The sequence below is a fragment of the Vulpes vulpes genome, chromosome 13, assembly GCF_048418805.1.
Source record: "Vulpes vulpes isolate BD-2025 chromosome 13, VulVul3, whole genome shotgun sequence".
Taxonomy (NCBI): Eukaryota; Metazoa; Chordata; class Mammalia; order Carnivora; family Canidae; genus Vulpes; species Vulpes vulpes.
The window spans coordinates 157758008-157830096 of NC_132792.1; the positions used below are offsets into that span (position 1 = coordinate 157758008).

Consider the following 72089-nt stretch of genomic DNA (forward strand, 5'->3'; position numbering starts at 1 on the left):
TTATCTATTGTGATCGTGAAAGAAGATCCTGCTCGAGAAGCACCGAGCGCGATGCCCGTGCTCACCAAGGTTAGAGGGCAGGTTCACGGGAGGTTTAGCTGCGATTCTATTTGTTAGAATCTGGTCGATGGCCCCAAGGTAAGCGTCTAACATGCTGGTCCAGTAACTTCTAAGAAGAGGAAATGATGACCATGGTGCATTGCAGACAAGCACAACATCCATCGCAGTCCTAGGGGTGGGAATTGGGTAGGTAATATGTGATTTTTAAAGATTTTATTCATTTATTTATTTGAGACACACAGAGAGAGATAGAAACAGAGGGAGAGAGAATCCTAAGCAGACTCCCTGCTGAGCGCAGAGCCCAAAGAAGGGCTCGATCTCACCCGCCCCCCATCGGAGGTCATGATCTGAGCTGAAACCAAGAGTCGAAAGAGTCCAACGCTTGACCAGCTGAGCCACCGGGGCGGCCCTCGGGTAGGTAAGATCCATCCCTTCCTAGTACTGACGTGGTAGTGATGACCGCTTCTCGCTGAAACCGCTGCCAGGCCCGGGCCTAAGCACGGCACCAGCCTAACAATGCGGCGAGTGTCCCAGCTGCCCTGCCAGGGTGTGTGTGATGAGGAAGCTGAGCACGGGGAGGCTGTGACTTGCCCAGAGTCACGCGGTAAAGGGCAGGGTGGCACCCGAGCCCAGGGCGGGTGGGCCTGAGGTCCCACGTGCCTGCCGCCTGGTGTGGGGTCCTCAGCCCCCTCCCTGGGGGTGTCTTTACTATCGAGGGGTTTGTTTTTACCCTCCACCTCTTTCTGGCTTTCCTCCCTAGCTGTTGGGGCAGCCAGGGCCCTAGCCCTGTGTTCTCCTCTGACTCCTCGCCTCCTTTGATGGCTTCTCTCCAAACACAGCCAGGGATTCCTGGGAGGCTCAGTCGGTTAAGAATCCGGGTCTTGACTTCGGCTCAGGATATGATCTCAGGGTCAGGAGATCGAGCCCTGTGTCGGGCTCCACACTCAGCTCAGAGTCTGCTTCTCCCTCTCCCTCTGCTGCCCACCTCCCCGTCCTGCCTCAATCAATCAATCAATAAATATTTTTTAAAATAATAAGCAGAAACAAGGAAGTACTTGAAAAAAATTGTTGAATGCTTAAATCTATGAAAAGTGACTTATGGGGGCGCCTGAGTGGCTCAGTCAGTTAGGGGTCTGCCTTCAGCTCAGGTCCTGGGATCGAGCCCCACGTGGGGCTCTCTGCTTCTCCCTCCCTCTCGTCTCTGCTTGTGCTCTCTCTAGTAAATAAATAAAATCTTTAAAAAAAAAAGTGACTTATATTAACTTCAACTTTGCCTAAATTATCACCCAGAATGCTCTCAGAATGGCAAAGCAACATCTCAAATCGATTACACATGCCAGAGTTTGATTTCAAAGTCGCTGCCAGGAAAGAGGCCCTTTGTGAGCAAGTTGGTTCCAAGAGACCTTTTCGGTGAAGAGATTTTATAGGAACGAGAACGGTTAAAGAAACACAGGATTTAAAAAAAAAAAAAGAAAAGAAAAAAAGTCTGGTTAAAGAGGATTCGGTTCATCAGCTGAGTGAGTAACTCAGCTTCCCAGAAGTTTATAATCTCATTTTTGTTCTAGCAGAACATTCCTCAAGCGTTTTATCAGGAATGCTAACTCCTTCCCAGAAAGAGGTTGCGAATTCCACCACAGAAAGGAGTGGCGGCCTAGACGAGGTTTGAGATAGTTTTCTTTTTCCATCTTTAAGTGACTTCATTGTCCACTTCAACCCATTTGTGTCCCCAATTATGTGGTGAGGAAGGGGCTCGGTTCACATGAGAGGCAGGGAGAGAATGTGAAGTCATGTTTAGGAGCTTGAAGCAGCCTTTCTTCCTTCTCCGTTCTTGAGTGTTAAACAGGTGAGGTTTATCTAGACTCCTCGGGGTTTGTCTGCTGGGGAGGTAGCCGGGAAGGTACAGAAGATTCTGTTCGGAATGCTCGCAGGGGCAGCGGGGTATGGGCAGCAAGCCAGCGGGCCTAGGAACGGCACAGAAGGAAGGGGTGCGTGGGGGACCGGGGGGCACGGGGCAGGGAGGAGCAAGCATTCCAGGGCCGCGGGGAGCCTCGATCCTGCTGACCAGGGAGGCCTCACAGAGACATTAACGGAAACGACTAAAAGTTTGGAAGGATAAAAATGCAAGAAGAGCCCCCTCCAATCCTAAAAGTAGAGCTTGAGCAAGGCCCACACTGAAATGCAGAAAAGCCGTGAGATCCACACGGGCAAAGGGCCAAACTGGAAAGAATTCCCGTGTCCATCAACAGGTGAAGGGCTAAACCGTTCGGGGTGTGATTCACGGACCCCTCGGCGCCCAGGCTGCAGAGCTGCTTCCCATACCAGCCTGGACGGACCGCACGACGTTTTGTTGAGTGAAAGAAACCAGACACGTGCGCACACGCTGGACGATCGCAGGTAGAGGGAGTCCAAGGACCAGGAAAACTCATCTGTTGGGATAGAAATCAGCTTCCCGTTTCTAAAATGATGATGATAACGGTACCCACCTGACAGTCACGGCCCTGAGGGGGACAATGGTTCAGCTACGGCCGCGAGCCCGGAAACTCTGGCGCGTGGTAACCTAAGAAAAGTCAGGCGCTGCGTTGATTGGTTTCATTCACCGCTTGAGCAGTTTGAACCACCAGGTACGACCTGATACTCCCAAATTTGCATTTCTTTCCCTGGAGCTCCTTATTCTGCTTGTCTACCTCTGGTACGACAGCCACCTTAAATTTAAACGTTTATCTAAAAAATTACCTCGGGGCACCTGGGTGGTTGAGCGTCTGCCTTCGGCCCAGGGCATGACCCCAGGTCCCAGGATCGAGTCCCCCACATCAGGCTCCCCGCAGGAAGCCTGCTTGTCCCTCGGCCTATGTCTCTCAGGAATAAATAAATATATTTTTTTAAATTACCCTCATGACCCCAGGTCCCAGGATCGAGTCCCCCACATCAGGCTCCCCGCAGGGAGCCTGCTTGTCCCTCGGCCTATGTCTCTCAGGAATAAATAAATATATTTTTTTAAATTACCTCATCCCCCTCACCCCTTAAATCTAGTTCTTCCTGTATTCGTCATGTTTGTTGAAAGCGCCCCCATCCACTGAGTCACCTAGGACGAAGATCTTGGGCTCACTGTGTGCCGCCGTTCAGGAAGCTGCCAGGAAGCGAGGGGCTGATTGGCAGGGCCTCTAGAACCTGCATCTTCGATAGCTACACCATTCGCTGTCCTTAGGGAGAGCAGTAGACTTCAAAGGGGAGGCCACTGGGCACAGAGTCCTCAGGAACACTAGGATTTAAAAGAATAGGTGGAGGATGAGAAATACATGGAGTTAAAAAAAATAAAAAACTAATCAGAGAGGGAGGCGAAGCCAGAGTTTTCTGTTACGGGGACACAAGAGGAAAGAATTTTTTATTCTATTATTTTATTTTATTATTATATCATTTTATTATTATTATATTATTTTATTATTTTAATTTTATTTAATTTTATTTTATTTATTTGAGGTGGTAAGGGGCAGAGGGAGGGAGACTGTCAAGCCGACTCTGTGCTAAGTGCGAAGCCTGATACACAGCTGGATCTCATGACATGAGATCATGACCTGAGCCAAAACCAAGAGTCCAACACTTAACTGACTGAGCCCCCCCACCCCCACCCAGGTACTCCTGGTGAGGAATTTTTTCTTTTAAGATTATTTATTTATTCATGAGAGACAGACAGAGAGAGGCAGAGACACAGGCAGAGGGAGAAGCAGGCTCCATCCAGGGAGCCGGACACAGGACTCGATCCGGGGTCTCCAGGATCATGCCCTGGGCTGAAGGCGGCGCTAAACTGCTGAGCCACCTGGGCTGCCCGAGGAAAGAATTCCTAAAGAGAAGAAGCCATCAAGTAAGATGAAGACTGAAGAATTGCTTTGGATTTTGCAGTTAGAAGATCACCACTGACCTGAGCGAGGGCAGTTTCAGGAGGCAGGGGGAGCCGCCAGCGATGGAGATGCTGGAAGACAAGAGGAAAGTCAACGATGACTGCACAGCACAGCATCCAAAACGGGGGGCTTGGAGGACAGAAAGGAGAAGGGTCACAAGAAGCGACACCCATTTTCAAAACGTCAGAGATTCCTTATCTTTTTGGTGCCTCAAGGGCAGGTGCTTGCCGATGTAGATAAATTCAGATGTTTACACCAAAATCAGCCAGAGGAACAAAAGCATGACTCCTTCTCAGAAAAGATGGTGAATTTCTTCTTAAAATCTTAAAAATCTATGAGCCTCCAAACTCCAAGCCATTTGGCGATGGGACATGTGAATAGCCACGTGCTTAATCAAAACAGTGTCCTCCTGATTCTTTCTTGAATCAATCAGGAACTCTCTGATGGTTCTCATGTAGTTCAGCTTCACTGTGTCGAGAGGTCTTCTGCACTAAGAAGGTATAATGTTATGAACAACTGGGGACCCAACAAATTGGGTCTTTCAAGAGTCTGGGATTGGAGGCAATCTAACCTTTTTTTTTTTTTTTTCATGTTTCTATGACTTTGCACTAGAAGTACGCCTGGCCCTAAGTAAATGATTATTGGAATAAGTGGAACGAAGCTAGCTATCAGTTGATATTAAACTAAATGCCCATACTCCCCTTCTAAAAGGCCCATAAGCCAACGATGGTTAAAAGACGAAAGATGAAAAAAGAAAGTCTTGATTATATCATGCAATGACTAACTTGCTAAATCCAGAGCACAAGCTTCCCTGATGAATCATGCACAAGAAGCTGAACAGATCAACCTCCTTTTAACTCAAACTGACACCTTTCCCCCTCCTCTGCGATAGATGAACTCTTTCCATATTTAGATAAAAATCTCAAAATTGCTATTGGCACATAGTTAGGTACTGCAATTTTTTAAATGCTAATTAGTTAACTAAACAGTATTTTGCTGAAAACATCAGAGGGGCCTCATGAAGGACACATCTACATCCCACTGAACCTTCATTAAGACCAGTGAGATACTGTTTCGTTCCTTTTATTATCATGGAAACTAATGGTAGCAGATGATATATTTCCAAGTATGGAGCTGTTTAAAGGATCGCAATTCAACTTGGCACAGCGGCACACGGTCATAAACAGCACAGGCATGTAGCAAGTATGGCCCCGTATGCATGATGACAAGGGTTTAGTTGCCAGTAATAGGAAAGGGCAGACACCAATATTTACTAACAACCCATGACTTGTCAGGACTTATTCCTACATTTTTCTTATTTAATGTTTGGGCAGTCCATGAGGTGGGTATTACTTTTCTTTCTGCAGATGAGGAAATAGGTAAAAAGACAGCACACAACTTTTGTCTTAGGTCATACAGTTACTATCTAGCCTCACTGGGATTCATAGTCCAAATGTGTGAAAATTTCGTCAAACTCCAAAGCTCATGGCCTTTCTGCTACAGCACATGGGGGTGAACCTATCCTAGACAATCAAGTGCAAAGAGACAATGTTGAAATAAAAAAATCTAAGCAGTAGTCATAATAATATTATTACTGTTTAGTATCACCTAATTATTTGATTTGCAGAATCAGTATAATTATTATCACAGTTATACATAACTGCATACAAACCTATGATGTAACTAGTAGGACTATTATCAAATCAGAGCTATTATGGCAATTTTGAGTCAGAAATAAAGAAAATGAAGAAAATCAATAAAATAAAAAAACAGAGACCAAGATCTAATTCTGGAGCCAGTAAGATTTATTAAAGGCATTCTCTTTATAACATTTATCAGTGCACATGATTCTAACAGTAAATACATTCTCATCATTCATTTGAATACTGTATAACAATTTACTTAAAAGCATAAATATATATATTTACACAAAATTTTACAAAGACACTAATAGGTTTCTGACCAATGAAGTCATGAGTTTAGAAAGCATGAAGTAAATATTACGTATGAAACAGTACGATGAAAACTACTGTATTGATACTTTAGAAAGTTCAAAGAAGTACAACGTTCAGGCAAAGTTCTTATATGTATATCTATACTTCATAAAACTTGATAGCAAAAAAAAAACTTGATAGCAAAAGTGCCTCTTGGCAGAGCACTATTAAAAATATGTTTAGAACTTCAGAAAGAATACAAGCCTAAATGCCAGAAAGAAAAGAAAAAAAAACAAAACAAAACAAAAAGAAAAGCAAATTTGCTACACTTCACCATTTTAAAGCACCTGGCAACACGGCACATGGTTTATTTAACATTGTTCTGGCTACAATAACCAGTATTTACCTACAATCTCTTCCCAACAAGGAAGTAACTGAACTTACCCATGGTACTAATATCCAATTTTCACTTGTCATGCCAAATGGACAAGTGATACATATCTGCAAGTGAAAAGGGCCCATGAAAGATCAGTTATTTAAAAGAATCATTCTCCAGAAACTGCTCAATATCACCCACGCAGAATCACTAAGTATCTTTCCAAATTACATATATGCTTGTGGTGAAAAATGTCAAACTATTTCCTTAACAAAAGATCCTAAAGGAGAATATTCTCTTTATTACCTGATTGCAAACCAAGGCTTTTTAAAACTGTGAGATATAATAGGGATCTTCAATCTTTACCAAATCATGTACAAACTCATTACACCTTTAACCAAACAAGCATCATCAAGAAAACGTCCAGCCTCCGATTTCCTAACACCGTGCAAAAGGTAAGTGTGATTCTGGCAACATTTAATTGGTTTTAAACTATATTCATAAAGCCCCCATTGTGGAACATAGATAACATGGTGAACTATTATGTCAGCAGCCATATTATTAATATAAAATTATACGATATTTAGGTAACTACTTCTCATTTTGAAAGAAAAGGAAACTGCCCTTGAATGCACTATTCAAAATGGCAACCAGTTAAACTTTCAAGCAGCAATTTTAGATATTACCACGCAGGTTAAGCTGCCTTAGTTAAACCTATATCGGCAATTTGACCATAAACCTCCTTGTAGTTATTTGCAGGGGAGAGAAGGCACAGGCACAAAGGTAACTTTGCTCTTCATGCATTTCCACTCATGAAAAAATAACTTACGATGACTATAGTAACCATTTACACAAAGCTCAAGAACCAACCAGAGAGAGTATATCAATGCTAAAAATAAACATTTAAAATCCAAGGCAATGAGAAACTGGAGAAATGACCACTCGCCTGTTTTCCAGCTCCTAATTTCATTCCCTTGCCACTATGTTCCAGCACAGTGAATACCTATTTAAAATCGTCTGCCGAGAAACTTCCAAATACACATTCTGAAACTGGGATTCCATAATGCTCATACTGTCCACACCCACTAGAAGGCCACCAACAGATGTGGACTTCTTTGAAACATTTATGCTGACTTCCTGCTTTTTATACTCTCCTACGTAAGGAAAATTGCCTACCCAGTGTTCTCTCTCTTTCATGGATGGTCCTAAAGAGCCTATGTATCAGAATTCACACCCACTGAATCCTCCTGGGTGTGCTTTCCTCTGAGGTCCCTGCTGGGGATGAGCCATGGAGTTCATAGACACGCTTTGGTACACCTTTATTCCTAACGGAATCAGTCCTGCTTGATTTAGATTGTTGTCCTTCTTCCCTGGTATTTTGATTACAAGTTTCCCAGGGTTTCAACAAATCAGGTCTTTCTTCAGATTCCAAACATAAGAGGAGTGACTTGACTACAGATTCTAGTCCCCCGTGGCCAACTTGGGGTATTCTCTTCTCACAGTTGTCAAGAGAAGTAGAGCACATGCTCAAGTCATCATGAAAATCCTTGGCCAAGCTGCAAAGACTTTCAACACAATTCTGGAGAAGATTTTTGTCACTATGGCATCCTATGCAAGGAGAAGAAAAAAGTTAATTAATCCTTTTTTCATCAAGTATTTATTACTCTTTTATGACTCTATCTTTTAGGTCAAAGTAACCCTATCAAGACAAATCTAAACTACTTAAGATTATAATCAAACTTAGTTTGATTATATACTTAGTATATAAGTATACTTATATACTTATAAGTATACTTGATAAGCTTATCTGCTAAATAAGCACTTGGTTTTTTGGGATCTAATTATTTAGGCAAAGTATTTATATACATTAAGTGGGAATACAACCAAACAAGTTCCTATATTGGTAATTAATGTCAAGGAAGTAGCATTAATTGGACTTTAATTAATGAGTTAGACTAGAAATTAAAAAATGAGAGTCTTTAAACTATAAAATTTTGATTAATTACAAATTCTGTCTGGAATATATACCTCTCAATGCAGAAATAATAATCTGAATAGTTTGCTCCAAGCAATGTTTTAACTTCAGGAATTCTGGTGCAAAATTAACCATCTTCTTCACATCTTGGTATCCAGAATTCTGTTGTAGTTGAGTTCTGAAACTTTTCTATAAATAAAGTTAATATTTTTAAAAATACAAAATAGGCTACATGACAGTAAGGCTTGGTCAATACGATTTTAATCACCAGAATCGTATCTTCAAGAAAGAAAATGAGTTTAATTTCTTCACCGGTGCTTAATTCACCAAAATACAAAATCAGTAATTACTTTTTTAAAAGAAATAAGAACTTTAATTTTATTTTTTAAATTAAAAAAAAAAATTAAACTAAGCTTTACACCTAATAGTGGGAGTTGAACTCACAACCCTGAGATCAAGAGTTGCATGCCTCATGGATTTAGCCAGCCAGGTGCCCCAAGAATTTTAAATTAATTGTAAATCAAAGTTCAATCATCATATTACCTGGGAATGAAATAAAACAGTACCCTTTATCATCCAATATAAAAGATAAATTAATTTTTTAGAGTTCAACTTTATATATCTCCCATTTATTTTTATTTAAATAAAAATTTTCAAGATGGTATTTCTCTCCTTTTTGACACATTGATTATATACTTAGTTTATATTTTTCTATTTACTTGACATGAAAATAAAATAATTGGGGCACCCAGGTGGCTTACTGGGTGAATGTCTGCCTTTGGCTCAGGTCATGATCCTGAGGTCCTGGGATCGAGTCCCACATCGTGCTCCCCACAGGGTGCCTGCTTCTCCCTCTGCCTGTGTCTCTGTCTCTCTGTGTGTTTCTCATGAATAAATAAATAAAATCTTAAAAAAAAATTTGTCTAATTCACTTATATTTTTAAATCTTTAGGCATACTGATTATTAAACACAATATTTTAGCCAATGACTGTCCCAGGAAAAGCTGACAGTTACTAAACCAGTAGCAGTAAGAAATAGATAAAATACATTAACATTAATCAATTTCCATACAATATCATCTATTACTAAAACAAATAAGTTATGACATCCAAGAGGAAGTAACTAGAGAGCTATTATACATGCTACAACTAACCATGCACAAAAGAATTATCTGGCTAAGAATAAAAACTGAGATAAACATATATTTACACTTTGAATGAAATGATAAAATACACCAACAAAAGTAAACATTAAAGCTTCTCTTACTGTTTTCCACTCAGCAAACATATTTTCAAGACATCCAATCAATTCTGTGGCTTTAGCTTTCATCTGTTTGGTAACCTATACAGAATGTTAATATATCTTATTACATAAATAATTATTTAGAACTTTAAAAATCCCAGAACACTATAGGACAAGATGGGGAAGAATTTTAGTCTAAGAAGTCAAGACTAGAGTTCTATTATTGGGACTGCAATTAAATAACTGAAGTACCTAAATCATGTAAGCAGAATTTCTTTCAAAATAAATTGCGCATTGATGCTACATCAAATATAGATACACTGATGTTTGTGATAATAACAGCATTTTGTCTTACATTTAAATATTTATAGGAATGAGATTTCTAAGACTTCCCTTGGAAGAGGGTGATATGCTGCGCTAAGAACTATATTTACATTTTCCCCAGTTTTACTGAGATATATTTGACATGTAACATTGTAGTGAAGTGTACAGCATAATGATTCAATATACAAAATGATCAAAGTTTAGTTAACATCCATTACCTCATATAGTTACAACTTTTTTCTTGTGATGAGAACTTTTAAGATCTACTCTCCTAGCAACTTTCAAAACTACAATACAGTAGGTCTTATTAACTATAGTCCCCGCGCTATACGTTACATCCTCAGGGCTGCTTCACCGTACAGCTGGAAGCTGGGACTTCTGGACCACCTGCACCTATTCACCTACCCCCACCTCCTTTCTGCCTCAAGTAACCCTAATCTATTCTATTTCTATGAGTTAAGCCTTTTTTTTTTATTCCACATACAAGTGAGATTATACAGTATTTGTCTTCATATATCCAAGTTATTTCACTCACATATTTTATTATTTGCTTCTCAATTATAACTCTAGGCTGCATTTGTAATTGTCTTCCGTTTACAAATAAGAAAACAGATTCCAAGCTCCTAAGACTCAGAACCAGTGTGAGAACCCCAGCCTAAATTCCAAGCCTTTGCTTTTGCACTGCTCAATGCTGCCCCCGTAAGGCAACTTCTCACTTAATTTCTGCTGAGGGATTGTGATATAAGAATTTAATTGGCTTTACCCACACAGCACTTCCCTAGGTCTAACTTAAATTTCCCCTATGTGGTAAAAAACAAAAACAAAACCACACACAAATTCTTTTTTCCCCTGGCACCAGCTTTACAATTATAATTCCAATGCCTTATGTTTGAACCCATTTTCTATTTCTTCAGATTCTTTGTTTTCCTTCCACAGGTTCTTGAGCTTTAACTTACAAGAAGAATACAAGCTAAACCCCACTGTGACTATACAGCTATGGCATAGAGAAAATGAGAGGAAGGGAAGTAGAAATCTTCATGAAAATGCAGATAATATGAATTTTATGCAAGATGGGCCTGACCCTTTTGCTGTGTATTTCCTCAAAACAACAGCAAAGCTAACATCTGCATTCTGCTTTACTACTTACTAAGCACATTCACATGTATTACTTCATCTCTGCTTTTCATTAACTTGTTCTAAACCCTCTTGCACTTTTTCTGCCGGCAGAAATGCTACTTTGCAGTGATAGATAAAATGCTTTAGTGATAAATGGTGTTGCTGCTGGGCAAAACCAAGCTAGAGATGTCAGTAGTGGTCAGTATGAGTCCACTTTCCTCAAAGTTGCATTATAGAACTGAAATCAGCCTTATGTCTCCTGGGACATGATCAGACCCCCGTATCTTGATTTAGTGACAAAATGAGCGCCTTTGAATTCATTTTTATTTTATAAACAAAACACAAAGTGAGAAAGGCAAACATACACAGAGCACAAGTGCAGGCAAGCTGAGGGACCTAAGATTTGCCAGGCACTGTATTTAGCATTTTCCTATACATTGTTCTTAATTTCACATAACCTCAGAACAATGTTATAAAATATGTATGATCATCCTCACTTTTTAAATGTGACAAGTGAGGTTCAGGTAAGTAGCTCAAGGCTACACAGGAAGTAGGAGAGCAATTTAATGTTCAGTGTCGGGGAGCCTGGTGGGGGGCTCAATCGGCTAAGCATCTGCCTTTGGTTCAGGTCATGATCAAGCCCTGAATCAGGCTCCCTGCTCAGTAGGGGTCTGCTTCTCCCTCTACCTCTGCCCCTCTCCCTGCCTGTGCGCTCTCCTTCTCTCTCTCTCTCTCTCTCTGTCTCTTTCTCTCAAAATAAATCAATAAAATCTCAAAAAAAAAAAAAAAAATAGGGATGCCTGGGTGGCTCAGTGGTTGAGGGTCTGCCTTCAGCCCAGGGCTGCGATCCTGGAATCCCGAGACTGAGTCCCGCACAGGGACTTTCTCCCCGTGTCTTTCTCCCCGTGTCTCTCATGAATAAATAAGTAAAATCTTAAAAGAAAAAATGTTCATGGTCTGCTCCAGCTCTGAGACAGTTTAGGCAGAGATTAATCCATGTACCCTTTAGTCTAAGGAAAGAAATGGAGATCCCCTCTGGCTTACATGGAAAGTTTATCTTCTAATAAAGAAGCTAAATATACATCAGTGAAAAGGTTTTTCTAAAAGGGAAAAAAAAAAAAATCTAACTTACTCCATGCCTTTCTGGAAACAATTAGAGGAGTAGAAGCTAACAGTCCCCCACCTGATTTAATTTCCTAGATCAATTAGTGTGTATCTAAATGAGTATCTATCCTAGTGGGGATGATCTCAGGAACCACAACATGCCCAGGTAGCTCCATCCCAGCTAACTGACTCCAGAAAAAGAAATGGAACAGGCAGGGATGGTTTTAACAAAAAGTTGTTACAACAAGATTCTAGAACAGACAGGTCTCTGAGATTGACTGCCATAAAAATTTCAACTTATCTTCAGAGTCCCCCAATTCACTAATAATAACTCTTAATATAGAAAATTAACATGCATGAACAAAGATTTACAAACTTTATTTTCATAGCATGCTGAGTTTTGTAGTCAAGTACGTAGAATATAAAACCCTGGCTCAGGACGACCAGACAAGGTACTCCAGCTCAGTGAAACCCAGAGGAACACGAGAAATTCCTACCTTTAAAGTGGTGAGGTTCACCACTATTATATGTAAAGCACCTAGTCCTACAATTTTTACTGGGAAATTATTTAATAAATAAATGACTCACAACCTAGGACGTAAGTATTATTACATAGGACAGGTTGAAGAATCAGCCAGAGCATCAACTTGATAAATGATCACTGATAAGTGACAGAGACAGGTTTTAAACACAGTGCCACCTCTAAGACAGCAACTGGTTTTATGTTTTAATATTACTTAGCTGAAGGAGGTGGGGAGGAAGCATATTTTAGGAAGTCACTCAAATCTTCATTGATTCTGTATTTTGATATGAAATAACAGATGTGAACGTCTTTGGCAAAAGATTGTTTAAAATATTGGATCAATAAATGGCAATTTCTAGTCTTAAGTGGAAAAGTAGAGATCTAAACAAAAATCAGGAAGAAAAAGGCAGAGAATGAACACTAGATGTCACTGCCATACACCATTCTGCTCTAGAGTCTATCCACAGACTGAACGCTCACTGACAGTAACTGACAGGATTTGGCAAAAGTATACTCCAGAGGCTGCAGTGACTCCAGAGTACCTTGGGAAAATATCACCATGGCATAATGTTAACATCAGCCTTTTCAATAAAAAAAAAAAAGTCAACAAATTAAAATACATAAATTTATAAAAATCCAATTTAATTAAACTATTTTCTAAAAATCGACTTTATAAACCATCTGGTACTATACAGAATGTTCTTTTATTCCTCTTACCTCATTTTGGGTACACTGCCTTAACAGTTCATGCTGAAGTTCTTTTGCTTTTTCTAGTCCAGAATCTAATAGAATCTTCATTCCTAAACTTACACCATCACAAAGAGCATCCATGAAATCCTCCTAGAAAAAGTTAAGCATTATCTGGAAAACTCAGGTTTTATATATATATATTTTTTTAATTATATGTTTAAGTTATATTTTCAATTTATTTTAGGATTATAGTAAGTTCCAGGTTTCTTAATTCAGCTAAAGCTGGAATAAGAACAGTCTAAATCTGTAATTTAGCATTCCACGTATAACATGTAATAAGGAATGTCTGAGTGAGGGAGGTGGGAGGGTGATGGGCTAGACGGCTGATGATATTAAGGAAGGTACTTGGTGTGATGAGCACAAGGTGTTACATGTAAATGATGAATCACTGAATTCTCCAGAAACCAATACTGCACTGTTTGTTAACTAAGTAAAATTTAAAAAAAGAAAAAAAAAAGGAATGTCATCTTAGGCAAGAAGCTGTGTTACTAGAATACAGTAGCATTCTAATAGAATACTATGTTTTCAATGGTATAAATACTTAAAGCAAGCAAATACAAATTTTCTAGAATTATATAGCTCCTCTTGTGTTGATTGGCTGTGCGAACCCTCCAGAGTAAGTACTTATCATCAAAGCAAAGATCCAAAAGGCAAAGTGAGGATTCCAGAACTATCCAGTACATTTAACCAACTTAGATTGAAACAGTTTTGAATCATATTGTTAAACTATTAGAAGTATGAACTATTTTAAAATAAAAATGACTTATTATGTTAAGTGATACTATTATAAGAAGTCTACTGTTACTCAGATGAAGTCTTTTAAAAACTAATATTACCAAATTACCTGAACACTACCAACCTTATTGCTGCTGTTTCCCAGGAAATGTAACTTGCTGCCTTTAAGAACTGCTAATTGTCCCACATACTTTACAGCTTGTTGTATAGTCTGGATTACTTTCTTTTGAGCCTCTTTTACCATTGACGAGATATCTGAACAACATCCCTATAAAACAAAAATGGATCAGTATATCAGACACATGAGATTACAAATGGAGGTAAAGAAAAGACAAGAAAAGCAATCTGAAGAAAACAAATTGTATTCATTGATACAGTGACTAGGACGTAGCCTCTACCCTCAAAGACCTCACAGTAATAGGAGACATGACAAGTATGTAGCTAACCCTATGGAAGACAGAAGCGATAACTTCACACCAAATGCCACACATACCAAAAAAGGAACAAAATGATGGGGTTTTTTTTTGCCTTCGAACTTTTCCTGTCCCAGTAGTCATCTGACAGATGGTTAATATTCTCTCTGGGGCACCTGGGTGGGTCAGTGAGTTAGCGTCTGTCTTCAGCTCAGGTCATGATCCTGGAGTCCCAGGACCAAGCCCTGCATCAGGCTCCCTGCTCAGCAGGGAGTCTGCTTCTCCATCTCCCTCTGCCCCTCCCTGCCACTCATGCTTTCTCTCTCTCAAAAAGATAAATAAAATCTTAAAAAACAAAACATTCTTTTATGAGGGGAGAAGGAAGAAGAAGAAAAGGAAGTGAAAGGGGGAGAAACAACCCTTCAAACAAAAGGCTTCAACACCAAAGTACACATGCCCAAGAGGAATGAGGAGGTGCTTCCTGAGCTTTCCTTTCTGTTACCTGCCAACTGGAAAGATTCTTCAGAGCACTTCTCTTGGCGTGCTTTCTGGGCTACGCTTATAGTCCCGCTACAAGGTAAGAATTCTCAAACCACACTTAGGTAGAAAGCATAGTCACTAAATTCAGTTTTACCAACTTAACAGAAGGAAGTCTGTCCTGAGCTTGGTCTAATCTCCCCTTCAAGTCACCTGTTCGCTCCATCCTTGATTCCTTACATGAAACATTTCCCACAGGGCTATAGGTCGCAACCCCTAGTTAAGTTCAAAGTGTTCTTCCTAGAGAATGAAAATAAGGAAAGAAACTACCTACCAGTTACTCTAATAGGTACTTTCTTCTAACATCCATCCATCTGATGCTCAGAGCAACCCTGCCAGGTAGGTACTGTTATTTTTTACTTTCCCAATGAGAAAATGGGGAGGCTTAAAAAGTTAAGCAATTTGCCAAAAGACATAGAATCAGTTTAGCAGAGGTTCAAGCACTGGATTTCCAAATGCCAATAGTGGGTTTTGGCGTTTTCTTCTGTTCCTGAACTGGCTCTAAAATCTAAGAGCCAACTAAGCATATCTCACACTGTCTTTTCTGCCACAACCCCTCCACTAGCTCCCTTCTCCAGGTGCAAGCAGAAGTCGGACCTTCAAGTTTTGGCTGCCAGCTTTGCTCTCTAGCCAGCCTTCCCTTTCCTTTTCATGACTCTGTGCTATCAGAGCATTTTCCTCCATCTATGACTTCACCCATGCCTGTCTGCCATGCATCTCTCTGCCTTAGGGTCATTCTGTTTCCTCACTGCTTCTACCCAAAGTGATCCTTCATCCAGTGTGAATTGATAATTAATTTAATAACAAGTATCCACCTGAGCATCTATCATATAACAAGTCCTTGTGAAAAAGGACACCTCTAATTGCCCAAAGCTTACTGCCCATTGAGGTATGTAGGCCTGCAAATATGTTATATTAAAAGGTATAATAGGTAAAGTACAGGGTTATCAGAAAAACAAGAGAAATACCTAACCAAGTCATGGAAATACCCAGAAAGGCCTCGTAGGAAAGAATAATGGCAATTAAAAATAAACATCTGATTTCAATTTGACCAGTTAGATTACTCAATCAAACAAACATTTCCAAATCCTCTCAAGTAAATATACCACTCAGGAAGTATTTGATCCAACTAAACTTCTACTACAATAATAGAATGTAGAAAGTCTCTTGGTGAAAACAATAACATAAGATTTGTTCAAACATTTTAGAACATTTTGTTGTGAAGCCAAGTCACCCATTTTAAAAAATGAAACCTACCCCTTTTGTTATTTTCATATCTAATCCCTGCACATATATAAGGAATTCGTGGTTTGTTTGTTTGTTTTTTAAGATTTTATTTAGAGGGAGAGCACACATGTGCATGTGCAAGCAAGGGGGAGGGCAAAGGGAGAGAGAAAAATCTTAAGCAGATTCCATACTGAGCGCGGAGCCTGTCACACAGGTTGATCTCATGACCCTGAGATCACGACCTGAGCCGAAATCAGGAGTTGGATGCTTTACTGAATGAGCCACTCAGGCCCCCCATTCAAAGAATTCTTTTTTTTTTTTTTTTTTTTTTTAATTTATTTATGATAGTCACAGAGAGAGAGAGAGAGGCAGAGACACAGGCGGAGGAAGAAGCAGGCTCCATGCACCGGGAGCCTGATGTGGGACTCGATCCCGGGTCTCCAGGATCGCGCCCTGGGCCAAAGGCAGGCGCCAAACCGCTGCGCCACCCAGGGATCCCTCAAAGAATTCTTATGGAGGAGTTTACTGATATGGTAGATGCCTAGGTATTATCCAGCATCAAATTCCCCACTCCTTCTGTAATAATAGAATCCTTGATTCTCCACTAGGTACTCAGCGGTCCAGAATAAAAAGCACATTTCCCAATAATACTTATAGCTACATATGGTATGTGTGATGAAGTTCTGGCCAAAGCTATAAAAAGAGAAATGTCATATGGAAATTTCCAGAAACTTCCCTTAAAAGAAGACCCATCTGGCCCTCCTCTTCTTTGTCACTTCTTCCATCCCACTGCACCAAACCCCGTCAGAGCTCCACTGCTATGGTGGACCATGAAATAAAGGGCAATACTTAAGGCTTGGTAAAGGGATGTACTGGAAGGTGTGTGGATCTCAAGGAGTTGAGCAGAGCCACCATGCCTACTTCCAGATTTTATGTGACAGAGAGTAAGCTTACTTAGTTTCTTCACAGCCAAGCCTAGTCTCACTTGATATAAGATAAACAGAAAAAAAAATTATTTTCTTGCCTGTACATCACTGGGCTTGTGACTAATTCAGCACAAGCTGAAACCCACTACATAACTAGAGCAAGACTTTGCCTTTCTTCCCCAGAGCCATTATTGAGGACTAGCATAGCAGAATATGCATAATAAAGAGCATGAACTGTAGGCCCAAGATTGCCTGGGTTCAAATCCTAACTTAATCACGTACTAGTTATGTAACATTGGATAGACTACACATCCTATGGTTCCATTTCTTCATTTATAAATGAAGTGATTAATAACAGTTCCCACTTCTGAAGTAGTTACGAGAATTAAATGAGTTAATATTTGTAAATCACTGAGAGCTCTTAGTGCCTGGCACAGATGCCATAAACAATAAACAATTATAGAAAACCACAGTTTCAGAATTGCAAAACAGAAATCCCTTCTGAAAATCCTACAGATCTAATTTTGGGGAAGATGCAGACAGTAGGTCAATAAACACAGGCTGAATAAATGAATTCTTCAAATGATAATCAGCAAATCAATTTACCTGCAAAAATAACTGTAAGTAGCCTCCTAGTTTTTTAACCTCTTGTCTCAATTCCTCTTCAAGTCTTGCTGTGCTGGTACAAGGCAGAGTATCATCCAACCAATGTTTGATTAGCACCACAAGCTGCTCAAAAGCACATGTGACCTGTATAGTAAGTGCCTGAGCTGCTCGATCGGAAGAGAACACTTTGAAAGAAGACAGAAAATTACTGAAAGAAATAATCTCCAAATAAAAGAACTCGTAAATGATCACCATTAAAACATTTTAGCATAGTCAGAAAATGCATGTCAAGTGTGACAGTCATTTAAAAGAAAAGGCAATGTGCAGAAAGCATTCGTGTAAGTGAATAAAAGCAGTAAGGTTGCTTACAGTTATCTGGACTTTCTTCATCTTGTTCTTCATGAGCTTTGGAAATGGCAAATAGCCCATGATAAATTTTAAGAAAATTATTAATTAGGCTGTCCGCCATGGTTTTTTCTTCATCATAATTCTGTCCAAGAAAATCTAGTGATGATCCAATCAATTCTTTGCAAATTCCAGGAAGAAAAGATTCTGCTGAACTTGAGTAAATAGTGCTCGACTTCTCCATTAAGCCTGTATTGGTAGAAAATAGCCATCTTAAGCCTACTTTTCAGGCACAATATTTTCAAACAAATGTATTAATGCAAGCATATTATAGACTCATTCATCAGTAAATTCAAAGTGCCGACTTTGAATATTCTTATTTCAATGCATCCTTATTTCTATAAACCAAAGTGAAAACAAAATTCTATAAAGGAGTCAATCTTTCAATGGAATCAATCCATAGGTTAGTAGTTCAACTACAATACAAATAACAGACAATGCAAATAAACTAAATAACCATAGGTTTAATCTCCTTCCTCATTTACTTTTTGGGAACACCTAAGAAACTCAGAATTGGTGAAAACAATGGCAGTTACATGAAAAATAATAAATATAATAAACATAAATATAAATCAAGTTAATTTAAATACATAAGCTGCAAGTGTAGGCAATACTAAAGCAACCTATATTAAAAGGAAAGTATCAGAAGCTCTACTTTATACTAGTTTCTTCTCTAGGTATACTGTAATCAAAATAGGCTAAAGCTAATGATTATCTACAGTTAATATATCACATCTCTGGGAAACAGATTTTCAGCACAATTTTCTAAGGACTGTCCAAACCAGAAGTGAATAGAAATAGCTCGAGGGGCTCATCTGGAGCCTCTGGAAATAACTTTATATTGGAATACTAACTCATGAGTATAATGAGTCTCCTTTTATAAACAAGATTTTTTTTTTTTTTTTTTTTTGTCCAGTTCATAGGTGATTACACAGCAAACTAAAAGGAAGGCAGAGGGGCACCTGGGTGGCTCAGTCAGTCAAGTGTTTGCCTTTGGCTCAGGTCATGATCCCAGGGTTCTGGGATCAAGCCCTACATCAGGCTCCTGGCTCAGTGCAGAGTTGGCTTCTCCCTCTCCTCCTTGCTCATGCTCTCTCTTGCTATCTTTGTCTCTCTCAAATAAATAAATAAAATCTATAAATAAATCAAATCAATCAATCAAGCAATCAATCAATGGAAGGTAGAGTAAAGGCAAAGGGTGGGGACCATTAAGAGTCTAGAACAGGGGCACACTTGGCTGGCTAAGTCAGTAGAGCACGTGACTCTTGATCTCAGGGTCATGAGTTTAAGTCCATGTTGGGGATAAGGTTTACTTAAAAAACAAAACAAAAAGTAGTTTTAAAAAAAGAGTCTAGATCAAAGATAAGAGTTTGATTTGGGAAGAGAAAAAAGAAAAGCTATAAAATGCAAAGCTCTATCACTGCAGGGTAATAATATCATGATGATGATTATATTCTAGTCACCATGAACAGTTAATGACATATTATTTTAGAAGATAATTATGTTAATGCATTCTAAAATCCAACACCAACATTTTAGGAAGCCTTGTAAAACTCTAATTTAAAAATATAGTACTTAAGGTGAAAAGTTAGGACACTTGCTCAACTTCCCCGAGCTGCAAAGTGCACCCTCATAACCCCACGGCTGCCTGGGCAGGTTCATAACTAAAGGCATATGTGGGTTTCTGTTTCCCTCTTTGAGAACTGCAAACAAGGAAAGACCGCTTGTATTTTATTTATTTTATTTTATTTTATTTTATTTTATATTTTATTTTATTTTATATTTTATTTTATTTTATTTTATATTTTATTTTATTTTTTATTTTATTTTATTTTATTTTATTTTATTTTATTTTATTTTATTTTATTTTATTTTATTTTATTTTATTTTATTTTATTTTATTTTATTTTATTTTATTATTTTTTAAATATGGCCTGTAAGATAGCTTTATCTGGAAAAATTACTTTTGTAAAACATTTTACTCTCAAATAATATTGAATAAATAACTTGATACCACAGATATATAACCTTTTGTGGTGGGGATAAACAAAAAGCCTACAGCTTATTTTGTTCTCCCTTAAACAAGTAAGTAGGATAATTATCTTCCTAAAGATAATTTATCATTAAAAAGAAAGAAACTGGGGCACTTGGGTGTCTCAGTGGTTGAGTATCTGCTTTTGGCTCAGGTCCTGATCCTGGGGTCCTGGGTACTAGTCCCACATCAGGTTCCCTGTGGGGAGTCTGCTTCTCCCTCTGCCTGTGTCTCTGCCTCTCTCTCAGGGTCATGAATAAATAAAATCTTAAAAAAAAAAAAAAAACGGAAAGAGAAAAAAAAGAACCTAATTTTTTTTTTTTTGTAAGATTTTATTTATTTGAGATAGAGAAAAAGAAAGAACAAGAGAGGGAGAGAGTGAGTGTGCACAAACAGGGTTGGGGAGGAGCAGAGGGAGAGGGAGAAGCAGACGCTCCACTGAGCAAGGAGCCCAGAACCCTGGGATCATGATCTGAGCTGAAGGCAGATGCTTAACTGACTGAGCCACCCAGGCGCCTTTAATTTCTTTATTTTAAAGTCAAGATGAGATAAAATTTCTTTTATGACTACTTATATTCCATTAATGCCTTTATCAAATAGATTGTTACATTACACAGAAACTGTAACTTTTTGTTTACTAAGGTATATAGTTTGTACTCTGTAACCTGCATGTCTTCACTATATAGCTTATTGCTTTTACACCTGTGTATGCGCCCACTTAAATCAGTGTCTCCAACATGTCCACAACCGCATTCTGGCAAGTTCCCTCTTGATCATTCTTCTACTCTGAACTACTCTGGCTTCTGTCACCATAGATTAGTTTTGCCTCCTCAGCTTCACAGAAATATAATCATACAGTGTGTACTTTTTATTATCTGATTGCTTTCACTCCATAGAACATTTTTGGGATTCATCCAGGTTGTTGAGTGAAGCAGTGGGTTTGTTCTTCTGTACTGCTATGTAGGATCCACTGCTACCTGGTAGTCATTTAAATTATTACAAAGAGCTAGCTACACATGCGAATTTACAGTGTATCTCCCTTCTGTAAGAAAATTAATGTTGTAACCCATATTTACATAAAATAATTATTCACTGGAAAAATTCCTATAACTTTTTCTTCCACCTTTGAATTAGCCACTCTACTAAAAGGCTTTGAAATAAATCACATAGCACAGAATTTTAGGCATGGAAAGGGCCACCCAGTCCACTCCCTTTATTTTATAAAGAAAATGGAAACTAGTAGAAGATGAAACGATTTGCATAAGAACATGAAACAAGGTAGCCATTGACCTAGGACTTGGTGCTTTTCTCAGTATACAAGAAAATTTGATGAAAAAAAATACCTGATGAATGGGAAGAATGCAAACTCTGAATTGGGTGGGCTTGTATGTCATGTAAACAACCAGAAATTCTTCTATTCTTCATCAAGCTCCGGCTCCTAAAAAAAGAAAAACTGTAAGATTAGTGGTTATATACCACATGGAATAATAGTATTAAGAGTATCCTTAATTCTCTAGAGAAAACTGGTATGCAGGTATGTGTTTTCAATGGAAACATTTTCATCAAGAAATTGCTAAATTCATTTGGTTTCCTGAGCAATAACTTTACTATCTATACGTATTGTTCTAAGCATATAGTTAATTAATTAAATGGAATACATATTTGCAGAGTACTACTATTTACAGGCTCTAGATACTGTGATTAAACACCGGAAGCATGGTTTCTGGGCTAATTGAACTTAAGGTCCATAGGCAAAGAGATAATAATTACAAAAGAGAGAATACAAAAGAGAGAATAATGACAATAAAGTGATGTGTCATGAGAGCAGCGCATGCTCCACTGGAGAAGAACTTGAGCTGGCCCAAGGGGTTGGGAGGGCCCCCCCCGAACACTGCCACTGAAGGATGCACAGTACCTAGCCAAAGGGGGAGGCAGGTTTGGGAAGGAGGGGAGAGTGGGAAGCCCTGGTGATAAAAGAAAAGCTGCACAGGCACGACTCGAGCAAGCTCCAGAAGGCCTGTAGCCTAGGACGTGAGAAAGGAGTGAGGGGGGAGGCTGGGAGTACAGGCACCAGCCTGGGGCTGACCGTGGATGCCAATTAAGGAAGCTTGGATTTTATCCTGAGAATATCCTGGGAAGGATTCTAAACATGGGAATGGTGTAGGTAAATAAATATTCAAGTAAGTACTTGCTGCACAGTGTGAAAGCACAATCCCTGTGAAGTGTAGCAGTAACAAACGGAGGAAATGACTCTATCTTCAATCACTCCTTTGGCTGCCTCTTTTCCCTCAGCCTGTAAAACCACTCAAATCTCTGCCTTGAGTGTGACAGGTTGTCTAGCTGTTACTCTTTCTTTCTAAATGCTACTGGAAAAAGCAGCCTACTTCCAGATCGCCATTCATCTGTCAATTTTCTAAACTCCAATTCCAGCCGTCATTATATCAATGAAGCTACTCGAGCTGTGACCTGGATCTAAATCAAGGGGGTCCTTTGAGGTCTTCTTCCTCACAGAACTCTCTACTACCAAAGGCCACTCAAAGGAAAATACTATTCATTGAAAAGATTGTTAAACAGAAATGTGTCCTATCTGCAGCCATCTAAATGTTTCAAATGTATTTTTCCCCATGAGTTCCTACAAGAAAAGCAAAAATATGATCATAGGGAGAGGAAATATCAACTCTCAATATGACTGGTAATAGGAGGAAGAAATATCAGTTCTCAAAGGTAACAGTTTTTGCACTTAGGAATGAAAGGAAAGTTATTACTACAGTAAGTTATTATTACAGTAAGTCTAAACTAGGAAAACTTATTCTTTTAACACTATCATAGTTAAACAATGTTAAACAAAATGCTTGTCACATTCCTTTCAAAAAATTTTTACTTAACCTCAGGGCAAATTCTACTTTTAACTGCCCAAAGTATGTATCAAAATTTATAGGCAGCCAAACCAGTCTATTTTATCGCAGAGCAGCTTTGGCATATTGTTGCCCAGTAGCAGTTCCATAATTAAGAATCTGTCAGTGTTTCCATTACCTGCAGGCATTCTCAAAGTTTGCAATTCTGTCATAAACATTCTTACAAGGCTGAAACTTCATACACAAGGTCTCTGACCGAGAGCAATTTATTTTAAAAAAAAATGATACTTTTAAATTATAGAAGTTCTCAAAAAAAATCTCTACCAAGTGAAACACCTAATTTCAAAATCTTGAAAAATATTTAAAGAAGTTTTAATTTTTTGGTAACAATTTAAACTTCTGTTGGTTCCCTAATTATTAATCTAGAAGTGGGCAGAAAACAAGATGTAAATTACCACCATTCAATAAGCTAAAATTTTAATGTTTGTTATTTATTTAAAATTAATTTTTAAAATTCAAGTATAATTAACATAGAGTGTTATATTAGTTTCCGGCGTACAACACAGTGATTCAGCAATTCTATACATTACTTGGTGCTCATCACAGTAAGTATACTCTTAATCTCCTTCACCTATTTCACCCATCCCATCTCTCACCAATGTTCATTAATTATTAGTGTTCATAGTGTGATCACAATTCTAAGTACACCAAGTTTATATCTGTTTATAAAAAAATATAATAAGAAACCAGTAATTATAAATTCTAAAGGGATTTATAAATCACCCTCTAATGAATTTGTAGTTCTGGTCCGAATTTTTGGAAGGCTATGTTACTCCAGGTTAGCTTAAGTACCCCAAACCCTTCTGCCCAGTTTCCCCCAGGGGCCATCTTTAGCTCATTTTGGAGAACCCAGCTCTGTTCTGAAGTCCTCAAGATGAATCACCTGAAGATCTCTGTTTATTGGTATTCAGAAATCAGATAGTCTCTGTATTCCAAGATTTAGTCTTACCTAATACATACAAGCACTCAATAATAAGAGCTGCCATTTATTCAATACTCATCCACTGCAGTGAGAGTTCTACATACTTTATTTCTGATTCTTTTTTTTTTTTTTAATTTCTGATTCTTAATAACTACTTCACAAAAACATCATCAGTCCCATGGTGGTCATAGTAGCAGGAGAAGCAATTGTTTTTATGACCTCACTTAAACTTAGAGATAGGCTCTGTAGAATAGATATGTATCATTGTCTCCATCTCATCAGATAAGAAAACTGAAGCCTAAAGATGTAATGTTCACTTGCCTATGGTCAGACTCAGCTTAAATCACTCTGTTATACACCTGAAACTAATATAATACCATATGCTAACTATACTGGAATTAAAATTAAAAATTTAATGAAAAAAAGTTGAACCTAGGACTCTGACATGAGCCTGTGGACTTTTTTATTATAGTATATTGTAGGGGATACAGATATGTATCCTATGCTCAAGGAACTCAGAATCTGTTTAAAGGACATGCTTTGTATTTCTTTCAGCTTATTATGTCTTGGCTATTTCTTACTGTAGCTTAGCAGTTACCATGTAGCAAATAGAACAAAAATAACAGGAGGAAGAGTTGCTCTAAAGTAGTTCCTCTCTTTGAAATTTTATAAATGAGTTTAAAATAAGCACAGTCAAAAACAAGAAAGGCATGAAAAGGTCTGCAAACCCAAATGGATTCTGAGCTTCAGCTAAAGGTAATGAAGTAAAAAAAAAAAAAAAAGAAAGAAAGATTTTATTCTGTTCTTTCATATGCAAAAGAGAGGCAATATGGCATAGTGGTCAAGAAAATCAGGATCTTTGGAGTCACTCAAACTTGGATTTGAGTATTTGAGTGCCAGCTCTTCCCTTATCAGCTCTGTGAGTTTGGACAAGTGATAACCTCTTTAAATCTTCAGTCTCTTCATCTGTAAAAGGTGGGTTATGACAACACTAACACATAGTTTTGTGTAAAAAAATACATGAGATAATACTTAGCAAACAATAAATGTTTTTCATAATGATGATGCTTCTGTTACATGGATGAATGCTACTGACTCTTACATCCTGAAAATTCCCAAATCCCTCCTTCCAAGTTCTAGACCTAAATATACAGATTTAGATTCTCAAATCTGTAGACTCTCCCTGGGATTTCCCTGGGAATCTCAAACTCATTGTGTCCAAAAATAAACTCATCTCACCCTCCATCTCAGAGAACACCACTTTCCTCTAGCCAGTCACCCTTGTTAGACCATGATTCATCCTTGAGCCCTTTACCACCCTCAGCCCCACAGCTGGCCAAGTCCTTTGTGATTCTTTCTCTTGAATATGTATAAAACCGGACTTTCTTCTCCAGTCCTTCTGCCTGACCTGATCTGGGATCCTTATCAACTGTTCTTCTAGTTTCTTCAATTCCTGGTCTTTGAGGACAGAGTGTTTTTTATTCATCTTTGTATACTCAAGACATAGCAGACAGTAGTCTTGTTTCAAAACCAAATGAATAAATATTTATTTAAAAAGAAGTCTTTGTTTAAAAACCAAACTAAGCAGCTAAATTGGTTCCAGGACCAAGGCCTTTCTATTATTTTGCCCCTCTGTTATCTAAGCGTGTGAGGTCTAAACAGAACTAGTTTTTCCTTGAAAAGCATCTATTCACCATGGAAGTCTTTTAGGTTTTTAGTTAATAAACAGCATTTGTCATATATAGAAGTTCTCTATCACCATGATTTATTCTTCTGTGGTGCTCACACTAACTTGACAGCATTTCAAGTTCTATAACTTACAAAAAAATATCATAGAATATGCCAACTTCTTGAAAAAGAGTAATTTAAAAGTAATAAACACTATTCATTTTTATAGGAAATTAGATTTATGCTATTCTAAGTCACTCTTAAGATTTATATGGTAAGATGCGGACAATTTTGTTTCTATTCTGACTAATAAACAATTTAATGCCCCAAGTGCTATAATTTCATCAGTAACATACTATTTTTCTTATATTACTGGGATCCCTGCACAGACATATCCATTACGACAACAGATAGTTCTTTTAAAATAAGGAAATGATATATATACGTATTCCGAGAACAAAAAAACTAGTAATAAAATGTCTTTACCTCCTTCTAGAAAAGGAAGAAACTGGCACATTTGTAATGTCAGGTTCCCATTCATCTTCAGGATCACAAAAGACATCTTCACTCTTGTTACTATTATTACTCTAAGGAAAATAAAATACATGGTTTCTATTAATTTGGGTTAAAAATATTCGGCAACTGGGGCAACTGGGTGATTCAGCTGGTTAAATGTCTGCCTTTGGCTCAGGACATGATTCGAGGGTTCTGGGATCAAGTTCTCTCTCTCTCTCTCAAGTGAATCAATAAAATCTTTTAAAAAAAAAAAGGAAAAAGAAAAAGAATAATCTGACAACATTAAGATTCAATCATTACCTGGTCAGATATATTAATCATGATAATAATCTGAATTTTATCTTATTTTATTATTTTTTTAATAATCTGAATTTTAAATATTTAAAGTAATATTAAAGTTCTAGCAAAATACTATACACATTGAGCTTGATTCAGAAATAGTGTAATTATATAGAAAAATAATCTAAGAATATTGCAATGAACATTGCAAGTAAGAAGTTAGATAATAATGAAGGTAACTCACCTACCACATTTTAATGTATATGACAAGGCAAGAATGATCAAATTACTTCAATATGGTTTTTTGTTGTTCTAACTACACAGGCAATCCACACTCATTGTAGGAAACTTGGAAATCATGAATACATATAAAAAAACACACAAAAATGTAACTACTTACAAAACCATCATTTAGAGATAAACACCGTCAGTTTCTTTCAGTCTTTTTGGATTTTCTGTTATGAATAATATACCTTGCGTTCCTGGAATTAACCCTACTTGATCATGGTGTAGGTATTCTTTGAGTGTATGTTTGGGTTTGATTCACTGATATTTTCTTTTCTTTTCTTTTCTTTTTTTTTTTTTTTAAGATTTATGTACTTATTGGGGGGAGAGAGAGAGAGAGCGAGCGCAGTGAGGAGGGGAGAGACAGATAAAGAGAATCCTAAGCAGACTTACACTGAGTGTAGAACCCAACCTGACGCTTGATCTCACAAGCCTGAGATCAGGATTTGAGCCAAAAACAAGAGTTGGATGCTTAACCAACTTCACCACCCAGGAATCCCTGATTTATTGATATTTTTTTCAGGATTTTTATAGCTATGTTCATGTGAAGATTGGTTTGTAATTCCCTTCTGAATCATCTTTTCAGGTTTTGTGGTTTTCATTTGGTTTGATTTTAATCAGTTTTTCTAGCATCATAACGGTGACACTTTCTATCCTTTGCTATGTTCCAGAAGTTGAAACACAATTATATTTATCTGTTCTCTTTTTTATTTAAGTAAGCTCTACACCCAACATGGGCCTTGAATTCATGATCCTGAGATCAAGAGTCGCATGCTTTACAGACGGAGCCAGCAAGGCACTCTTGTTTTCTGCAATTTAAAAGAGCTTCCCCATAAAACTGATTGGGACCAGCACTTTTTAGCTTTTTTTGTTTGCTTGTTTTCTTGAGACTAGTTGACAAACTTTTCAATTTATTGCATGGTTATTCATCCATTAAGTCAACTTTCATAATTTATCTTTTTCTAGAAAGTCTTTTCTAGAAAATTATCAAATTTATTAACATAAAGTTTCACATGTAAAATAATTTTTAAATGCTTTTGATATCTTTGTATAAATGCCATCACCCATTCCTAAAATCATGTTTATCTTTTTTTTTTTTTTTAAAGATTTTATTTACTTATTCATGAGAAATACAGAAAGAGAGAGAGAGAGAGAGAGAGGCAGAAACACAGGCAGAGGGAGAAGCAGGCTCCATGCAGGGAGCCTGACGTGGGACTCGAACCGGGGTTGCCAGGATCACGCCCTGGGCTGAAGGCAGGCGCTAAACCGCTGGGCCACCCGGGCTGTCCCACATGTTTATCTTTTTAAAGAGCCAGATCTGCAGTTTGATTTCTAATTTATCAATTATTGCTTTTATTTTTCATCATTCCTTCATTTGCTTTCCTTTGTTTTATTTTCTAGATTAACTAGTTTATTTTCATTTGTCCATTAAACAAATCAAACATTATAAACTTTCTTCTTTCTTTAAGCTAAAAAGTAAAATTCTGAAAACACAATTACAAATGTATGTGAACAGATTCATCACTAAATTTCTCTATTACAGGTGTAACTATATTAAAATAAATCAATAAAACCCCATCTACAGGCAAAAGTAAAATAAACATACATAATTGTTAATACTGGTTGGTTTGAGTAATGCAAATTGCCTTTTCCTTTAGTAGCCAAATTTTCTCTACTAAGAACATGTTACTTGTATATTTTTTTATTTCAAAACATTTACAGAGATTTTAATAATATTCCAAACCTCATAAAGTTCTTTCATTGCTGCAAGCTTGGATTCAAACTTTTCCAAACTCCAGAAAGTTGAGATCCCTAGTTGTAGGTTACGAACCCGAACACAAGTGTCAGAACTACTTCCTTTATCTGATACATCATGTCTGAAAGAAAAACCAAAGAAAAATGCTTATCTTAAAACATACATACCCATTTATAAGAGTTTTCTGAATTAGAAACTTCTATAAAAAAAAAATCAATCCACTGATTAAATCTTTCCATTGGTAAGCATTTTTATTACAGTAAAAAATCATGTCTAGCATATACCATCTAAAAATAACTTCTTATGCAAAGATTTTAAAAATAAAATCCTAATTAGGTATATCTCTTTCCAAATGTGTAATACTAGTAAGTTTGCAGCTCAAAAGAAGATTAGTAAATTCCTAAAATGTCTAAGATTATTCTCTTCATAAAATATGTTTTTAGAGGATCCCTGGGTGGCGCAGCGGTTTGGCGCCTGCCTTTGGCCCAGGGCGCGATCCTGGAGACCCGGGATCGAATCCCACATCGGGCTCCTGGTGCATGGAGCCTGCTTCTCCCTCTGCCTGTGTCTCTGCCTCTCTCTCTCTCTCTCTGTGACTATCATAAATAAATAATAATAAAAAAAAACATTTAAAAAAAATAAAATAAAATAAAATATGTTTTTACATGCATACTTAGTATATTTAGCAGGGTACATTCATGCTTTAAGTCTTTTACTACAGAGTAAGCTCTGAAAGGAGAATCCGAATTTGTCACTGGAATTCTGATACCATTCTCTCCCAGACAGGCAATATAGATGTCATGTCTTTACAGAAACTAAACTTAGAAATCAATCATATAAAGGCCAGTTAGTTTAAAGCAAAGAGTTACTTTATAATTAGTTACATAAAACTAGTTATATTTAATTAGTCATTTTAATTATAATAAGTTGCTCACCTGCCAAAAACATAACATTTTTTAAATTTATTGCTGATGGCATTGGCTTCCTGAATCATCATTGAAAGTTTCATGGAGCTCCAATTTGTCTGAACTAGTAGGAAGCACACAGAGAAGATTCAAAATACATATATGAGCCCTGACATATCTCTAAGCAGAACCACTCCTGGAAAAAAAAATATTGATTTTAAATAAATGGTTTTAGCTATTTATTGCAGAAACTAAGGGCAATACTTGAGTAACTTTTCCTCAAAACTGAAATAAAATACTCTTCACAGAAAATGAGGTTTTTCACCTGTGAAGACACGGAAAAAAACTGAAGGTGATATAGAAAGTTGATAAAGGATTTTGTAAGAGAGGAAATGCCAAAGACAGTGCTTTGTCTTCTAATAGTTTTAAAGATTGTTTTCTAATTTATTTTTTTCTCAATTTCTGATTTGTTTAAAGTATCGGGTAAAGCATACTATAACCTTACTTATATAAAACCACAATCCTTTTTTATCTTGCCTGAAAATTAAAACAAGCCAACAAACAAACATATATTTTAGGACATCAAAAAAGAGAAACAAAAAAAAAAAAAAAAGAGAAACAATAGGCCACAATTCCATTTGCCTAATTTAAAATTAAGATTTTATCATAAATATTTTCTATCTCAAACTTACAACCAATATTCCATTAGAACTTTTTTTTTTTTAAAGATTTTATTTGACAAAGAGAGAGAGAGCACAAGCAGGAAGAGTGGCAGGCAAAGACAGAGAATAGAAACAGACTCCCCACTGAGCAGGGAGCCCAAATCAGGACTTGATTCCAGGACCCTGGGATCATGACCTGAGCCGAAGGCAGATGCTTAAGTGACTGAACCACCCAGGTGCCCCTAGAACATTTTTTTTGAAAGGGTAAAATTCATTATATACATGGTAAAAAAAAAAAAAAATCCAGTATTCATTGGTAGGCCCTGTTTTTAAGCTCTAAGAACAAAAAGATGTATTAGTATTTATTTACCTCTCACAACAGATACAACAAGCCTTAATAGTCTCAGATTTAATTAAAAATAGAAGTTAGAGTACTACCAAGTATTCTTCCTAAAAAAAAAAAAAAAATTGAATCTGAATCTGACAGGCCTGAAGAAATAATGAGCACTTTATAGCAATATTAGGGACAGAGGAACCCATTAAGCAACACCATGGAGATCCAATATCAAGAACCAGAATGTGGGAAACTACAGGATAAATAACCTGGTTTCTTCAATAAGCAAATTACAAGAAGAAAGAGAGAGATAAGAAAAACAAATTTACAGATTAAGAGATTTTAAAAAAGGGTACCTGGGTGGCTCTGTCCATTAAGCATCCTACTCTGGGTTTTGGCTCAGGTCCTGATCTCCTGAGTCATGGGATCTGCCGTTTTGGGCTGGCTCTGTGTTCAGCAGGGAGTCTCCTCAGGGATTCTCTCCCTCTGCCCCTCCCCCCACTCACACATGATCTTCTGCTTGCTTTCTCTTTTTAAAATAAATAAATAAATGTTTTTTAAAAATGGGGGCTCCTGGGTGGCTCAGTAGGTAGAGCACGTGATTCTTAATCTTGGGGTTGTGAGTTTAAGACTCACTTTGAGCATGAAGCCTGCTTAATAAAAATGAAAAATAAACAGAAAAAAAAAAAGAGACTTAGGAGCACCTGGGTGCCTCAGTTAAGCTTCTGATTCTTGATTTTGGCTCAGGTTGTGATCTCAGAGTCCTGAAATCAAGCCACACATCAGTCTCTGTGCTCTGCTTGGAGTCAGCTTGAGATTCTCTCTCTTCCTCTACCCCTCCCCTCACCCCACACTCCTGCTCACACAGGCACTCTTCCTCTCTCTCTAAAAAAATAAATAGATAAATCTTTTTAAAAAATAATAATAATAAAATAAGACTTATAAGACATATCTACCAAACACAATGTGTGGATCATGTTTGTACCTGATTCAAACAAATAAGACATAAAAAAATTTATGATATAATCCAGGAAATCTGAATGTAGACTAGAAATCTGATGAGTGTAAGAAATTAACATTTTTAGTTTTGATAACAGTATCATGGTTATGCTTACAGAGTGACAGAGAAAGAAAAGAGAGTCCTTATCTAATGCAGAGATAACATAGTGAAGTATTTACAGATCAGTGATATGATGTCTTGGAGTTGCATCACAACAGTCTAGGGAGACAGGAGGACTGAGTATGGCTAAAACAAGATTGAACACGTGTTAGAGATTGAAGTTGGATGATTAAGTATATAAGAGTCTATTGTAGTAATCTCTACTTTTATAGTTTGTTTGAAATTTTCCATGAGAAAAAGTCATTAAAAATATGCCATATTCTATACAGCAATACAGAAGTACACACAAAAAATAACATCCAAATGAAAAAGATGAAGTACCCAATGTTTAATTCAATCTAGATGTAAGACCTAAAAAATTAGAATAAGAGATTGCATTTTTGAAAACATACTACACATTAAAGTAACACTTGAAATTTTGTTTACTATTTGTTTACGTAAATAAAACTAAATATTCTAAAACTGAATATTCTAAACAATCATGCATACAAATTTATTTAGATCCAAAAAAAGTCAGAAACATCAAGAATAATTTTTAATATACAAAGGCAACTAAGTCTAGTATTTTAATAATAATATGAAATACCATACACAACTTTAGAAAATGCCTGCTATAATCATCATATACTCACTTAAAAAAGTTTTCTCTCTATTATTTTGATTTTGCAGTAATATTTGTACTTCTTTAGCAATTTTTTGCTTCTCAGTTTCTAAAGCTTCTAGAATTCTTGCATGGCGGATACTGTGGTCTTCTAAAGCCTAATTGAAATTCATTCACATAGACCCATACATGAAAATATACAAATAGAGAAATTATAATTGATAACGGTAACACGGTAATTAAAACCCATTTACAATACACATTTTATTAAGCATACATGTTTTACATGTTTTATTAAGCATAAAAGGCCTTTAAAAAAGTGATCTATAAAAGAAATTTATAAAATTTTCCCCATAACAAAATTATTAGGAATTTTTGATAACATAAATTAATCTTGTTCTTCCCATTGATAGAAAGTAAAAAAATCCTTAGAGGAAAAAAAATAAGAGAAAAAACTGCTCAAAAGAGCCCACATTCAACCCTCTTACACTGTTGGTGGGAATGTGAACTGGTGCAGCCACTCTGGAAAACTGTGTGGAGGTTCCTCAAAGAGTTAAAAATAGACCTGCCCTACGACCCAGCAATTGCACTGCTGGGGATTTACCCCAAAGATTCAGATGCAATGAAACGTCGGGACACCTGCACCCCGATGTTTCTAGCAGCAATGGCCACAATAGCCAAACTGTGGAAGGAGCCTCGGTGTCCATCGAAAGATGAATGGATAAAGAAGATGTGGTTTATGTATACAATGGAATATTCCTCAGCCATTAGAAACGACAAATACCCACCATTTGCTTCAACGTGGATGGAACTGGAGGGTATTATGCTGAGTGAAATAAGTCAATCGGAGAAGGACAAACAGTGTATGTTCTCATTCATTTGGGGAATATGAATAATAGTGAAAGGGAATATAAAGGAAGGGAAAAGAAATGTTGGGAAATATCAGGAAGGGAGACAGAACATAAAGACTCCTAACTCTGGGAAACGAACTAGGGGTGGTGGAAGGGGAGGAGGGCGGGTGTTGGAGGGGAATGGGTGACGGGCACTGAGGTGGACACTTGACGGGATGAGCACTGGGTGTTTTTCTGTATGTTGGTAAATTGAACACCAAAAAAAAAAAAAAAAATTAATTAAAAAAATAAATAAATAAATGAAAATAAAAAATAAAAAAAAAAGAGCCCACATTCAAGAACATTTGTTGACTAAATAAAGCTTAATTTAAAAGATACCACAAAAACCTTATTTGCCACAAACAGACCTTATAATAGTCCATTAATAATTACTGTTTCAAGATTTAGACAGCTCTGTTTTTTCTTCTAAAATTCTCTCAGGTGGTTCACCAGCTACTTTGTGTCCTAGAATTGACTAGTTACATATTATCACCATAATATAGTACCAGAACTTTGGGGTTACTAAACATATTTTCTTCTACTCACCCTGTCACCACAAAACTTGGAAAAAAGAAAACTAAAATTGCTATTTGAGGATAAAACTTTGAGGTTAAGATATGAGGAATCAGAGCAGAGATGAAAACAGTGCTGCTCAAACTTTAGTATTTGTCAAAAATCCCATGCAAGACTTATTAGAATAGTTCGGGACCCCACCCCTAGAGTTTCTGATTTAGGAGTTCTGAGGCCTAAAACTGCATTTCTAACAGTAATGCTGATGGTGCTGGTCTAAAGACCATACTTTAACAACTGCTAATATAAGGAGAAAGAATAGCAAAAAAGTTGATAAAAAGGTAATTGAAGATATTAAAATACTGACAGTCTGGTTTTATACTTTAGTCTTTGTACCTTAATTAATGTGAGTTAGCCCCTGAAAGATGTCTCTACCCTCACTGACATGACAAAAGTTTCAGTGCCTGAGCTCATAGGACTGGGGTAATGAACGCCTACTGTGAGTTCTCTGAGGAGTCACTCAGGCAAGAAGCCTGCTGACCACACTTGCCATAGATGGATAATGCTTCATTCTGACATTAGGATATGACCCAGCATAAGAGCTGTGCCTTTCTTCCTTTTACACATTGTGCCCTAGCACTAATTCATTCATTTATATTATCTGGCCTGACTGATCACAGGATAGTTGTGGAGGCATAAAAGGGGAAACTGTAATGGAACCAGCTGGAAATAAAAAACTCTATCCCTTTCAAAATGTTTGTGTGATGATGTGTGAGCAGAGCTGTGAGCATTACCAGGTTGTAAGCTTTTAGGCAAGAAGAGCCCTTCTCATAAAATAAAAATAAATAAAATCAAATAATATGATCCAAAACAAAAACAAAAACAAAAACAAAAAAAAGAGGAGGAAAAGCCCTTTGCATCAAGAGACCCAGATGCAGTCAGTGAGTTCTTAAAAAAAAAAAAAAAAAAAAAAAATCCACCTGTTGCTCAGAATAGAGCCAACTATTTACAAGATGAAATTATTTACCTGTTTTGCAGCCAAAGTCTCCATTTCTAACCGCTTTTTGTTGACATAGATTTCCTGTTCAAGTCGCTGTTTTGTCTTTTCTAATTCCTCAATTTTGTCATTAGCCTTTTGATTATTTATTTCCTGCATTTTCTTCCTTTGAGATTCTTCTATCTTTAAAATATAATAATAATAAATAATGGGCAAAACACATAACATTTTTTCAAAAATAATATAAAAAATATACAAGAGTCCATTTCTTTAATCAATGTATAAGAAATTGATTCATCAATAGAAAAATTGCCCTGTAGTTTCTTTACCTCATTCAGCTTAACTAGTCTAATTTAAAATAAGCATCACTAGTCAAACCTTCTAGAGCACTCTCCTCTAAAATGGGTTGTGGGAATGCACGATGACCAGCAAACTGGAGAGAACCATGGGTTCAAGTAGGTGGAGGACAGAAGCTTCTCTATTTTTTCTTCTTATTCCAGAAGCCATTTTTCTACTGCTAACCTGTTTTCCAAAGTAAAATTAAAGCAGGCCAAGACTCACTTAGTTTTGACTCTCTAATCTTTGATATTGCCCCGGTTCCCTTTTACGGATATAATCAATTTTACAGCCAATACATCACTTGGGGTGCATGAGCAGAGAAAGAAAATACCAATTCTGCCTTTTACCAGTTCTGCTTCCAAGGCTTTTATTTTGCTCTCATATGCAGCTTTTTGAGAAGAAAGCTCTTGCTGAGCCATTTCTTTTGCAATTTGGATTCCTTGCATCATTTCTTCCTTTGCTTTCAAATGTGCCTCTTTTATTTCTGCTTCAAGTCTACAAAGCAGCAAAATATTCACAGGGTACATTGTCAAGAATTCTTTATATACCACAGTAGTTCTTAATTATATTAAAATGTTTTCATCAAATAAAAATTTAAAACTCAAAATTTAATTTCTGACATTCTGTCAACAGTGTTCTTAAATTTTAATTGCTTTTGTTTAAACAGGACAATATAAAAGGATGAAAATTTGCTTATTTGTTTAGTTACTATAGCAGATGCCTGATATTTAAATAGATACATTTTTCTAATCTTAAAGAAAATAAGTTATATAAAAATATGATGTCATAGTGAACAGGATAGTAAACATTATAGTCAACATTACAGAAAATACAAAATAAGGATTTTTTTTGAAGGGCAAGAGCACATGTGTGCGCACATGGGCGTACGCATTGCAGGGGAGGGGCTGAAGGAGAGAGCAAGAGAGAATGTCAAGCAGATTCCAACTTAGCATAGAGCCCAACACAAGGCTCAGTCTTAGCTGAAATCAAGAGCTGGATGTTTAGCTGACTGAGCCACCCAGGTGCCTCAAAATAAGGGTATTTTATGCTTAACAATGGTTAGGGCAAAAATTGAACTTCATATATCAATAACTTTTAACTCACGTTTAGGTCACAGATTAAGAAAAACATTGAAATAACTAAAAATGATATGAATGCTGATAAAACAGATTATGTATTTTCAGCCATCTATAATAATTTGACATTTTGGGAAGTCAAAACATTAAATTAGCTTTGTCATTTTTCAATATGTAAGGGAAAAAAGCATCAAGGGGTATAAAAAACTAAAAGCTTCTTTCTTATCAATAAAATCAATGCTTTAGCAACTATACTGTATGGAAATTTCCATTCCCAATTTTACTGAAAAAGAATATCAAAAGAAAGAAGGCTAGTCATGACCAGGGTCTGGAGGTGGAGGGGGGCAGTGTGCTGAGGGGGCGAGGGGGGAAAATGGAGAGTCCCAGTTTAATGGGGACAGAGTTTCAGTTTGGGATGATGAAAAAAGTTTTGGAGATGGATAGTTTGATGATTGTACATACTGTCAATACACTTAATGCCACTGAAATGTATATTTTAACATGGTTAAAATAGTTAATTTTATGTTCTATATACATTTTTTTTAAAAAAAGAGCAAAAGCAAGCTTAGACTTTTTAGAAGAAAAGTGGGATTAGCCTAGTCCATACTAGTCATTCTGATTCCTCCACCCTTCATCCTCGTTAGCCATCAAGCATAGTTGATTCTTTCTCCTTAATACTCTCTCCATACTGTCTCCCACCCAACCAACCACACTGTACTTCTCTTACTTCAACAATCTCTGAACTGTATTTGCAAGCTCTATTTGCTCTGCCTCTAATCCATTCTCCAAACTTGGATCGCAGTGAGCTCTAAAAATGTGATTTTGATCATGTCTATCTCTTCTCTACTTAAAACTCTTTAATGACTACAAATCTTTAAGATAAAGTCCTAACTCTTTAGTATTTTATTTATGTGTACTTTACCAATTAGTTTACAAGGATACTGCTTAAATTGGAAATCCTACAATACTGCACGAGCTAAAAACAGGGCAAAGAAAACAAAAAGGTTACACTCCACCTGTTCAAACTCTGGCTAACTTCTAATGGTCTCTTGGGACTCCATTCCAGGGAATGTCTTCTCATCCCCTAGAAACTTTGCTGGTTCCTGGTTGGGACTAGGAGTCACCCCCCAACAACAAACCACACACAGCACAGGACTCTGTCATGGCACTCTGTCACAACTATCTATCAGCCCCATGAGATGATAAATTCCTCCAGTACAGTCGCTAAATTTCAGTTATTCTTTGTATTTCCTAGTATAGTGACAGATACATATAATATTTGCTCAATAAATGTCTGGAGGCTAGCACAATATGATTAACTCTCTCCTGTAGACCTCTCTCATATTCTACTTGATATCACTAGGAATACTTACTGCGATCTCTGTGCCATAAGCAACTCATTTTTTGCAAATTCAAAGTCTTTTGGACCCTCGTTTGTAAGAGTATCTCCACCAGATGGTCTTTTTCCTTTCTGGACTTCTACAGGATGATTAAATCTAAAATAATGATCTCCACCAAGAATCACCCGATCACCCTAAAGCACACAAAAAATTTACTTGCTTGAGGTGAGTCTGAATCAAAAACTTAACATGGGACAAATAATTAAGTTCAGCAATTCCATACAGTCTAAGATTAGTAATAATAAACATAAAAATCATAGCAACTAACATTTGTTACTTTCTATAGGCCAATCACTGTGTTAAATACCTTTCATATATGTGATCTCATTTATGTCTCACAACAACTCAGTGAGATACTACTATTATCTCAATATTAGGAATGAGAGAGCTGAAGAGCACAGAACTTAATAATCATAATTAGCATTCACTGAGCTTACAATTTGCAGACATTGTTTTAAGAACTATAGACTAAGTATTTCATTTAATCCTCTCCTGCCCCTGAAAGGTAGGATATATATGAAGTGACCAACTATCTTGGTTTGCCTGCGACAGACTGGTTTATGCCTGTTCCTCTGATGCAATTTTTTTTAAAGTTTTATTTATTTAAGTAATCTCTACACTCAATGTGAGGCTGGAACTCAGGATCCCAAGATCAAGAGTGACATGCTCTTCCAACTGAGCCAGCCAGGAGCCCTTCTCCCGATGTATTAAAAATGCTCTCAAAAGTATCCTAACTTGGGTGATACATAATCACCCTAATTAAATAACTTTTTCAAAGGTCACATAGCAAATAATCAGGGCTTATTTCTGCTCTTTACTGGACACATAATGGTGCTGTCAGTGGTCAGCTCTTCAGGTACTAGTTTATAGTGATACAACTTTTTGCACAAGCGAAGGCAATTAATGAAATAGAAAAGAGAATTTTAGAACTGGAAAGTTCTTAATTTAGTTCACTACCTTACCTTACAGAAGAGAAAACTGGGACTCACGTAAATTAAACAACTTGTCCAGAGTCAAATAATTTGTTAAATTCTAGCACAGGCTAACTTACATGATGTAATACTGTGGATTCCAAAATATGTTTTCCATTTATATATGTCTTTGCTTCTCCAATTGGGATGATACTCACTATCCCATCAAAATTTTTTATAGTACTGTTAAGATAAGAAGTACATTATTAAATTATAAGACAGACAAAAAAGAAAAAGACAATACAAGATAATCCTGCTTAGGTTATTCCTTTGGTGTTAAGATTCACATCAATTTGTGACAAAAATAACTTGAAATTCTTTTATTTTCCTCCAACTACTTTTTGTAGTTCTGGTGAAAAAAGCCTGGCCTCTGTAGCAATTCCATCCATCAGTGGTGGGAAGAATTTTCATTGTATGTATTTTAATTATAACTACTTAAAAAAATACCAACCCTCCCCCCAAAAACAAAATAAAATGACATAAACTCAAGGAAAAAACACTGTGCTACAATAAAACAAAGAGCCTTGATCCATCATAAAGGCACCAAAACAGAGAAAAGATAAGCCACATACTGAAAAAAAGATACTTGCAACACATAAAACAAAGGTTTGGCAATCAGAATATATAAAGAACTCTTAAAAATTATTAAGAAAAAAAAAACAACAATCCAACTAAAACATGGACAAAAAACATAAACAGGCAAATCACAGAAGAGCAAACTAAAATAACCAATAGGGGATCCCTGGGTGGCTCAGCAGTTTAGCGCCTGCCCTTGGCCCAGGGTGTGATCCTGGAGTCCCGGGATCAAGTCCCACATCAGGCTCCCGGCTTGGAACCTGCTTCTCCCTCTGCCTGTGTCTCTGCCTCTCTCTCTCTCTCTCTCTATCATAAATAAATAAATAAATATTCAAAAAAATAAATAAATAAATAACAAAATAAAATAACCAATAAATACATAAAGAGATTATTAGTCAAAGAAATGCAAAATGAATCTACAATGAGATACTATATCATGTCTACTTGATTGGCATAAATTAAAGTCTGACATACCAAGTGTTGACAAGGATGTGGAGTAATAGGGTACCTTAATGCCAACAGAAGTAAAAACTGATAATCATTTTGGAAAACAATTTGAAATTACCTAGTGAAGCTGAATAAGAACACACCCTACCACTTAATAGCTTAGGTATTTTTATACATAATTTAAGAGTGTTTCCCAAACCTTAAAAATTCTTATTTTTATAGCATAATTAGAAAACCATGTTTATATAGCAGATTGGGGTAAATAGTAAGGCTGCTCACAGTGACACAGGACTAGTCTGGTAGGTCAGGCCTCCAAGGTTTCTACTGGCTACCGTTTAAGTGCTCATATCTCAGTTAATCATCTGGGAAACTCACTCTAGAGAAACTCTTCACATTTATACCAAGAGACATGTATAAGAATATACATAGTAATATTGTGGTAGCAAAAAATCATAAGCAATCCAAATGTCTACCAACAAGAGACAGATTGTAATAATATAAAAGGTAGATAAATGCACACAATAAGATACTTCACAGCAGTAAAAATAAAAGAACATCAGAAGGAATGAATCTTGAAAACACAACGTGGAGCCAAAACAATCTGCATATACTATCCTCCCAACAATATGTATTCAATTCACATGAACAAAAGTCAAATGATACAAAAAATTTTAAATTTGTCAATCTAACCAAAAATCCTGTCATATAAGATGGACAGAAGTTTAATTTCATGCCAATGACTACAATTCCAAAAAAAGAAATGATCCCTCAACCAACAGATCACATACACCAAAAGAGAAATAGCGTTACATTGTAACTCATATTGAGAGCAATTAATCTATTTTCCTTATAAAACACTCAAAACATCTTTTTCCTGGCTAAAGATGCATTTGAAGAATTATAGCAAAGAATCAGTATAAATGAATGCCTCACGTGAAGGAAAAAATACATATCAAGATACAGAAACCTACTAAAAAATGAACAGAAGCCTTTTTATTTTTAGAATAACATACCAATGATCATCAGCAATCAGCACTCCAGATAACTGAATATCATGGCTTGAGTTTGGTTTATACTTTCCGACTGTTGTCGTTCCTTCTTTTATCATATATAATAGCATCTCTGACAGCTGAGGATCTTCATTGAGATTGACAAGGTTTGGCAAATGATTGTCCATTTGAAATGTAATTCCTGCTTTCTAGTGGAAGTCAGAAAATAACACCTGGCAATAATATCTGGTTTTGTTAACCTTAACAAAAGCATCAAATTATTAAATTCACCTAAAATAAATCATCTATGTTAAACATTAAAATCACTGTATGTGAAGTCTCAAAAAAGGTTTCTTAGAATCTCTCTTTCATGATTTCCCTATGACTATTATCAGCATACTTCTTAGAATTTTAGAGTTATGTTAACCTTTCTTTGACCCTCACCATCCTGAGCCCTCTATGCATCAGTCACCCTCAAACTGTGCTTTTTCTTATCAAATGATTGGCTTTAGAATGGATCCATTCTTGGATGCCTGGGTGGCTCAGCGGTTGAGCGCCTACCTTTCACCCAGGGTGTCATCCTGGAGACCTGGGATCGAGCCCCACATCAGGCTCCCTACATGGAGCCTGCTTCTCCCTCTGCCTGTGTCTCTGCCTCTCTCTGTGCCTCTCATGAATAAATAAATAAAACCTTAAAAAAAAAATAGAATGGATCAATCCCTTTTGTTGCATCTTTGCTGCCCTCACCTTAGCTCAGACTCTTATTACCTCATACTTGAACCACTGCAGCAGCTGCCTGACTGCCCTGTCAACAATTTCTCCTGTTTTCAATTAATTCTCCTGAAAGGATATTCTCAAAATGTCGACTCTCTGGTCAAACATTTTCAATCACTTCCCACTTCCTATAAGATAAAACTCAAATTACTTAGCCTGAAAATCAATGATATAACCATAACATATCCTGCCAATTTTATCTCCTTATGACCATTTACAAACTGCTACTTCAATAAAACTGATCCACACACCTTCTGAGCACACCTTAAGCTTTTGCACCTTTACTCTCATACAATTTTCCTTTCCTAGAATGCACTCTTCCTTTTTCCTATCAAAATCTTACCCAGGCTTCAAAGTCAAATATTCAAAACTCAAATCTCACTTCTTCTGTGAAGCTGGACTCACCACTCCCAAGGAATAATCCCCCTTTCCTTTCAATTCTTATGGTACTTTGCCTACCAATCATTTGAAATATTTCCTTTACTGTCAATACCTTTGCCCTTGACCCGTGCTCTCCAATCTTCTTTAGAACCTCATTCCATTAAGGAGTTTTGATTCCTATAAAAAAAAGTTCAAGTCTCTTCCATCCTTTAAAGAGACAAAACCAAAATGAACAAAACTAAACTTCCCCACAATCTCACATCCCCTTTCTCCGCTTTCTCACTTCAGGTTTTCAGAATTTTATGTATGGCTCTATCTCCTTAGTCACTCCTCAACTGTCATCTGGCTTCTTTCACCACTACCATGACTTCATAATTTTACGATGCAATGCACACATTTCAGAAACCTGGGCATCATTCTTGACTTTTCCATTTCTTTCAACACACCCATCCAAAAACACCCTCTGAGCCTATCAATTTTACTCCTTCCTATCTCTTGAATCCAACTCCTCCACTAACCATTCCATCACTGCTTGACTCAAGCTCTCACCGTCTCTTGCTTTCACCATGGCAACAGCCTCCTAAATGAATAATCTTCCCATCATCAGTCTTTCCTCCCTCAAATCCACCATTGCCAGAAGAATCTACTTAAAACACAAGTCTTTTCCTGTCACTTCCTTTCCATGTAATACACTTCAGGGGCTCCTAATCACCTAAATTCAAGTTCCTCACTACGTCATGATCTGAATGTTGCATCTCTCTCTCTGGTCCAATCTCTGCCCCCACCATCAATACACAAGTTCTGAATTTTGTGGACTGTGTTGTCCAAACTGTGTTGTCCTTCCATGCTTTTGAATACAGGATTTCTTGCTTAGAAATCTTGACTTTGGGAGCCTAACAAAATCTTGCTTACTCATCCCTTTCTCTTTGAAGTCCTCCTTAATAACCACCCTCATCAAAGTTAATTACTCCCCCCTACTCTTGCTTCTCTTCCTTTTACACGCTTTTCTATGCATTAGGTTGAATCATAGGACACTCCCAGTGTTCAGCCATTTCTTACCTTAAAAATGGCAGCATCATATGGTTCAAACTAGTCAAGTAATACTACATTTCAGTCATCTATTTACATTTTGTAAACCTACCTTCAGATTACATGCTCTCTGAAGGCCAAAACTATATTTTATTCACTTTGGCCTCCCCAATGCCTGGCACTACATAAACATTTAATATTTGTTGAACCAAAGTGAATAGAATTAGATGGTTCATATTTTTAACTTTCCAACATAGTTATGGGCTCTACATAATCACAATCTTGATCTCAATCGACACTTCTTTATACTAATTCTCAGTATTGCTTTGTATAGAGTCAGTTACGATGAGTATTTGAGAAATTAGGTTTACATATTTACCGTCATCTTTATTTAATTTTTGTATCAGTTTAAAGAGTTGAAGTGATACCTGTAACTCCTTTGTTTCTTGAAGTTTTCTTCTTTCAGCTTGTTCAAGTTTTTCTTTCCATGCTCTTTCCAAAGACAAACAAAATAATAGAGTTAAAAACATCAAGATGCATAAGACTGAGACTCAAAAGACAATCAAGAAGGAAGGGAACCACTTAGGAATATTTGAAATATGATAGTTTGAGGACATACTGCTCTATTCATACAGAAAGTAGGAAAACAGAGCCACAGATACCTCCTCATGTCCTCCCTCTCCACCAACTCCAACCCCACCTGTCCAATGATTCCAGGCAACACACTGACATCTAAGATATTGACTATATTCCACCTTTGCATTTCTGTCATGTCTCTCTCTTGCTGATGCAGTTTCATTCTTAAGGATGTTATTTCTTGCCGGCACAGCCTATATCGTTCGGGGTCAATATTTCGATTATTTCTTTGAGCAGCTTTTAGCTTTTCAATTTCTGCTTTCAATTCTAAATATTTGTAAAAAAAAAAAAAAAAAGCATGATTAATAACATTTGATATACATAATAATTACCACACTAGGTATAATCCTCCAATCTTATTTGAAGTTTTAAATATTACTAAACAAAATAGAATATTTGCAGAAATCAGTTTTAGTTTATTTACATTACCTATAATTTCTACTTGGCCTTAATCTGAAAAAGTGCTCCCCATCTTAATGAATTCCCCCCCCATAAGTAGAATGGCCATATAATGTATTGTCCAAAGTGGACACTTTTGAGAAGCACGATTATTTACACCAAGACATAAACCAGGATAGTCCCATGGGAAACCTTACTCATAAAGACATGTTGGATAAAAAAATCAAAGATTTTTCAAGCTGGAGTTCAGAATACTTATTTTTTTTAATCTTTTTTTTAATATTTTATTTATTTATTCATGATAGGCAGAGAGAGAGAGAGGCTGAGACACAGGCAGAGGGAGAAGCAGGCTCCATGCAGGGAGCCCAATATGGGACTCGATCCTGGATCTCCAGGATCAAACCCTGGGCCGAAGGTGGCACTAAACCTACTGGGCCACGGGGCTGCCCCAGAATACTTATTTTTAATGAAAACAGCCCTATTATGAAAAAGGAGTGAATCCAAAGGGGAGAAGATTGACCATGATAGAGCAAACTCGTTTTTCTCTGGCCTGCTCCACTGGCATAACCATTCACTCTGTGCAGCTCCAAAGGGCCAGAGGACAAAAGACTATGAAAAGGTGGTAGTTCCACATAAGCAAAGAGAAAACTGCACAAATTAAGATTCTTTGCAGGCACTCAAGTCCATCCTAAGCAGGTGATTCCCAAGAGATACACAGAAAGTAATATTGAGCATAAATGAAGTTAGGCCTATGCTACAAACTCAAGCCTTCAGATCACAATCCTTTACATCAATGAACTAAGCAAGAGTAGAACTGATAAAGAGAATGACAATAGAAGAAAGGTCATAAGAGGAAAAGTAATAAATCATAGTATTTTTATTCTCCTGCACACACCTATGGCTCAGTCTGTAAGATTCTGTTTCTATGCTTGCTATTTCCCCTTCACCCACTCTCTAGTTTCTCTGCTCTTTTTCTGTTTTCCCCTTATTCTCTTTTCCATTGTCCTTCCATCTCTCTTCCACCATCACTGTAGAATATTGACTATAATCTATTATAAATAGATATGAGAGAAGTATCTTTAATTTTCTTAAATTGCATATTTTCATAACTGAAATTAATATTTGAGATTTAATTGTTAGAAAACAACTTTTAAATGTTTAGAAAAATCTTCACCTCTAATTAACTTAGCATTCATATCTTCATTTACTTTGGCGATATTGACTATCATACGAGCTTGGCTGGCATATCTAAGTGTGTTTAATGTTTCTTCAATGTTGCTGGCAGCGGGACTGATTGTAGCGATCATTGCAGTTTTTGAATTTCCACCCAGACTTTCTTTTAACAGCCTTCAAGGAAAATAAGTTATAATTAAGCCTTGTTTCTACAACAACCTAATAGCAGTAATTATGTACAAAGCACAAAACAAACTAATAGGGTTTCTAATATAGTATTATACTCTTCACTCACATACCATTCAGGACTCTTTTTTTTTTTTTTTTTTTTTTTTAAAGTAAGCTCTACACCCAATGTGGGGCTTGAATTCATGACCCTGAGATTGGGAGCCAGCCATGAGCCTCACCATTCAGAACTTTTTTGGTATATGTAGTTATTTTTAGATCTCATGAACATTTTGTTTTCTCCTATACTTTTTATATTGTTTTATGAAAGTTACTGATGCAAAGATTTAAAATGTGGTTCACCATCAAATATTAGTAAGATCCCTCTTGCCACTCCTCAGACTACACTGAGCTACTTCAGGAAAGAAACTATGAATGTTAGTTATCTCTGTATTTCCAGAGCTATCACAACCTTTAGGAATAAGTGCTCAATAAATATTAAACATGATGAATGAACACATAAGCAAAAATTTTGTTTTCTACTATATGCAAAAGCTTTCATTTATAGGAAAAAATATAGCATGAGACTAAAACAACTATCTTTAATGCAGAATGAATTTCACTATTCTTAGCTTTCAAAAAGCACACAAAAAATTAATTTCCCCTTAAATGTTTTGAAGTAAGAACTATATTTTCATAAACCAATTATAAAGAAACATTGCTGTCGGGGGCCTGGGTGGCTCAGTTGCTTAACTGTCTGACTCTTGATTCCAGCTCAGGTATGACTCAAAATCATACATGAGATCAAGCTCCACATCGGGGCTGTCAAGTAGAGATGCAGCCCTTATCAAAGTTATATATTAACACTTATCACAATTGGATATTGAACCTATACAGATGTAATTTGAATATAACATATCTGATTAATGAAAACATACTCATCAATGAAAACACTTATTAAACACTTAAATGCTAGTCAGTGGGTGCCAAACAAAATGATTTCACTTTACACACAAAGCAACATGTTTGGTAGTATCATATATGTTCAGACATTAAGCCCTAAAAACAGTAGTATTAGTATGAATTTCTTACAGTGATAGCATATATTATGTACTAAGAGTTTTATATTAATTAATCTTCACTATAACCCTAAAAGATAGGTATTGTTATTATCTTCCTTTTTCAGATGAGGAAACAGACCTTAGAATTAAATGATTTGCCTGAAGTTGCAGAGCTTTTAAGATACAGAGCCAAGATTCAGATCCACATAGTTTGGCTCTAGAATTCACACTGCTAAACCACTTCTTCTCTGCCCAAGGTTATATGAAGTCAGTCTATTGTTCTTTTCCCCACAGTACTCAATGTATTTTAAATACAATTATTTGTACTTCAAAAGATACTTGCCATGTAAGAACAGATTCACGGTAAGGAATAAAAACTCTCTTTCCGTTTGCTTGTTCAGAAAGTGCAGATATAACCTTTCCCAATGTGAGCAAGGACTTGTTAATACTCACACCTTCCTGTATACAAGATAAAAACAACTAATTTAAAATAACTGCTCAGCAGTATACTTATTTCACAAAATATATTCCTTCCCTCAAATAATTACTGAGTAAATATTTTCTTCCATAAACTACCAACTTTCTTACAACTCAAAATTTACTAATTTTCTTTGAAAAGTAAACATAACCAAAAAAGTAAAGATCTTTCTTTAAACCACAGCAATGCAGTCTATAAAGATAGTATTCGTTTTTGTTTTTGTTGTTGTTAAATACATTTAGTCTGCAACCTCCTAAAAATAATGCCCTGGAGAATAAGTTTTATTAAAATGAAAAAAAGCTTCACATTTTTTAAAGTATATATATATATTTTTTAATTTATTCATGAGAGACACACAGAGAGAGGCAGAGACACAGGCAGAGGGAGAAGCAGGCTCCATGCAAGGGAACCTGATGTGGGACTCAATCCCAGGACCCTGGGATGACGACCTGAGCCAAAGGCAGACGCTCAACCACTGAGCCACCCAGGTACCCCTAAAGTATCTATTTTTTTAAGTAATCTCTGTACCCAGCATGGGTTCAAACTCACAACCTCGAGATCAAGAATCACATGCTCCACTGACTGAGCCAGCCCAGTGCCCCAGAGAAGCCTCATATTTACCTTCAGTCGATCTCCACTAGTTTGAGCTGTGGAGCAGCGCTCACTGCCCGCCAGATCTATCAGGTTTATTCGGCTCGTTATTCTGTGATCATGTTCTTCCCCATCAACAGATTCTGTCTGTAGCAAAATGATATTAAAATAATATGTCATAAGTTCCTCCATGACTTATCAACATAAGTCTTGAAAGGGAAAATTATACAAGATTTCAAACCGCTCATTTATTTTTGTTACTATCCCTTTACAAATGTGTGATAATTTATGATTTACAATAAATATCCAAGAATACATAGAGCAATGCTTGCATTATGCCAAAATAAATCAATTTAAAGAGATAAAAACTCACAACTACCCAATTATATTAAGGAAATAACCATAAATTTATTATTTATTATTTGCAAATTTATTATTTGCTCATAAATAGAGCAAACGCTTAATGTACAAAGGTATTATTTATCCCAGAATTAAAGGAGCAAGGTATTTAAAAGGAACATAAACGTCCAACAGTGAAGGAACTGGAATAGTCAATGGAATGTTACACAGCTATGAAAAATGATAATTGGCAAAGAATTTTTTTTAAGATTTCATTTATTTATTTATTTTAAAGATCTTATTTATTTATTCATGAGAGACAGAGAGAGAGAGAGGCAGAGACATAGTCAGAGGGAGAAGCAGGCTCCCCACAGGGAGCCTGATGCGGAACTTGATCCCAAGATTCAGGATCACGATCTGAGCCAAAGGCAAAGGCTCAACCACTGAACCACCCAGGTGCCCCTTGGCAAAGAATTTTAGTAGCATAAAATTACTGCAGATTTTTTAAATTGGTTTAAGTATGATTGTAAAACAAAATATATCAAAAAATAAAATATATCAAAATATTTAGAGGGGCTTTATTTGAAGAGTGGAACCTATGGCTGAATTTTTTAAAATCTTTGACTTTCTGATATGTTTTTCCAAATACTATACAATTACCATATATTGATAACATATTATCATACATTAGTATGTTATATTAATATCAATATCATAAATAATCATACATTATTGGTTTTTCAAACAGTAAGAAAAAAGCTACTGCCATATATGCCATGAGTCATTCAGCTATTGTGTACACTAAAATTCGATTATGTTATATATTTATTTTACCATACTCCCATTTGATTTAAAGAATAAAATAAGAAAAACATGAAACCTGAATATATTTGCTACCTTACCTAGGAAAATGATCAATAAAAAGAGTACCTTAGTCTGGGTCATCACCAGGGTGAAAACTGAATGCGATCGGGAGCTTTTATCATTCATACCAGTAGCAGCAGTCGCTCTTTGTTTATTTCCCAATTCTAGCCAGCTCTTATAAGAAAGAAGAGAGGGAGGTTAAAACCGCAAACTAAAATTTATTGCAACAAATTAAGGAACAACAAAGTTAAGTAAGCACATTTAGCAACATATATGCACTTTATAATCTGTTTATAAAATGAAATTAATAAATGTTTGTCATTTAATAATTTGTATTCTCATTGTCAATTTCATTTCCAGCATGGATAGCTGAATCAGGAAATTACACCTTTAAAACACTATTTCAGTAATGCTAAGCTGCTAATGGTCAATTTTTATTTTTACTTCAGAAGAGTCATTCTTGTTTTGTTTTGTTTTTTAAGATTTTATTTATTTATTTATTTGACAGAGAGAGAGCACAAGCAGGGGGAATAGCAGGCAGAGAGAGAAGGAGAAGCAGACTCCCCACTCAGCCAGGAGCCCGATATGGGGTTCAATTCCCAGGATCCTGGGATCATGACCTGAGCTGAAGGCAGATGCTTTACCAACTGAGACACCCAGGTGCCCCAGAAGAGTAATTCTTTTGACTGAAGTTTAACAAACAAAATCAGCTCATAATGAATTAACTAGATCAATCTTTTACATATACACATAACAATTAAGGAGAAATATTCTTATGAATATCTTATGATATGATCTTTATATCTAGTAGAAAGAAAATACAATACAATCAATCTTACCTGGATATCAGAGTAAGAATTGACAACATTCCTATTTTTAAAAAGGAAAAAGACAAAATTGTTTTTACTGATAATTACACTCTTATTCTCATAAAATAATACTCAATTACATAATTACTCTCTGAAGACCATAATTGAATAATTCATAGATATTATTATACTGACTCACAGAATCGTTCACTATCTCCATTCTTAAAGGGTAGGAAATGTTTTGATTTTATCAGAAAGTGTGGTTTCCACTAATGAAGCAGTTTAGCTCTTATTATTGTAATACTCAAGTCCAAATCATGAGACTAAAACATATACTTGACATATATGTGGAGGTGGGTATGCTGGTATGTATGGGTGTCAACATAATCCCAGATTTACTGAATGGAGCTAAATCCATACCCAATCACTTTCCCTTTCCTGTAAGAAAGCATTTGGAATGTTGAAAGATGAAGTAAATGACTGTTGGCATGTTTTACACTCTCCACCCTAACCTCATCTTAGCACCTTCTCCCCTCTTCAGCTTAGGGTAATAGATTTAAAAAAAAAAAAAAAAAAAAGGCAGCTGGAGAGGGAAAGCTTAACTTAACGGGGAAAGGGGATAGAAGGATAAAAATCAGATATTTCACACATAGTATAACACTCTATGCCAGGCACTTCACAGGTGCTGTGAAAGATAAAAATAACAAAAAAACAAGGATCTAACACTCTAGTTGAAAAGAAAAGGAAAAATTAATTTAATAATATTAAGGGTAGAAGGCTAAATAGTTATCCAGTGGTTCAAAGTTGGGGAAGCAAATAAGAACAATATTCATTTTATTCATTACTTCTCTCCTTCAGCTTCTGCTGAGCCAAACACTTACATTGACAGAGCTTCAACATACGGTCCAGAGACAGGATGCTCCCTTACTCTCAGCTAATAGAAGCAAACATTAGCATTATTAAAGACATAAGGAATATTTCATATAAAATTCTTAAAAGATTTCATTTATTTGAGAAAGAGGGAATGAGAGAGAGAGAGAAAGAAAGGAAAGGGGGGAGGGGCAGAGGGAAAGGGAGAAACAGACTCCTCTGCTGAGCAGGGAGTCCTATGCAAGGCTTGATCCAGACACTATGGGATCATGACCTGAGCCAAAAGCAGACTCTTAGCCAACTAAGCTACCCAGGCACCCCTAAAATACAGTTTTAAATGATCCTTTTTTCTATATTTGGAGCTTAAGGCAAAGAGACTTGCCTTTACTTGACCCAGAGATAAATATAAAGGTTCTCACAAACACAAATCTGGAAGGTATTTAAGACACTGCTTCCAGTATCACAAATGTTTCTGTTCTCACCATATGCTACAGTTCACTGTTGCATCAAATATATTACTAGTTCTTTATTCTTTTCTTTTTTTAAAGATTTTATTTATTCATGAGAGAGGCAGAGACACAGGCAGGGGGAGAAGCAGGCTCCATGCAGGGAGCCCAATGTGGGACTCGATCCCGGGACTCCAGGACCACGCCCTGGGCCAAAGGCAAACACTCAACTGCTGAGCCACCCAGGTGTCCCTAGTTCTTTATTCTTAAGACCCGCAGTAGCTATTCTCTCTATGCTTTTAAATCTCTCTAAAATACGTTCAGTAAATTTCAGACAGTTAAAATTTTTGTTTTACCTTATACGTTTTAAACTTTGTAACCCGAAATTGAAAACACATTTAAGTCAAAGAAGAAAATGCCAAGTTTAAGATTCTTGATGTTACCAAAGTAAATCACATGACCTTGAACAAGTCAAGTGACCTCTTTAGATTTTAGTTTCTTGCTCTCCAACATCCTTTCCAAATTAAAAATTTTACATTTTTTTGAAAGGATTTTATTTGAGAGAGAGAGCACGCGTGCATGCATGCGTGCGCACATGTGAGCTAGTGGGGGGTGGGAGGACAAAAGGAGTATCTCCAGCAGACTCTCAGCTGCCCTGAGCACAGAGCCTGAAGCAGGGCTCCATCCCACAACCCTGAGATCATGACCTGAGTGGAAATCAGGAGTCAGAGGCTTAACCAGCTGAGCCACCCAGGAGCCCCCAAAATTTTACATTTTGATACCAGTTTTTTAAAAAGATTATTTTTGGAACCTTTCTATTTCATAGAAAATACTATCTATAAGATACCAATTTGCTAAAGAATCTAATAAGATACATATTCTATGATAACAATACAACTTTTAAACTTCTGCTTTTTGGCTTTATAGACTTTTAGGGATTTAGTGTTTAAGTGGTCCAACCAAATCTTGGAACAAATATTTTACCTTTAATTTTGATACAATATTTGCTTTAAAAGAGACTAAATTTAATAACTAATTTCCACTAACAATAATGTTCAGCTTATTTACTACTCATTTGGATTATAGATCCCAAGTATTTGCTAACATATAATAGCAATACCAGTAAAAATGTAAGCCATATAGATCATCTTGAGAACTAATGTAACTATATACATTTATAAAAACAACTTAAAAACAAATCATAAATCGTTTTAATCTTACTGGCTGCTTTCTCTGCCCATTTTCGCCTTTACAAACCAGAAGGTCATGAATTTTTTCATTATATACTTCAAAAAAGCTCATTTCAAGATGGCAGCTGACCTAGGAGAAATAAAAACACAACATGCAAGTTATTTTAAAAACCCAAAAATAAATAAATAAATAAATAAATGAATGAATAAATAAATAAATAAATTAAATAAATAAATAAATAAATAAATAAATAAATAAATAAAAAAAAACCCTTCCATTTTTTGCAAATCGTGTCTGATAAGGTTCGGACACCCAGAATATATAAAGGACTCTTAGAACTCAACAACACAAAGACAAACAACACAATTTAAAAACGGGCAAAGGACTTGAATAGACACTTCTCCATAAAAGATGAGTTCTACTTACTAAGATCTCTGAAATGTTCAACCCCAGTCACTACCTCAGTCTAGCCCCTTGTCATGCCTTCCTTATACAGTTTATAAGTCCCACAACTGGCCTCTGAATCCAGTTCTACTTCCTTTCAATCCATTCTCCACAGTGCAGCCAGAGCTAACTCTTTTTTTTTCTTTAAGAACAAAGATGATCATTTGACTTTCTTGCTTAAAATCCTTCCATAGCCTTCTAGATTCCTGGAAGCAAGGTTCATAAAGTCCTTCACAAGCTGAGTTCTGCCTCCCTCTTTGATTCCATCTCTTGTCACCCTCCACCCTCAAATTCCATGCTAAAGCAAAGTAAACAATTTATAGATTCCCAAAGTCTCCCTACTTTCTTGCTTTCAAAGCTTTGAACATGCTCCTCCCACTGCCTGGCATGTCCTTCCACCTCTTCACCAAACTATTAGCTACTATGTCTCCTTCAAAAATAAGGTCAGTTGTTCCCTCATCTAAGAAAACCTGGCTCCCTTAACTCTTATTCTCACAGCACACTGTTCTTACTCTATCATACTATTTATTTAGCATTAAATTGGTTGTATTTGGCTATTTACTGGTTCATTTCTCCATTACACTCTCTTAAGTACAGTGACTGGGCCTTTTAATTCCATATTCCCAAATCTTGCACAATATTTCCCCAATTTCCCTTAACATAAGAATCACTAGGGGGAAAGTATGAAAACTATAAATTCCCAGCTATGGCCCAAATCAACTAAATTAGAATCTCCAGAAGAGTTTTGTTTTGTTTTGTTTAGCAAGTATATATATACACACGCACACAATCAATATGAAAAACTGTCCCTGACACATTCCTGGTGATTCTTATGATCAAGCAAATTCGGGAAAAAGTGATCTAATAGGCTGCTTGGCAAACAGTGGATGCCCAGTAAATACCTGCTGAATATATGAATGAATAAGTGAAAAGGGAAACCAGTACAGACGTTTCAGGTGCAGTGTAAAAAGCATGGCTTTCTAAGTTAGATCTAGGTTCAGACTCCAGCTTCACTACTCTCTGCTTCATGTTGTTCTGAAGTTTATGCCTACTGTCCTTAGTTAAGTCTGTGTACTTGCCTGACTACAAACACACAATAGTACATAACTGACATATTATAAGCCACTATACGCACACAAAGCCACTATACACATACAAAAGTAATAAAGCCAGAAAAGCTAGAGAAAGCAGAAGAGACGATCCTTCTATCACTGCCCACCAAGGGGAATTTATTCTGAAATTCTGAATCTCCAACCTCTCCTCCATATCACTGTTCCAAAGGAGAATGATCTAGAACTTAAAATTATGTCTTCCATAATTTCCTTGTGGTAAAGACTGATTTTAATTTGGTTTGACCGTTTTCTAGTCTCTCATCAAGATTTACAAATGAGAACATACCTCTTGGGTTTGTTTTTTGGCTACTTGAGCAAAAATATCTTCACAAAACCTTGGAATTATTCCCGGTTCTTCATTAAGTCCCATCATCCTGGAAAAAACATAATGAGTGGCAGGGGTGGGGAAGGACAAAACTAATTAGTGGTTTTTTAATTCTTTTTGGGGAAATGAATTGGGGAGTGAATGGGAAGGAAGCTAATTAAACAGCATTCATATCTAATAACCTAGGCTCTAAAGTCAAATCTTCTTGAGTTCAAATCTAGAGCTCATCACTTATTAGCTCTGTGACTCTAAATAAGATACTTAACCCCAGTAAATCTCAATTTCCTCTTCTACAAAATAGGATAAAAAGACCTATCTAACTCAGATAATTGTGAGAAAGTATAAGCAGATATATATATAGATAGATATAGATATTATTTAATATATATAATTTATTAGATGACTTAAATTCTCACAATAATGTTTACAAAATAACCTCTCAGGGCTTTGGTTCACACAAGACATATTACGTACCATAAAATGAGCCAATGACACAAAGTAAACAGTATCTCCTACATGAGCTCAATCAGCCAAGTAACTTGCCCAAGTTTGCAGAACCACTTTACAAAATGGAGGAGACTTGAGCCCAGATCTGTGTAGTTTCAAAACTACATTCTTTCTATCAAACCATACTGTTTCTCACCAAAGATTTAAACATTCTCAATAACTGTACTTGGAATAAAACTTACGTATATGATTTTCCAGAGCCAGTCTGACCATAAGCGAAGAGACAGGTGTTGTAGCCTTCAAAGGCGCGTTCTAGGAGTGGTACTGCTAGAGTCTCATAAACTGTTGTCTGACTGGCATAATTTGGATGGCATTCATCAAAAGACCAGAATCCAATATTATAAATAAAATTATAAACTTGTTTCATGTCAGGATGTTCCACAGTTATTTCTTCCCCATTCATGAAGACCACCTGGCATGCTTTTTCAACCATCTCTCTTTACAAAGAAGCACAAAGAAAAATATTAAGTTACTGTAATTATTTTATTATCCCATAGAATATAATGAGAACCTCAAAACTAGTTAAATACATCATTCCTCCAGAGCAAGATAATTCTTTAGTTTTATGTGGAAAATGTAGACCAGCTAACATAATTATAGTGAGTTTCCAAATTTATATTTCCTACAGCTCTAGTGCTACCACTTAAAGAGAAAATGGAATTACAGATCTGTTGTCTGAAAAATTACCCTACTTCTACAGGATTTTCCATCTTTTTCTTTTTTCTCTTGAGCTCTCCCTTCTCCCACCCCACCTGCTATACTCTACCTATACTCTTCAGTTCAATTCTGGAAACTTTTTAATATATTATAAAGAAGTTTTGGAGGTGCGGATCTATATAAACCTGACATGAAATGCAAATATAATTTCAACAAACTAAGTTAAATAGAAGTCTCAATCATAAATCTCTTTTGGCTACTACCTATTGTTACTGTTAACCCAACAGTCCCTCCCTCTGTTACATTAGCTCCCTTAAAATCATGGGTCTTCATGTGCGTCCTTCTTCCATCTCAGATTTACGCCTAACTTTCACTTACTCTACAACTACAGAAAAACATGATCAGTCCTTGTCTGGCCCCCAATATCCCTTTTGCTCCAAACTCTGTTTTAGATCAGAATTTATCCTGGAAACCACCTGCCTCTTCGATGTGACAAGTGCCCCTCCGCCCCTGTTATTAGCCCAGTTTCCATGGCTTGTCTCATGGGTTTGGACTCAGGCACTCAGTTCCTTACTGAGTTCTCTGCAGTGTAGTCATCCATCGTGAGGTTTGTTCCTACCAGCTCTTCTTTCTGTTGCTTTTCATCCTATCACAATCCTTGAGGCCTTTTAGGTTTCCCCACTCTCTCCAGCCATCTCACCCTCAGTTCTCTCACTTATGACTAACCCCACACCTTCACTAACAGGCTTTAAAGCACTATATGACTTGTCTTTAACTACTGACCTTTTAGGTTCAAACGAGGGCTTCCTTCCCCTGTTGCAGCACCATATCCTCTTACATCTTGCTTAGATATATAACAGAGTTAACAACTACTAATTCTTAAGTCTTTCAGTCACCCCATAAAACATTCAAAAATAACTAGACGCCACATTCACACTTTGTCATGTCCATCTTTCTCAACCCCACCTGTAATCTGTGACTATCTCATCCACAATCACTTTGGAGACAGACTTACAATCGACATCAAATCTAAAAAATCACTGTTATCTATAATTACTATATAGCAGAGATGACATTAGGGATGATACTGCACTGGAAGGGGTTTGGGGAGGACCTCCCTGGGGAATAAGTGACCCCACAAGTGTTCTTTTTAAGGGAACAGAAAAGTCCACCCTACTTGGCAGATTTGAAAGCAGGCTGCATTAGAAACTTAAGTCATTTCGACTTTTTAAAAGCAGTACATCTAAAGAAATTTACGTTTGCCAATTTGGTGATTCAATTGTTTTAATTTTATACCTAATCATCAAAAATAATCAGGGTTCTACAACTAAACCTAAAAGTTCTCTCTACATACAAATGCCACCGCCAGGCTTGAAGATGCATGAATACAATACACTCACACTTTCCAGAGCCAGTGAGGAATTGGACACATTACATGTCACTAGTTTGGCCTTAGATTTTAAAAGGTGTAACATACCTCTTGCTGAAAGGCCTCACACGTACTGCCACTGTCACTTGACTATTCTCTACTTTTAAGGGGTCTGTCTCTATAGAGGTGTACTGGCCCGTAATTTCTTCAAGAGGGAGTATATTTTCTTGGGACCTTTCCCTTTCATTTGCTAGAACAGAGCTTCTTGGCTTTTTAACTTGGAGGCTAGGCATCCTATTTTTCAGTATTGATGCAGCTGGGCTTGTAAGCTGTGGCGTGCCACACCTTGGTGTCAGTTTGTGCCCTACAATGTATTTTGTAGGTGTTTTTTCTAAACTTTCAAACTTATTTGAACGTTTCGCCATATCCTTCCCAATACTTCCATGATGTAAAGCTCCTGTTCCTGGCACTTTGGTGTTCAACTTGCTCTGAAGAGGTTTTGTTGCCAAGTGGCCGGATGGGACAACTTTAGTCTGACTCTGGGAATCAGTGGGTGCACTATTACTTAAGTATTTAAGTGCAACATTTTCACTTGCCCCAGGGAGAGCTTTAGAAAAGGTTTCTTTGTGTTTTTCATCAGCCATCACTTCAATGTCTTTTGGGTCTTTGGCTAAAGGTACAGAAGATCCAACAAAAGAGTTTTTATCTTTATTTAAAATTGTTACGTTCATACTAGCTTCCAGGGAAGCACAATCCTTTTCTGTTGCACTTCCCACATTCTGTGTTGTTTTCCATTTTGCCACACAATCTGTTTGAGCTGTTTTCCATTTTGCCACAGATTCTGTTTGAGCTGTTTTCCATTTTGCCACAGATTCTGTTTGAGCTGTTTTCCACTTTGCCACAGACTCTGTTTTAGCACGACGTTGTAATGTAAGACGTGTTTCTGCAGTTTTTTCAGTTGAGTCTCCCAACTCACTGCCACACAAGGATGATTCTTTGTTCCTTGTAACTCTTCTCTGAAGTGCCAATCTACCTGTGGGGTTAGGGGTAAGAGGTACATCTCCTGTTTCCTTACAGGCAGAAATAACGTAAGTACTATTTATGTCTCTGATTTTACTTGCAGATTTCAATAATGGATCATCATTTTCACATTTTGACATATCTGAATTCAAATGCAGCTTACGTCTGCTACTATGGGTGAGGACATTCAATGGTGAACTCCTTTGGGAAGAAGGTATACCGAGGATATCACTGTTATTTTTATTATACGTGGTGTATATGGACATCGTGGCAGCAAGTTGTTTTAAAAAAGAATGTTGGTGAAAAACCTAAGCTCTTCTTTAGATGTTCATTTGACTTCCAGGCATATCTTCTGAATCAATTTCCAATTATCTGCTAAACTGTAAGAAAAAAAAAAAAAAACAGATTGCAAGACTAAAATAGTCATGAAAAAATATGAGAACCTTCCATTGTGAAAGTAACTTCCCAGAGGAATATGTCAGAATAAACCACAAACTCCTCCTCAGATACTCTTCCCAAGCATTGTCAGACAGATATCTCCCTCCAAAAAGCTTATAATCATTATGCAACTAATATTTACAGAGTCACCATTATCTCCTGGCCTTCTGATACATACTATGGATTTCAAAGACCCTGTTCCCATTTCCTTAGTGTAGAAGGAGTACACAGATAAATACTAGGCCAAAGAGGACAAGTGACTTAAACGACATAAAAAGTACATGTCAAAGAAGATATATGAATGGCCAATAAGCACATAAGAAGATGCTCAACATCACTCATCATTAGGGAATGCAAATCAAAACTACAATGAGATACCACATTCCACCCATTAGGATGGCTACTAACAGAAAAACAAGTGTTGGAAAGGACGTAGAGAAATTGGTACCCTGTGCACTACTGGTGGAAATGAAAAATGGCACAGCTACTGTGGAAAATAGTACGGAAGTTCCTTAAAAACTAAAAATAGAATTACTATACCACCAGAAATTCTACTTCTGGATATCTAACCCAAAAGAATTGAAAGCGGGATCTTGAAGAGACATCTGTACACCCATGTTCATAGCAGCATTACTCGCGATAGCTAAGACATGGAAGCAACCCAAGCGTCCACACACTGATGAATGGCTTGCCAAAATGTGGTATATAAATATAAAGGAAGGGAAAAGAAATGCTGGGAAATATCAGGAAGGGAGACAGAACATAAAGACTCCTAACCCTGGGAAACGAACTAGGGGTGGTGGAAGGGGAGGAGGGCGGGTGTTGGAGGGGAATGGGTGACCGGCACTGAGGTGGACACTTGACGGGATGAGCACTGGGTGTTTTTCTGTATGTTGGTAAATTGAACACCAATAAAAATTAATTAAATAAAAAAAATGTGGTATATACATGCAGTGAAATATCACTCAGCCTCAAATAGAAATTCTACAGTTTGCTACAATCTGGATAAAGCTTGAAGATACAACACTAAGTGAAATAAGCCAATCACAAAAAAGACAAATACTGCATGATTCTACTCACATGAGGTACATAACGTAGTTAAGATCATAAAGAAAGAAAGTATGACGGTGGTTGCCAGGGGCTGGGGACAGCGGCATAGAGTTTCAGATTTACAAGATGACAGAGGATTATGGGGATGGATGGTAGCAATGGCTACACAACAGTGTGAATGTCCTTAAAGGAAACAGGCTCTAAGACGTATACATAAAAGCGGAGAAGGTGATACATGTCAGGCTTATTTTAACACAATAAGAAAAAGAGGAGGAGGAGGAGGAAGGAGCGGGGCGCACCAGGAATACGCATGTCCCCAAGATTTTCATTTAAGTACTCCCCGTTTGCGGATCAGGAGAGGGACTAAGAGAAACCCTAGCACCTAAATCAACGGCTGGGATGAAGCATTTTGTGGACACCTGTTGGATGCAGGTTAGATACAGGAACGCCTCAGGGACATCGGTTGCAGACGAGTCACAAAGCAAGAGTATTCCCACAGAAATCCCACGGACGGTTAAGTGTGATCATTACTCGCTTCTGTCGAGAAAAAATATGCAAGATTAGACAAGAAGACAGTCTGCCCTCGAGCCTCGAGACAACAGCGCGGACACGTGCGCCCCGAAGTAAACACGTCAACGGTCCCCGTCCAGCATCAATGTTTTAAAAAAAAAAAAGGGGGGGGGGGGATCCCTGGATGGCGCAGCGGTTTAGCGCCTGCCTTTGCCCCAGGGCGCGATCCTGGAGACCCGGAATCGAATCCCACGTCGGGCTCCCGGTGCATGGAGCCTGCTTCTCCCTCTGCCTGTGTCTCTACCTCTCTCTCTCTCTCTCTGTGACTATCATAAATAAATAAAAATTTAATAAATAAATAAATAAATAAATAAATAAATAAATAAATAAATAAACGAACAGCGGTGACAAGCGAAAAGGCCTCGCTCGCAGGCCGCTCGGCACCAAACCGGAAACCGCGACGTCGACGACGAGTCCTGAATTGTGCACGCGGGCTTCTGGCCTGTACGACGACGGCGCATGCTCAGACCGCCCCTCGGGCACTGCTACCCAGGAATGACATCACAAGGTAGACTTTTTAAGCAAAAGTCTTTTAAAAGTTCGAAAGAAGGGACGACCATTACCCACCCCAACCCCACCCTCTCAAAAAAAAAAAAAAAAAAAAGAAAAGAAAATCGTTCAGGATACAAGCACCTCCCTTCAAACCTTTCAACGAAACGCACAGAACGTTCCCATTACGGAAATCAAAGGCAAGACAAGATTCTGGAAACCCTACGGCAGCTAAAAAGTAACTCGCTTCCTACACAAAAAACGGGCTTTGGGTTTGGGCAGATTCACCCCCCGCGTTTAAAGGGGCGCGGAAAGAAGAGGAAGGGGGGCGGGGGGCGGGCAGGTCAGTCACACCCAGAAGCACAAGATCCCCGTGGACGGGCTCCCAGGGAGCCACCCCGAGACCTGGGGCGGCGACTGTACCTCTCAGGTGGCCCCCGACGGGGCGAGCCTGCGGCGGGTGACGCTGTGGGCCCAGGGGGGCCCCGCGGAGGCGCCGCCCGAGCGCGACCTCCGGCGACCCCTTCGCCGCCGCCGCCGCCGCCGCCGGGGATTCCGGGCCGGGCGGGGGACCCGCGCTGAGGCGCCCGCCCGCACGCCCCCACCGCCCCGCTACTTCGCCCCCCGCAGGGCGCCCTCACCCCGGTGGCCGCCTCCAGCGCGTCTGCCGCCGGCTCCCTCCCGGGCCGCAATTTGAATGGGCGCCCTGCCTCCTGATTGGCTGATGGACGTCGCGTCGCGGGCCGCGCCCCGGCTTCCTCCCGCCCCCAGGAAGTGCCGGTCGCCGGACCCGCCCCCCGTATCCTTGGCAACAGGCTCCGCCCCCTCGGACGCCGCGAAGGCGTGGGGGTTGGGCTCCTTTCCGTCAATCCCGCGCTTGCGCGGGGCTGGATTCTGAGCCGCACCTGGCAGCCCGCTAGGATGGATTTCATTTATTTTAATTGATTTTTTTAAAAGATGGTATTTATTTATTTGAGACAGAGAGAGAGAGAGCACGAGTAGGGTGAGGGGCAGAAGGAGAAGGAGGCTCTCCCGCTGAGCCAGGAGCAGGATGCGGGGGCTCCATCGGGGACCCCGGGATCATGACGATGCGTGATCATGACGATGCATGATCGTCTCCTTCAGACGAGCATCTGAAGGCAGATGCTTCACCCAGAGCCACCCAGGTGGCCCTAAGGTGGATTTTAAATAAGAAGAGTGGTAGTGATGCTTTTGTCAATCCTCAACATCAAAAAAAAAAAAAAAAAAAATCATGGTCTATACACCTTACGAGGACGTTGTAAACGTACACAGCTGAGCACAGCTACACCATTCTAGCATATCCCATGCAAAGCGTGGAGATGGAAAGTGCACTAAATCTCTTGCATGGAATTTCTTCATTTGATCCTAAAAATGTTGTGACATGGATATTAATAGTATCCCGCTTCCAGATGAAGTTTAAAATAAAACTGGTGAATAAGAACCAGTAAGTGGGGTAACCAGAATTCTGAGGCCACTGTCATAAGATTTATTGGTTTCAATAGATAGTCCGGTAAGATTTTGAAACACACACAAAAAAAGTACATTTACATTCTGAAATACATTCTGAGAAATAACGGGATCAATGAGAAACTCCAGTCAAATAGATGTTGTAAGGCAACAGTATCTTTATTTTCATTTTTTTATTTTTGTTTAATTTTTTTTTATTTTTTTTAATGTTTTGAGCAACAGTATTTTTTTAAAGGGCAAAAAGTGCAAGTAATGGAAAGGTATTCAATAGGACACAAAGGGAAGCCAGAAGAGGCTCCAACCATATAGAAAAACGGAATGGATGATCAAAATACTCATTCTAAAATTCACTCTAGGGGCACCTGGGTGGCTCAGGTGGTGAAGCATCTGCCTCAGGTTCAGGTCATGATCTCCAGGTCCTGGCACTGAGCCCTGCATCGGGCTTCCTGCTCATCAGGGAGTCTGCTTTTCTCTCTCTCTTTCTCTCTTTCTCTCTCTCTCTCTCTCTGCCCCTCCACACTATTCAATCTCTCTCTCCTTCAACTAAATAAATAAAAATCTTAAAAATAAGTAAGTGAATAAAACTCACTCTAAAATTCATTCTAAAATTTGAATAAGATTAAGCTATCGAGAAGCCATCAGAAAAAAAGAATATATTTATTAGACCTATGGGAAAATAGTCATTCTATTTATATAAGCAAAAGATATGGCAAAAGGAAAGACCGACAATCTCAAATACACAAAAATTTCAAACTCATGTGTCATTCAAAATAATAACAATGAGGGCACCTGGGTGGCTCAGTGGTTGAGCGTCTGCCTTTGGTTCAGGTCGTGATCCTAGGGTCCTGGGATCGAGTCCTGCATCGGGCTTCCTGCAGGGAGCCTGCTTCTCCCTTTGCCTACATCTCTGTATCTCTCATGAATAAATAAATAAAAATCTTAAAAATAATAACAATGAAATTATAAAATGTAAGCTAATGAAAAAATATTGAATATAATAGATGTAAACAATTCAATTTTATAAGGAAAATAAATTTAAAAGTAGAATAAGAAAATGAAAAGAATATTAAAATGGGCAATGGTATCTTACACAAAAAAGAATCAAACTACACAGAAAAAATAGCTCATATAAAAATAGAATGTAGAGGGCAGCCAGGTTGGCTCAGCTGTTTAGTGCTGCCTTCAGCCCAGGGCCTGATCCTGGAGACTCGGGATGGAGTCCTGTATCGGGCTCCCTGCCTGGAGCCTGCTTCTCCCTCTGCCTGCGCCTCTGCCTTTCTCTCTCGCTCTCTGTGTCTCTCATGAATAAATAAATAAAATGTTTTTTAAAAAGATCCTTCTAAAAAAATAGAATGTAAACACCCAATCATTAAATGCAAGTGTAAAAAATACTTAGGTACAAGTAAAAAAAAAAAATGTTTTTTAAATCTCAGTGCTAATTGTTTGGCATCAAAAGTAAAAGTATAGGGACCTGGCTGGCTCAGTTGGTAGAGTGTGCAACTCCTGATCTTGGGATCATGAGTTTCAGTCCCACGTTGGATAGTTGGGTACAGAGTACTTAAAAAATAAAATAAAATATATTTTTAAAACCTTGTAGAGGGGGAAGGGCAGAGGGAGAGAGAATCTTTAGCAGGCTCCATGCCCAGCACAGAGTCCAGTTTGGGCTCTATCTCAACCCTGACATCATAACCTGAGTCAGAATCATGAGTTAGACACTGAACCAATGAGCCAGCCAGGTGCTCCAAAAATAAAATCTTAAAAAAAAAAAACAACTATTCATTTCTAGTAACAGAAATTGGTATGTTTCTTGAAGGCAGGGACCATATCTGTTCGTAGTGTATCCCTAGTGCTTAATATAAAGCTTGATATAGACAATAAATATTTGTTGTGTAAAAAAATATATATATATTTGTTGTGTAAATCACAGATCCTTCTAGAGAGCAACGTGATAATGTTTTGAAAGAACCATAAAGACGTTCATACTCTTTGACCTAGGAACTGTACTACAGATATTTATTCTAATATTTCAGTAGAAACCAAAAATTATGCAGGAAAATTTTCTATTTTGGCCACAATCTGGAAAAATTCTGAATGCCTAACCCTGAGAGAATGCTTTAAGTGATTAAAAATGAAAAATAAGAGGTGCCTGGGTGACTCAGTGGTTGACTGCCTGCCTTCACACCCAGGGCATGATCCTGGAGTCCTGGGATTGAGTCCCACATCGGGCTCCCCACAGAGAGCCTGCTTGTCCTTCTGCCTGTGTCTCTGCCTCTCTCTCTGTGTGTCTCTCATGAATAAATAAATTAAAAATAAATAAACAGCAATGAAAAATAAATAAATCCTATTAAAACTATTAAGTGTCAGGGTGCCTGGGTGGTTCAGTCAGGTAAGCATCCAACTTTTGATTTCAGCTCAGGTCATGATCTCAGGGTAGTGGGATGGAACCCTGTAGGAGGCTCCATGCTCAGTGGGGAGTCTTCTTCTCTCCCTCTCTCTGCTGCTCCCTCTGCTGCTCCTCCCACTCATGTGCTCTCTCTAAAATAAATAAATAAATAGGGGCACCCACCCGATTGGCTTAGCGGTTGAGCATCTGCCTTTGGCTCTAGTCATGATCCCGGGGTCCTGGGATCAAGTCCCGAATCAGGCTCCTCGCAGGGAGCCTGCTTCTCTCTCTGCCTGTATCTTTCATGAATAAATAAATAAAATATTAAAAAAAACTATTAAGTGTCCATTAAGGTTATAGTTATGAATTTAAAAGGACCAGAAAATGTATGGCCTATAAACCAAATGATAATTTGCCTCCTGAGACTGTGAGCCCCAAATGGAGCAGGACCTTATCTATCTCACTTTTGTCTGCCCAAGTGCATGGCCCAAAACTATGAAAGGACCTTCATATAACATATGACAATAACACATTTCCCTCTTCTTATTACTTTAGAAGCTCCCAATTTAATTCCAACCACAAGCATAATCCTCCATAGAATCAAGGGCCACCTGTGAGCCATCTCCAAGTTACACAAGAGGAATTTTGATCTTTTATTACACTGAGATATATTTCTCTCTTCAATCCTGTCCACAACTGACCAGAAGAGAAAGTCACTTAACCTCTGGCTGCCTCAGGTCCCTCATGTGGAAATTGCAGAGGATCACGCTACCTACCCTAAAGCATTGTAATGAGGATTAAATTAGATAATGTATGCAAAGTGCTTAGCATAAAGCCTGGCAGAGGATTAATGCTCAATAAATGTAAGCTACTAAATTGCATAGTTTGATATAACTCTCCAAAACACTGAAAAGCCTTATTCGGAGCTAGTGATGAGAAACTGGGATCACGCATTTTGAAGCTCTCTGTTATAATAACGACATGCCTTATTTTATGAAGGATGAGGATTATGATTTAATCCCTAGAAATACCCACCAGATGAAATAGTGAGTCGTTTTGTAATGGACTCGCTGTACTCTTAGAAATCAAAAGAGCAATAAAAACCTATCTCCAAGAGGGAGTAGTGGTCATCTCAGTTTTGTTCCAATTTGATTAATTTTTTTGGAACTTCAGATTTTGTAGGCTTTTTGAAGGAAGGTAAGAAAAAGGAGTTTAGAGGCGCTGGGCTGTCTCAGTTAGTGGAGCGTGTGACTCTCGGTCTCAGGGTTGTGCGTTCGAGCCCCGCATTAGATGTAGAGATTACTTAAAAATAAAATTTTAGGGCAGCCCTGGTGGTGCAGCGGTTTAGCACCGCCTACAACCCAGGGCATGATCCTGGAGACCCTGGATCGAATCCCCACGTCAGGCTCTCTGCACAGAGCCTGCTTCTCCCTCTGCCTGTGTCTCTGCTTCTATCTCTCTGTCTCTATGAATAAATAAATAAAATCTTAAATAAAATAAAATTTTAAAAAAAGAAAAAAAAATCTAAAAAATGCAGATTCGTCCCGCATAAGGTTCACAGGGTGAGCAGCCTGAATGAACCTTATTCCATGTCAAGGCTCAGCTTTCTGAGCGCCCGCCTGGCTTAGGGCATAAGGCGCCCTCCAACACCCAAAAGCACCTGTGCACGTCAGAGCCCTGCTCTCCAGTTCAGGCGGAAGGCTTTGTTTCTGCCAAAACAGCAGCCCCTTCAAATGCCTTATATTTTTAAACCTGTTTTCGAACTTGACTCACTAAAATAATAGCTCTCTTTAGAACATTCAAGTCATAAAACCTGCTTGTCACTCAAATTACTTCACCTCTCTCTGAACCTTGGCTTCTTTACCTGTAAAATGAGAAGATAATGTACCAATGATTACTAGAAAAATCAAATTAGATGATACACGCGAAACGATCTGAGAAATGGGACACGTTGCTGTATATAATTTGAGCTGGAAGCTTGCACTCTGCAGTCACTGTCAAGCACTGATGGGAACGAAAGCGGGGAAGGTATAGGAAAGTCACAACCGCGGTTCACGGAGGCAGGTCTCCTCACCTGTGACCTGAATCAGAACCAGTTACATCGGGGCCCCGGGGGCTCAGCGCTGGAGCGTCTGCCTTGGGCTCAGGTCGTGACCCCTGGGGTCCCGGGATCGAGTCCCACGTCGGCCTCCCTGCGTGGAGCCTGCTTCTCCCTCTGCCTGTGTCTCTGCCTCTGCCTCTGCCTCTGTCTCTGTCTCTCTCTCTCTCTCTGTCTCTCATGAGTAAATAAATTTAAAAAAAAAGAAGAAGAAGAAGAACCAAGGTGCAAGTAGAGTAAGGTGTGGGAGACTTTTCCACGGACACAGCTGAGATGTCCACAGCCCTTTCTTTCTTTCCTTCTTTCTGGAGGGGGAGAGCACAAGGGAGCAGGAAGGGGGGGCAGAGCGAGAATCCAAGGTGGTTCCACGTGCAGCGGGGAGCCTGACCCGAGGCTCAACCCCGGGCCCCTGGGACGGTGACCTGGGCCAACACGGAGAGTCAGACACTTAGCCAACAAGCCGGCTGGGGCCTGTCCGCGGCCTGCGGCTGGTCAGCCCCGACGGGGCCAGCCGGGCACTCAGGCCATACCCCCACTCTGCACCTTTGCTCCTCCTTCACCTCCTGGTTAACTAACCTGCACCCCCTACCCCACCTTGATAACCGTGAGAGGCAGGAGAGGCGCGACTCCAGCCCTGAATCTCGACTCCAAGCAGGGCCCTGCTCTACGAGAGGCGCGGACACACCGTCCCCGGGCTCACCGGTCACCTGGCTATCAGATCTGATAAAAGCCGACCTCCAGATCTCGAATGCCTCAACCCTCTGCAGCATTTAGCATGGTTGGGGACCACTCCATTTTTTTATTATTTTATTTTATTTTGTTTTTAGGTAATCTCTTCACCCAACATGGGACTCACTCATGACCCGGAGATCAAAAGTCGCATGTGTGCTCCAGCAGCCAAGCCAGCCAGGCAGGCCTCCCCACTCCTTTTTATTTATTTATTTTTAAGATTTTTTTTTATTTATTCATGAGAGACACACACACACACAGAGAGACAGAGACACAGGCAGAAGGAGATGCAGGCTCCATGCAGGTAGCCCGATGTGGGACTCAATCCCGGGTCTCCAGGATCATGCCCTGGGCCAAAGGCAGGTGCTAAACTGCTGAGCCACCCCGGGATCCCCTCCACTCCTTTTCAAATCACTCCTCTGTTGTTTTCTGAACTCTTTCCCCTCAGCTCCAGTCTCCTACACCTCCTTCTCAGGCACATTTTATTGCTCTTTCTTCTGTGAAATAAGGAGCCAGAGAACCAAAGGGAAGAACTACTTTGGGGGTAGAAATGAGTTAATTTATTTTCTGGGAAAATTGAGTCTGAAGTGCAAATACAGATGTCCCACTAGATAAATGCATACAATGGCTGGAGCTCTGGAGCCAATTTGGGACCATGAGGACAAAAGCTCAATGCTCTGGGTGGAGAAGATGGAATTGGAAAGAGCCTAGATCCCTGATGATAGAGAGCTCCATATTAAGCTACCTACATCCTGATTTCTTTTATATAAACAGAATGGAACTTTAGTTTTTTAAAAGTCACTTGTTTGGATTTTCAGGCTTTTTGCAGCCTGAATCTAATTAATACAACCTAAGAAAATAAAATTCAAACATAACTTGAAAGGTCCTGTGGTTTGGTCCCTGCTTACCCTTTCACTCCATCCCTTACCACAGTCCTTCACCCCGAATCACTTGCACTTTATTCTCAACTGTTTCAAACCACGTGCAGTTCTCTGAACACACTTTTTTCCCCCGCATCTTTGCGGGAGCTCCTTAGCGGTTGCGTAGGGGGCCAGGAGCAAACGCCCTTGGCTTATTTCTACCCTCCTTGAATTGGAGTCTCTGCCGACTCCCACCCGGGCAGCCTAGTGTTCCAGGAGCTCCACGACATGAACCAGCCTGACGACAGACGACGCTCAACTTGTGCAAAACCTACCCCAGCTAATCCAGAATTTACTCTGAAAATAAAAGCAAGTCTTTTTTAAGATCCACCAGAGGGAGACAAACTGAAAGAAAACGTGTAGAAAGAATTCAGAAAGCAGAGCAAGCATATTTGAAGCCTTCTAGATTAAGATTTCAAGAAAAACGATGAACTTGTACTAATGAACAGTCTCTTAGGATACAAATCTATTACAATTCAATTTCATAACTTACTAATTATTAAAACGCGGGCTGTATTTCCCTGCTTTGCAGGTGTTTGTATTTAGTTGTAGTTGGGGCCCACAACAAAAAAGGGCAGAGACTATAAAAATTAATATTTTTAAAGCCCACGGGGCAAAGTGGATGTTGAGGAAAAGTGCTAAGAGCTCCGCCCCTGAATTCAAGCTGTGGCTCTGTCACAATTTAATGACAGGACCAGACAAGTCTCTTTGCTGCAGTTTTCTCACCTGTGACACATAATTACTGCACGAAATGATCATCACTAGCAATTATGGAGCCCTTTCTTTGGGCAAGATATGTACATTGTCTCATTTAATCTCCATCACCCGTAAGGTAGGTACTACGACTGATTACGGCTACTTTACAGGTAAGGGGAAACTGAGTTTCCAGGAAGTTAAACAACTTATCTGACATTATACACTTACTAAGTCACAGAGCCAGGTTCAGGGCTCGGGGACTTGGGCCCCACTGCCTGTGCTCGGCCCACCCCTGCTCTGTGCTGCCGGTTTTACAAAGATTCTTTCTGGTTCTCAAATGTCTATGACTTTAGGATAAGCCTTAGAAGTCAAACATAAAGATAATTTGAAATCTGTCACCTTTTGTGTTTTCTTTCTAAATTCCAATACACATTAGACCAAGAGCCTCGGAAGTAGATTCTATATAATATGCTTGTACTTTTTTATATGGTCTGTTGATGAAAACTGTATGAATTTAGTGGGGACCACGCAGTGACGCATTCTAAATACATTTAGCAGCACAACCAGTAATTTAAAAAGAAACAATTACATTAAGCTAGTAATCCTTTTTTAATATAAAAAGAAAAGAACTCAGGGATTAGCACATGTTCCAGCCTCTCTTTTCTCTTTGAATCACGCTGGTTTCATTCCAGAGAAGATTAGTAAGATTTAAAAATCATCGTCAGCCCCAAAACCTACGGGGTAACCAATTTTTATATACAGGAAGCTCTAAGGTTCACTGTGGCAAGACAATTTTTTTTAGAAAAGGCCAATTTTGACCTTTAGCTGGGTGTCTTCTTCCCATGGTGCTTTGCCAACAAGGCCCAAGGTCATCGTTTACATTCTGTTGAAAACGTGGCTGACTCTTCCCAGTAGCATTTGAAGGGGCTCAGGACAAGCCTCCCCAAGAGTGGCCCACTTTGGCATGTGGATTTTTTTTTTTTTAAGATTTATTTATTTCGGCCGGGAGAGAAGAGGAGAAAGAATCTCAAGCAGACTCCCTGCTGAGCCGGGGATGGGGGGTGCTCAATCCCACCACCTTGATGACCTTAGTGGAAACTGAGTCAGGAGCCTGCGCCCCAGCATATGGATTATTTTGAGTTGGAGGCAATCAAGACCTTGTTGGTTCAACAGAAACTTTTGCCCCCTACCCTCATACACAGAAAAATCTAAATTGGCAATTGGCAGTGGGCAAACGAAAGTCTTACCAGAATATGGGTTATTACCAGAGATAAATTTTATCTGAGTAACCTCTCATATGGCAGGCAAACATCTAATTACCAAACATCTGCTCTTCTTATTGCCCTGGGAATTGCATCCCTTTCTTTTGAAACCACAGATCCTTAGCCCCTTTTCCTTGGCTCGAGATGACATTTATACACTTCATCTAGCTCGATTGTCCTCGGAATTTCCGTGTCTATGTAGATTCTCCGTATGTATGCTATTAAATTTTATTTTCTCCTGTTAATCTGTTTCCTATCAATGTGGTTCTTAGTCCAGCTAATAAGACCTTGAAAGGGACAAGAAATCTTGTTCCCCAAAGAGGACAGGACATTCTTGCTACCCCCCCATCACCCACCCCACCCCCCAAATCGTAGCTGCTTTCCCAGAGTGAAAAATAAGAATAACTTATCTTTCAATAAGTATAAAAAGAGATTAGATGGTCTCAGTAAGGATATTGAATTTGTATGAATCACTCAGCTCTCCATTTTAACCCCCAAATAGTTTATAATCCCGTTTCTTTTATTGGTCAAATTTCAATGGTAGTATTGTCTAGAATGCCTAGAATGGTCTAGAATGATACACATTCAGTTGTTTTTATAATCGCTCTTCTGTTGGTGTGTTCCTATAGATCAGTTTTCTCATTTAAAAACAGCATAGAAAAAAAAATTAAAAAATAATAAAAATAAAAACAGCATAGAAAAGATTGTGTCAAGTGGTTGCTTCTCCTAGTTGCAGTTTTAAAAGAGTAGCTGCCAAGTAAGCAGCCACCTGCATTATAAGATCTATATACATCCTCAGTCTTCCAGAGGAGAGAACAGGGAGTGTCTCTCCAGCTTTGTAGCTTCATGAATAATTCCACACCCATCCACAGGCCTCTACTCGTTTGCATAAGGCTTTTTTTTTTTTTTTTTTTTTTTTTTTTTTTTTTTTTAGTTTAGGCCACAGACTGTTCTCTGACTCAGTCAGGGAAAAAAAAAAAAAAAAGAAATCCACGAACAGAAAGAGTTCTACATGGTTTCTTTCAGACAGAACGATCTGGGACACAACAGAGAGGTTAGTGTTCTACTTGGATTAACATTTTCTCAGTTTCCTCGAGCATACAAAGATGAGTAAATGATGGCATTTTGCTGTCTTCTATGAGGAACAGTGTTTCACAAACCCTGGTGAAGGGTTTGATGGACTTTATGAGTTTAATTCACATGAAATTATGTCCAAATAATTAGTCTTGTTCACTGTGTCCTTTGTTACTCCCCAGCTGCATTTCTTAAATATTATCAATTAAATTTCTGTACCACGAGGCTTTCATCGGCCTCATCGGCCCCAAACATCCCCTCGAATTGACAACAATTCGGCCTGAGCACTTTGAGATTATATTCCTGAGAAAAGCAAATGCAAGCAGAACTCCTAGTTTATCAGTTTGCTCACCCTCTTCAGAAAATCTAGCAAGGGGAATGCAAACTGCTACCCTAGAAATCTGTTCCGCTATTTGAAAATCTAAAGCAGGCTGTCCAATATAATGTAAGCTACGCATGGCTTTTAAATTCTCTAGTAGCCATATTAACAAACTAAAAAGGGTAATTCATGTTAAGATGTTTTATTTTATTTAACCCAGCATATCAGATATCTCATTTCAATACACTATCCACATAAAAAATTATTATTATTATTATTGAGATTATGTGCTTTTTTCACACGACCAGTGTGTGCTTCCCTGTACAGTTAGAGGACCAGCCACATTTAAGTGCCCAACAGTCACAAGACTGGACAGGGCAGGCAAGTCTAAGGGATCTCTCTCTTTTTCTCTCATTGCATATGGGAATGAGAGAGGGGGGCTTTAGGATGTGGGTTCGTATTTTATTTATTCAATCATAAAACAATTGCACTCTAACCGGGTGAAAGGGGACATTATGCTATGGCTCCTCATCTCTCTGGCCACATGTTTCACGGTCTCTTTGTCTACTGGGGACTTCATTGGCCTGTGCTGATGAGAGGTCTGTGGTTTGAGGCTCTTTTTGGTTTCACGAAGTTGTAGCCCACTCTGTGCTCATGTGTTCCTGACTGTGCTCAAGTAATGCTAACCTCAAAATTACTCCACTTCCCTTTTTTTTTTTTTTTAAGATTTTATTTATTTATTTATGATAGAGAAAAAGAGAGGCAGAGGGAGAAGCAGGCTCCATGCTGGGAGCCCCAGGCAGGACTCGATCCCGGGACTCCAGGATCACACCCTGGGCCAAAGGCAGGCGCTAAACTGCTGAGCCACCCAGGGATTCCCCCCATTTCCTTTTTCTCAGATCAAAACCCCTGCTCTCTCCTTGCAATAAATTTAGAATCCTTATCTCAGAAATGCACAGCAAAGTACCCAGTCAGCAAAAGAGTGAGGACAAAGCATGAAAAGAATTGTTGGGACGCTGATCCAAAACTCCAGACACAGCCAAAGTTTATTTTTTTATTTTATTTATTTATTTTTTTTATTGAGTAAACTCCACGCCCAACGTGGGGCTCAAAAACTCATGACCTGACCTGAGATCAAGAGTCTCGAGCTCCACCCACTGAGCCAGCCAGGCGCCCCCTAAGCCCTGAGCCAAAGTTTAAAGACTCTTCCTGAACTTAGCTCAGAAAGGGGTGAAACATTCCTTTTACAAATATTATGGCACATTCCTGAGCTCCAGATCAACCCTTGCCACTGTTTCCCTTGCTCCCCCCATTCCTGCCCCCCCCCCTTTTTTTAAACACAACGTTCAGTTTGGGAATAGCTGGAGCTCAGGATTGCACGCAGGATCTAAAGGAGACGAGACTCCTTCCTGCAGGACCGCGGCTTCGTGTGCTGCAGGAGGAAGCGGGTTTGCAGCCGCCCTCCCGGCCTTCATCCCGCCCAGGCCTCCCGCGCTGTCAGCCCGTCCACCCCCTGAGGCTGCACTTACTAGGTCCTGAGTTCGCCCTTCAGGCCTGCGCCTCCGGCTGCCAGACCATGTCCTTAGCCTGGTT

The 72089-nt window shown here is 38.2% G+C and overlaps 1 protein-coding gene across 2 annotated transcripts; it reads right to left on the reverse strand.

Moving 5' to 3' along the window:
• Nucleotides 1-5738: 5738 nt before the first annotated feature.
• KIF14 (kinesin family member 14) lies at nt 5739-60235 on the reverse strand. Of its 2 annotated transcripts, XM_072733685.1 has the most exons (31): nt 60169-60235; nt 58888-59005; nt 56069-57360; nt 54117-54371; nt 53389-53476; nt 51577-51675; nt 49921-49973; nt 49070-49100; nt 48297-48404; nt 47058-47174; nt 46302-46417; nt 44734-44906; nt 43280-43427; nt 42953-43016; nt 40365-40549; nt 38409-38511; nt 37331-37491; nt 35229-35376; nt 34573-34725; nt 32177-32303; nt 29459-29552; nt 28512-28644; nt 26174-26274; nt 21526-21620; nt 18115-18339; nt 17746-17930; nt 14161-14304; nt 13269-13391; nt 9509-9583; nt 8295-8430; nt 5739-7874 (listed from the first exon to the last, which is right to left on the reverse strand). In XM_072733685.1, exons 3-31 carry the CDS (start codon nt 57244-57246, stop codon nt 7495-7497), a joined length of 4998 nt encoding a protein of 1665 aa, XP_072589786.1. In that variant the 5' UTR covers nt 57247-57360; nt 58888-59005; nt 60169-60235; the 3' UTR covers nt 5739-7494. The 2 variants fall into 2 exon arrangements, with proteins under 2 accessions (XP_072589786.1, XP_072589785.1); XM_072733684.1 differs by lacking the exon at nt 58888-59005 and having other exon boundaries at nt 60169-60193.
• Between the last annotated feature and the right edge of the window lie 11854 nt (nt 60236-72089).

Bases quoted from the DNA above. Each gene is read 5' to 3' on its own strand.
- KIF14 (XM_072733685.1), bottom strand. From the start codon at position 57,246: ATGTCCATATACACCACGTATAATAAAAATAACAGTGATATCCTCGGT. The intron at 37,492-38,408 runs GTAAGTTAGCCT...TGTGTGCTTTAG, and splicing joins AATCCACAGTATTACATCAT to GGTGATCGGGTGATTCTTGG. The intron at 29,553-32,176 runs GTGAGTATATGA...GCTTCCTACTAG, and splicing joins TAGAGAGAAAACTTTTTTAA to TTCAGACAAATTGGAGCTCC.